The following is a 72,089-nucleotide window of genomic DNA, read 5'->3' on the forward strand; positions in this document are numbered from 1 at the left end:
CACTCATAACACCAGATTTAACGTGGAAACCCAAATAGGGAAAAACCACTATGGGATTTCAGACCCACTAAGAAATATACTCTTCTAGAGTATGCTCAGTTAAAAGAAAATCCTGTTAAAGATTACAAACACATTGCTAGATGTGACCCGGTTAAGGGATTTCCCTCAGATCTGTTAGGATCTTCACCTTGTTAGAAGTGACCTTGTTAAAGGATTTCAAACACTCAATCAGAATGTCACCTTGCTAGAGGGTTTTATAAACAAGATTGTTAAGTCCACTCGGTTAAGAGATTTTTTGTCACTTTACAAAATAACAGTAATAAAAATCTATCTACAACTTCACATCTAAAAATGCTAAAGTAGATTATTATTTGCTCAAAACAATCTAGTCATAGGACTTATCTTGTCCCTCTAATGGGCTCTATAGTCTATTAATCAAACAGGTTTTCAAGCTTCTGTGCTCAGTAATCACTATGTAGCATCCTTATGCATACACTTGCCCGCATGCATTGTTTATCAACAATTCCTTATTTATAAACAATTTTCTAACCACTTAATCTCCTTGATCACATATCCCATGATCAATCATAGCCATCAGATCTTTAAACTTGACCAGGTTCAATGTATCCTTCGATCTGAAAATGTTTTACCTGACCTTGGAACTTGTGCTAAGGTATTGCGGTTCAATCTGAGCTGTAGATCTTTATGCCGATCTTCCTTTACCATAGATCTTTAACAAACTTCATGCATGACATACCAATCGTTTACTCAATTCCAGCTCATCAACTTCCTTCATTAAATAACACTTTTAATCATTTGATGCATTCTGTTACAGCTCGGTTGCAACTCAGTAAATACTAAACTTCACTCGGTAGACATTCTGCCTTCATTAATTGATAGCGATAACCTTAGGGTTTACCGACTAGGTTCTTTGCTTGGTAACATAGTATATTATTAACCTTTCAATCAATAGCATATGTAGGATATCAAAACAATGTAAACATCATGATCTCATCATTGTCTAACTCGGTAATAGTTGCCCATTGAATAACTTATTTCTCCCCTTATTCATCACAATCTTTCTATGTCTTTTACTGACATTTTTATACTCACCAAATCATACTTCTTAAGATATGGCAACATCATACTGAATTAGAAAATCAATTTCTTGACATCAATGACAAAATAATAATATTAAGATAGTAAACATCCTTAATCAGTTATATCCATAATCATCAACAACCTTCTCAATATCCTTATTGAAATGCCAACAATCTCCCCTTGTCTGTTATAATGCCAACAAGAAAACTTACACATTTTCCCTCATTTGATTGTGTCTAGGACAAATGCACATATACAATTGGAATTTTTGATGAAATTTCTGTAAAATATTGCCAACCCATGAAAAATCCTCACATCACCTACTGTCTTAGGTGTTGTCCATGACAAGATAGCCTCCATATTTGTTGGATCCATCTTCAGATCCCCCTTGGGGATTACAAAACCAAGGTAGACAAGCTCCTCCTTCATGAAGACACTCTTCTCCATGTTGATCATCAACTTTTCATCATGCAACTTCTTCAAAACTAGGTTCAAGTGCTCCAAATGCTCCTTCTTTATCCTTCTAAATACAAGAATATCATCAAGATAAACAACAACAAATTTACCAAAGAAGTCCTTCAATACCTCATTCATGAGGCACATAAAGGTGCTTGGGGCATTGGATAGTCCAAAAGGCATCACCATCCACTCATAGAGACCTTCATTTATCTTGAAGGTTGTCTTACATTCATCCCCTTGCCTTATTTTGATTTGATGATACCCACTCTTGAGATAAATCTTGGTGTAGTAGCAAGCCCCTCCCAAACAATCCATTAAGTCTTCAATTCTAGGCATAGGAAACCAATATCTTATGGTAATCCTATTGATAACCCTAGAATCAGTACAAAGTCTCCATTTACCATCCTTTTTAGGTGCTAGTACTATTGGGACATTACATGGACTGAGACTCTTTCTCACCAACCCCTTATCCAATAATTCTTGCACTTTCTTGTCAATCTCCTCATTCTGAGATGGAGTCATATTATAGGCTGGTTTGTTTGGAAATGTAGACCCTAGTATGAAGTCAATCTGATGTCTTATGTCCCTAATGGGTGGAAAAGTGTTAGGAATTTCCTCCACCATTCTACTCATATCTATCCAACAATTGTTGTACCTCCTTGGGAACTTCTTCCTTAACGTGACTAGGCACACTAGGGTTGTTTATGGGCTTCAAAATCAGAGCATACATAAGGGTTGCTTCTTTCTTTAGGTGTTGGAAATTTGGTGGAATTGATTATGTGTTGCATTGATGTTTTTTCATTGATGCCAGCACTAGCTGTTTGGATGCTTTAACGACACCCTTTTGGTCCCGGTAGGTTGAGTGGTTTTTGGTTAACTTGGATCCGGCATGATCTGGTAGGCTCTGATAAGTTTGGTGATGTAATTGACTTGTTCATGATACTTATACTCATAATTGGTCAATTGGTTTTGGTTTGGTGATCGGATGCTATCCTGCTTGCTTAGAAGATTGGTTTCTTGTTCCAGCGAGGGTTTCACCGACAAAGATTTTGGTGGTGATCTTTGATGAGTTACATAAGTGGTTTTGGTGCAACTTCTGGTGGAGTTTCAGGATGCTGTTGGTGATAATTTTCAAGACTTGGTGGATGGAGATCATTGTTGAAGTGTGTGGACCTATACTAGGTCCTGGTTGATCTAGGTTATGGAGCAACTTTAATGTAACGTGTGGATATGACCTATTGATGTATTTCTAGGATATCTTATGTGTTGATATTATTTGTTTGGTCTAAGGCCAACATGGTTTGTAATTATGTAATTAGTTTATTGTCTGGTGGCCGACCTGATTGTTTATGGTCGAGGGTTTTGTATATATAGATGTAAGATTGTAGATCATCATGGTTATTATTAGAGGTCATGGTCAAGGAAGGTAATGTGCGAATAATGTAATATCATTCAGGTAGAGGAGTTGGTCGATCATTGGAGATTGAATTGGGTTTATGTAAGAGGATTTAATCCTCTGATGTTGAGCTTAACCAAAACTATACTCAGGCATAGGAGATGCTACCTTTTTTAATTCAACACTTCTCTAGATTGTATTATGGATTTATATGTAGTCAGTGAGGCTTCTTTTGTGATGAGCAGGGCGCTCTAGGCTATTGGCCTTCCTGCTAGTGCAACCCCTTAATTGTAATTCACATACTTACTGTAGAAGTATTATTTGACTGTGGGTAGGCTTCCCACTGTGGTTTTTCCCTTTACCGGGTTTTCCACGTACAATTTTTTTTTTTATGTGAATGGTATTTATTATATGATTATTGTTTATGATTAATTGGATTAACTGCTATTCTGGTATTAATGTTTTGGGTTTCGGTATTAAATTTTAAATTGCTAATGGTTCCAGTAATCTATGACAACTGAGTCACCTCCCTCCCTCTCAGTTGTCTTATGGTTATTTGAACTATCTAACAATTGGTATCAGAGCTTTGGTCCTCTCTGTAGAAAGCTTAACCGCTTGAGGAAGATCCTATGGAGACTAACGGTTCAAGTTCATCCAGTTCTTTTGGAGCTATCTTTATTGGGGATATTCTAAGGCTTGATGGAACAAATTACACAGTATGGAAGAATCAGATGGAGACTCATATGAGATTTCTTAGAAAGGAGATTTGGGAGATCCCATAGAATGGTGTCACACCACATAATTCAGGATCTGGCAATCCTCCTTCGGTAAACCTGGACAAGGATCTTGAGAATGATTGTAGAGAAAGAGAAGCCCTCTTGTGTGCACTATCTGATCAACAAATAATGGGATTAATTGAAAAATAACACATGGACTTTGGTTCCCTGGCCTAAAAATAAAAATGTTATTGGAACTAAATGGGTTTTTAGGAATAAATTGAATGAGGATGGTCAAGTTATAAGGAATAAGGCTAGATTGGTTTGTAAAGTATATTCTCAAAAGGAAGGAATTGAATATTGAGACTTTTGCACCTATAGCTAGGATTGAAGTTGTAAGATTATTTCTTGCCTATGCTGCTTATAAAATCTACAAGGTTTATCAGATGGATGTTAAATGTGCATTTTTGAATGGGGATCTTGATGAGGAAGTTTATATTGAGCAACCTGATGGTTTTTCACTATTAGATGATATAGATATGGTTTGCAGGTTAAGGAAAGCTTTATATGGATTGAAACAAGCACCTAGAGCTTGGTATGCAAGGTTGGATAAATATCTTTTAAATCTTGGTTTTACTAAGGGCAATGCTGACAGTAATTTAAATTATAAAATCACTTATGATGATATACTGATTATTGAAGTATTTGTTGATGACATTATTTTTGGAGGTGAAGATAAGTAATGCATAGAATTTTATAAGAATATGGAGAAATAATTTGAGATGTCTATGATTGGTGAGATGAGATTTTTCTTAGGTTTGTAGATTAGTCAGATTGACAAAGGTATTTTCATTTGTCAAACTAAATATGCTAAGGAATTGTTGAAGAAATTTGGCATGGGAGATTCTAAACCGGTAAGTACTCATATGGTTACAAGTGAGAAATTGGTAAGAAAAGATGTTTTTGCACCGATAAATCCTACAAGATACAAATCTATGATTGGAGCTCTGCTTTATTTGACTCAGATTAGGCCTGACATTATGAATGTTGTTTGTATTGTTTTAATATTTCAGAGTGATCCTAGAGAAAATTATGAGATGGAAGTGAAAAGGAATTTTAGATACTTACAAGTTACATCAGAATTTGGCTTATGGTACCCTAAGGATGATAACTTTACTTTATGTGCATATATAGATGTTGATGACTGGAAAAGTACTTCTGGTGGAGCTTTATTTCTTGGAAAGAAGTTGGTTTCATGGATTAGTAAGAAATAGTCATGCACTTCTTTTTCTACTGGTGAAGATGAGTATGTTGTTGTTGCTACTAATTGTACACAAGTTTTATGGATGAAGCAAATGTTGAAGGATATAAAGGTGGATTGTGATGCACCGATAGTTATTCACTGTGATTACTTTGTTGCTATTGATATATCAAAGAATATGGTATTTCATTCTAAAACAAAACACATATCTATCAAGTATAAATTTTTGAAGGAAAAGGTGGAAGCAAATGAAGTTAGACAAGTTTATTTGAATACTAAAGAGAAGATTGCAAATATTTTCACTAAATCTTTGTCGAAGGAATTATTTGAGTACCTGAGAGATAGATTGGGAGTTTCTACCCCTCCAGTAGAGACTTGATTAATGTGGTTTGGCATCAGTCCAACATGCACTATTAGAGATACTATTCATTCTGGCACTGATGTGGGATGCTACTGCTAAGGGGGAGTAGTTAGCTTTATGATTCAGAGGCTTATATTTTTGCTTTGATATTTCTGTTATATTTTTAGCATTGATGTCAAAGGGGGAGTGATACTGATGTGAAAAAGAAAAATAAAGGGGGAGAGATACTGATAAGGAAGAGAAATTTAGAGCTTTATAGAGATATTATTCACAGGGGGAGATATTGATATTCAGAGCTATTTGTAGGATATTGTTGGTTGTCTTCCATTGGGGGAGACTTGTTTGGAATTTCTTGGTACTTAGATGTTTTTCACATCTAGTGTTGCCATCAATACCAAAGGGGGAGATTGTTGGCCATTTGGTGGAATTGATTATGTGTCACATTGATGTTTTATCATTGATGCCAACACTAGTTGTTTGGATGCTTCACTAACACCCTTCTAGTCCCAGTACGTTGAGTGGGTTTTGGTTAACTTGGATCTGGCATGATCCGATAGGGTCCAGTATAGTTTGGTGATGGAATTGACTTGTTCATGATACTTATACTCATATTTGGTTAGTTGGTTTTGGTTTGGTGATCGGATGCTATCCTACTTGCTTAGAATATTGGTTTCTCATTTTGGTGAGGGTTTCACTAACAGAGCTTTTGGTGGTAATCTTTGATGAATTGCATAAGTGGTGTTGGTACAACTTTTGGTGGAGTTCTAGGATGTTGTTGGTGATCATGTCTGAGACTTGGCGGATGGAGATCATTGCTGAAGTGTGTGGACCTATACTAGGTCCCGGTTGATCTAGGTTATGGACTGACTTTTATGCAACGCGTGGATAGGACCTATTGATGTATTTTCGGGATATCTTATGTGCTGATATTATTTTTTTGGTCTAAGGTCAACATGGTTTGTAATTATGTAATTTGTTTATTGTTTGGTGGCCAACCTGATTGTTTATGGTTGAGAGTTTTGTATATATAGATGTAAGAGCTCATTGTAGATCATCATGGTTATTATTAGAGGTCATGGTCAAGGAATGTAATGTGTGAATAATGTAATATCATTCAGGTAGAGGAGTTGGTCGATCATTGGAGATCGAATTGGGTTTATGTAAGAGGATTTAGTCCTCTGGTATTGAGCTTAACCAGAACTATACTTAGGCATAGGAGGTGCTATCTTTTGCTGTTCAACACTTCTCCAAATTGTAGTCTAGATTTATATGTATTCAGCGAGGCTCCTTTTGTGATGAGCAGTGTGCTCTAGGCTATTGGCCTTCCTGCAAGTGCAGGCCCCTTCATTGTAATTCACATACTTACTATAGAAGTATTATCTAACTGTGGGTAGGCTTCTCACAGTGGTTTTTCCCTCCACCGGGTTTTCCATGTACAAATCTTGGTGTTATGTGGATGGTATTTATTCTATGATTATTGTTTGTGCTTAATTGGATTAACTGCTATTCCAGTATTAATGTTTTGGGTTCCGGTATTAAAGTTTAAATTGCTAGTGCATCTGATAATCTGTGATAATTGATTCACCCCCCCTCTTAGTTGTCTTTTGGTTATTTGAACTATCTAACATTAGGATGTATAGAAACTATTTTCCACTTACTAACATGACACTTGACCAAATTTGCTTATCCACACTCTCATCTGGTATAGGATCTGTGTAGGAGAAAAAGTGACACTAAGCAAGCATGCCCTAATCTCACTTTCAACCACACACTTGCAGAATATGAAAGAGCCTAGAGGTATCACACAATTCGCTACTTCTTTTTGGTAAAAGAGAGAGCAACGGGCTACCTATTAGGATTTCTATTCCTTTGTTGTAATTGAAAGGTAAAATTATGCAGGTTCAATTCTTAACCCCAAAATGCAAGTATGAACTAATAATAAGATTGCAGAATTGAACTTAAACAATGGAAAGCTGAAAACACAAGGAAAAAATAAGAATGCAGATGCATACTCGGAGTCAAAATCTGATTGAAAATGTTCGGGACGGGGGCGCGGGCGCCACTGTCCTGATTCTGCACCTGAAACTACACCTGAAACTGCTGTCTGCAACTCTAGAAAACTGTCGGAAATGCTGTCTATCAGGAGGACCAGGGTGCCCAGTGCCTCTGTCCCAGGGACTAGGGCGTCCAGCACCCCTGTTCTGGCAGGACCAGGGCGCCCCACGCCCCTATCCAGGTCTTTTTTCTGCAATTTGATGTGGAGTGCTGTCTCGACCTGCTTTTCCCGGATCTGTAACCTGCGGCGTCGTCCGAGTTCCGAAACTTGCACTTATATCTGAAAAGGGTGTGGGCAGCTATATAGGGTTTTGCCTTAGTCAAACCCCCGCTTTGGTGATTTCCACCTCCACGAATAGCCAAGTTGTATTGTAAAATGTATTGTGTGTGCAGACCTTGTGTGTGTGCAAGATCCTAAAATGCAAGCAAGCAAACTAGAGCAACCTAGAAAGTAAACCCTAATTGCTTGTAAATGATAATGTAAATGCTCTAAATCAAGATGCAAAGTGATCTAAAGCATGAATAAAGGATATATCGAAGCTTATGCAAAGACATGAAAACAACATGAAATCATACCCAACCCCCAAGGGAGGGGTACAAGCCAATCTTCAGTCGGTAATCTCCTATTGTTCTTCAATGTCTTCCAAGCCCTAAATGAATGAATGAAATTGATAAATGCTTGATAAAGGGATGTTTAATGTTGTTGAAGTCTTCAAAGATCTTCTCTTTCGCTGCATATGAGGTTCCTGAAAACAAAATTCAGATCTGATCCCTTCAAATGAAGAAAGAGAGCTCTTATGTATGAAACCCTAGGTTGTAATTTCGTCTTTTGGCCAACCTAGAGATTGAATATCCTGCCAATTTCTTGGGGTTAAGCTTTATTTTATGATTGGATTGCGCTCCTAAAATTTCAGGAAAAATGTCCGGGACCATGTGCACTCCGGGCGCCACGGTCCTGACAACTTTTCACCAAATTTCTAGGGCCGTCGGATATGATGATTTTAGAGAGAATCCCGAAGTTACAGGTGATTTCGAGATGTTTTGACCCCGAAATCAAGCCCCCAAGTTTGAAATAGGACTTAATTAGGGTTTTTGATTAAATGATGTATTGGAGGAATAAAATGAAAAGGGCACACTTTAATGAAAGGGCCCAACTTTATGATGTGGAAGATGATGAAATAGAACCTTAGACTTAATTAATTTGATTAATTAAGTGCTAAAGGGGAAATGCAATGCAAATGAAAAGTGCGCCAAGGTGGGTGCTAAACTAGGTGTAAAATTGTACTGCTTTAGCAAGTGCGTACAATTTATGACACTACAGGATCCATCTTGTATTTTCTCCTATTTTGGTTATGAGAAAGGAGTTTGTTTTCCCATCATGTTGGGATTGTACATCATATTGCCATGGAAACCCTAACAACAGATGGAAAGCATCCATGGGGATTATATAACATAATATTCTATATTTATACTCCCCTATCTCAAACTCTACCCTAGATTTTTCATCCACTAAGACCTGCTACCCTTTATTCAGCCATGACACCTTATAAGGGTTAGCACGAGGTAACCTTTTCAACTTTAATTTGTCTAGGATCTCTGTGGAAATCAAATTCTCAGTAGAACCTAAATCAACTATTACCTTACATAGCTTACCATAGGCCTTACATGTGGTTCTGAATGTTAGTGTAGGTTTTTTATTTTCCTTATGTTAGGGGGTATTTATTTTTCCTACACATATATTATTAAGCTTGCTTAGGTTATTAGGTGTGGTTAATATGAGGACATGTGGCGGAATACATTAGCTACATGTGTAACTCTCCATCTCACATGGGTAGTTGAGTTACACACCCTCTTTTGGCTTGTTGTGCCACCTCTCATAACCACTATTTTGTCATTTCCTAAGTGGGTTATGGGGTAGTTGGGTTTCTCACCCTCTTTTGGCCTTATGTGCCACCTCTTATAACTCCTTTTTTGTTTTCATGTAAGGAGGTTATGCCACATGTTTTGGCATTTACCAAGTAGGTAAAAACCTCCCACCTTTTATGGGGTAGTAGGTAAAACCTCCCACTTTTTATGGAGGTGGGAGTTAATGCACCTCTTGGTTGTATATGCTATTATTCTTCTATATAATAAGCAATATACTCTCACCTTCACAAGGGAAGTGATAGCTCGGTGCGAGTCTTCTCTAAATTCTCTTCTTTATCTCTATTTTTCTCTCATATCAGATTTATCTTCATTCAACTATTTTGATCTTCGATCATCCGTTACTTGGAGTTGCATGTGATCTATGACCGACATCAGATCCTGGCTCAATTCTTGCTTCTCACAGAATTTAACATGGTATCAGAGCCGTGTTGTGTGGTATAGCTCATTGCTTTTCTGATTTATTTGAGAGATTTGAGATTGTTAGATAGCTAATATTTTTCTTAAAAACCAAGTATGCTCTTCTCCTGTATTTTCGTGTGATCTGGAGAATCAGAACAGTTTAAAGGAAAATAAGCTTCTAGTTAAATCTAGTTTTATATATGTGTTCTTTGAGATCTGGGTGATTGCAGCATTTTTGGTAATATTGGAGGCTTCTTTAGCATTTCCAGAGTGTCCAGAAGGCTTGTGAAAATCATAAGTGACTTTTATTTCACCAAATTCAGAGTTTGGAGAACACAGTAAAAAAAAAATCAGAGTACTTGACGGAAAGCTGGAAATGAGCACTCTTCATAATTGCAGGTCTTATTGAAATATTCTACCCTTCTTTTTTAGATATTGCAAGTTGAATCAGCTGCATGTTTTTTTTTCCCTTCTAGAGATCATATCTTTCTTCTCACAACTCTATTTTACAAAAATGAATAGTTGTTGGAAAGGTATTAAGATACATTGAGCAGCTATAAGGCTAATTTTTTCAGATTTTGTGTTAAATTTATATGTATTTAAACTTTCTATTTTGGCCATTAAAGCCTTAGAAAGCATTGTAATCTGATAAAAGCCTTGTAAATGCACTAATTATAAAGTGCCAACCTTGTAATATTTGGGGGGGGTGATTTCAAAGACTAGTGAAAAGGGGGGGTGTCTCTTGTGTCTTCTTTCTTGCACTCTTCTTGACTCTTTGCAATCTTCTTTTCTGCTATCATGGATGCATCTACAGTTCCACTTTTAACACCATATAATTACTTTGAATGGAAATCTAAGATGATAATATATCTGAAAAGACATGGATATCATCGTGTTACTATGGGACTTGAAACTGAACCTCAAGATGCTGCAGAAAAGATTAAATGGTTTAATAAATGTGATGAAGCTTTTGGTACATTGTGCATGTCAGTCTCTCCTAACCTTCTTTTTCACATTGAATCTGCTACTTCACCAAATGCAGTATGGACTACTTTGGGAAACCTCTTTGGTAAGCAGGATGAACTAAGAGGTCATCAATTGGAGAATGAACTCATAGGGTTGAATCCAGCCAATTTTGATACTATACAAGACTTCTTCACTAAACTTAAGTCTATAAGATTACAGTTGGAACAGTGTGGAACTAAGAAAGATGATAAGCAACTGATCTTGAGTATTCTTTCTAAGCTTGGTCCTAATTATTCAGTGTTTGTTTCTACATTCTATGCTACCAAATGTGCCCTAGGTACCACATTCAAAATGCCTTCTTTAGATGATTTTGCTGCAGAACTCACTAGGGAGCAAGACAAATTGGTTCAAATGGGTACAATAAAGCCCTCTAAGTCACATGCCTTAGTTGTAAATCAAGGCACAAAAGAATAGAAAGGGTCTAGTAAGCAAGATAAAAAACAAAAGAACCAAGGAGAGAAGAAGAAAGATTAGAAATCTGCTACTTCAAAAGCAGACAATGAGACCTCTTCATCAAAAGGTGAACAACCTAAGAAGGAGAAGGTCAAGTGTTCTTATTGTAAGAGGCCTAGTCATGATGAACATAAGTGTTTAAGGAAACAAATTGATCACCTTTCAAATCTTCTTGAAAAGAATAATATCAAGGTTCTTGATTCAGTCAAACAGAGTTCATCGGAAGGATCTTCTAAGGACATAGATAAGAGTAAGGGGAAAGGAAAGGGTAAGGCCCTAGTTGCTATTGCTTCACAACCAAATTCTTGGATAATTGACTCAGGTGCTTCACACCACATGGCTTCTTCAGAAGATGATTTCACATCTTTAGAGCCATGTTCTATGCCTTCCATCCTAATGGGTGATGACACTCCTGTTGAAGTGCATGGGAGAGGGTCTATTGATGTGGGTGAAGGAACATTTCAAGATGTCCTTTGTGTTCCATCTTTATCAACTAATCTCCTATCTGTTTATCAGATCACTCACACTGGTTCTGGCAAGCGAGTTGAGTTCACACCAGATGCAGTGGTAATCAGCGAAATGCATAATGGGTCTACTGTTGCTGTGGGAAAAGCAGATCATCATTCTAGATTATATCAGTTTTCTCACTTTGTTCCTGATTCTCCTTCGACAGTTTTACTCACTCATGCAGATGAGGTGAGTTGTTTGTGGCATCAACGGTTTGGCCACTTGAACTACCGTTACTTGCAACAACTCAGTCAACAAGAAATGGTTTCAGGGTTGCCTTCTATTCGATTTTCTGATGGAGTTTGCCAGGGGTGCATTCTTGGTAAGCATCCAGAGGAGAAGTATGATAAAGGTAAAGCTTGGAGAGCTACACAACTATTGGAGTTGGTACATAGTGACTTGGCAGGACCATTTCCACAACCATCTTTTAGCAAGGCTAGATATGTCTTGACATTTATTGATGACTTTTCTAGATATACATGGGTTTACTTTCTCAAACAAAAGTCTGAAGTCTTTGAAAATTTTCTAGATTTCAAAGCTTTTGCAGAGAAACAATCTGGGAAGTTCATCAAGATGCTGCGTACAGATAATGGGGGTGAATATGTTAATAATCAGTTTGAACAGTTTTGTGCTTCAAAAGGTATCAACATGCAGCACACAGTTCCATACAGTCCTAAACAAAATGGTGTAGTAGAACGAAAAAATAGGTCCTTGAAGGAGATGGCTAATTGTATGATTCACTCCAAGTCTTTGGCACCTCAGTATTGGGCAGAGGCCATCAACTGTGCGTGTTACATCCAGAATCGAGTTCCTCATAAAGCTGTGAAGGGGGTAACTCCCTTTCAAGCTTGGACTGGTCGAAAACCCACAGTTAAACACTTTAGAGTGTTTGGTTCTCTTGCATGGGCCCACATTCCAGCTAAAAAACGCAAGGCTATGGATCCGCAGAGTAAGCCTTGCATATTTGTTGGATATCCAGATGATGTCAAAGGGTATAGGCTTCTCCATCCCACTACTCATGAGTTGTTCATTGAGAGGAGTGTTCGTTTTGAGGAGAGTTCTTCTAGTTATTCTCATACCACTTCTCCATCCACTATCACATTGGAGAAATTGCATTATGATGATAGTTCTTCAGAGGATCTTAATCCTCCTAATCTTGATGAGGAGTCTTCTTCCTCTACTTCAGATGGTGACAGTGATGATGAGGATTCACATTCGTCTCATAGTCATCATTTAGAGGTTGATGATTCTCCCCCAGACTCTCTAGCCTCAGTGCCTCTTTGGGCTCAACAAACATTTGAGTCAGCAGGAGGTTGGCTTGGTGATCCATTAGATACTAGAAGAACAAGGTCACAATTTCAGCAAGCTCCACATCTCTTCATTGCTTCAGCTTCTGATCCACAGTCCTTTCGAGAAGCTTCAAGTGTTCCTGAGTGGGATGCTGCAATGCAAGAAGAGTTCAATTCCTTGGAAAGGAATCACACATGGGATTTAGTTCCTCTTCCTAAGGGAAGGAAACTTGTTCGATGCAAGTGGATCTATCGAACAAAATTTGCAGTGGATGGGTCGGTTGATAAGTATAAGGCTCGCTTGGTAGCAAAAGGTTTTTCCCAAGTTCCAGGGGTTGATTACTCTGAGACTTTTGCTCCAGTTGCTAAGATGAATTCCATCCGGCTTGTTCTTGCTATAGCTGCAGCCCATCATTGGGAAGTTCATCAGATGGATGTGAAGAGTGCATTTCTTCATGGTGACCTCCAGGAGGAAATCTACATGGAGCAACCACAGGGGTTTGTTCAGGATCCTTCACTTGTGTGTCGACTTCGAAAGTCTCTCTATGGCCTCAAACAAGCTCCTCGAGCTTGGTATGCCAAGATGGACTCATTTCTTCTGACAGTTGGTTTCACTCGGTGCCATTCTGATCCGAACGTATACATTCTGCAATAGGATGAAACTCTCACATTTCTAGTTCTCTATGTTGATGACTTGTTACTCACAGGGAGTCACTCATCCACCATCAAAGTAGTGAAAATTGCTCTACATGATAGATTTTTGATGTCAGACTTGGGTCTTCTGCATTACTTCTTGGGAATTGAGATCACTCAATCCTCTTCAGGAATCTTCCTTGGACAACCCAAGTATGCACTTGATATGCTCTCTAGATTTCACATGGCTAATTGTAAGCCTGCACCTACTCCATTTTTGTCAGGGGTCAAACTTGAGGCTAAGTTCTCTTCACCCTTGGTTGATGGCACTTTATATCGACAGCTTGTTGGAAGCCTCATTTATTTGACTCATACGAGACCCGACATTTCTTATGCTGTGGGCATGGTCTCTAGATTCATGCAGGAGCCACATGAGTTGCATTGGAAAGCAGCTAAGCGGATCCTCCACTACATTCAGGGTACTCACAATTATGGAATTCAGTATGTAGCATGTGTGGATATTGACTTGGTAGGATATACGGATTCAGATTGGGCAGGTGATTCTCAGGATCGCAAGTCTACTTCTGGGTATTGCTTCTCACTTGGTTCTGGTCCAGTTTGTTGGTTGAGCAAGAAGCAGTCTACAATTGCTCTTTCATCGACAGAGGCCGAGTATCGAGGGGCAGTCAATGCCACCACTGAGGCTATTTGGCTTCAAAATATTCTTACTGAGCTTGGTATTCCAGTTAGAAATCCTACCTTCATCTTTTGTGATAATCAGAGTGTTATACAGATCTCAAGAAATCTAGTTCATCATCAGAGGACGAAACACATTGAGATACATATGCACTATATTCGGGAGCTCATTCAGGAAGGCATCATTAATCTTAAGTATTGTTCTACATCGGAGCAAACTGTGGACATCTTCACCAAACCTTTCACTGAAAGCAAGTTCCTTCATTTGCGATCCTTGCTTGGGATGCAAAAGGTGTCTACTTCAGGAGGGGCTTCTTAGTCCTTCATTCTTTCTCTCTCTATTTAGGGGGGGTCTATTCCTCTTATGGGGGGATTCTTCTTTTGGGGGGGATATTTATGTACATGGGTACCTAACATGGCCTCATTTGCCAGGACTCATCTTTTTACCCACCTAAGCTACACTTAAGGGGGGGTGTTAGTGTAGGTTTTTTATTTTCCTTATGTTAGGGGGTATTTATTTTTCCTACACATATATTATTAAGCTTGCTTAGGTTATTAGGTGTGGTTAATATGAGGACATGTGGCAAAATACATTAGCTACATGTGTAACTCTCCACCTCACATGGGTAGTTGAGTTACACACCCTCTTTTGGCTTGTTGTGCCACCTCTCATAACCACTATTTTGTCATTTCCTAAGTGGGTTATGGGGTAGTTGGGTTTCTCACCCTCTTTTGGCCTTATGTGCCACCTCTTATAACTCCTTTTTTGTTTTCATGTAAGGAGGTTATGCCACATGTTTTGGCATTTACCAAGTAGGTAAAAACCTCCCACCTTTTATGGGGTAGTAGGTAAAACCTCCCACTTTTTATGGAGGTGGGAGTTAATGCACCTCTTGGTTGTATATGCTATTATTCTTCTATATAATAAGCAATATACTCTCACCTTCACAAGGGAAGTGATAGCTCGGTGAGAGTCTTCTCTAAATTCTCTTCTTTATCTCTATTTTTCTCTCATATCAGATTTATCTTCATTCAGCTATTTTGATCTTCGATCATCCGTTGCTTGGAGTTGCATGTGATCTATGACTGACATCAGATCCTGGCTCAATTCTTGCTTCTCACAGAATTTAACACTGAATAATGTCTTCCTCTGAGGGGGTTCTTTCAATTGAGGCACCTTCAACATGGTTCTCCTCATCATCAATCTTTCTCCATCATGGGTTGGTGCTGCACTTCTAATTGGGGAATTGACACTTTGGCAATCTTCTTCTTGAATCAACTAGTTCCTTCCCTCTCTTCCATGAGAGTTTGAGGATTTCTCAATACACTTGCTTGTAGTGTGCCCTACTTGGTTGCAATTAAAGAATCTCCCTATAAAGACATTAGGACCTCTTCCTAGTCCTCCAAATCTACCCCATCCATTGGGTCTCCTTCCTCTAAAGACTCCTCTTGAACTAGAGTCTCCACTTTGTTCTTGTTGGCTAGACTCACCTTGGGATTTTTGAGTTTGTCCTCTTCGCCCAAAATTTCCTTTTCCTCTAAATTTCTTACCTCCTCTTCCCCTATCGTGTTGTTCACATTTTCTTCTCAAATTATCCTCCACCCTCAAATCCATTTGAAATAATTCATCTACTATTTTAGGAGTCATCAGACTCATCTCATCTTGAATGTTGAACTTGAGTCCATTCAAGTACCTAGCAACCTTCTCCTTTTCATCTTCACAGTGCCCTAATCTCAAACTCAATTTGTGGAGTTCCTCTGTGTAGGAAGCCACATCCAAGTTCTTCTACTTCAAATTTTTCATTCTCCTATACAACTACACTTGATAATCAATAGGCATGAATTGGGCCTTGAGTTTGGACACCATCCTATCCCAAGAATGATTCATACTCTTGCCCATTTTTTCCCTTTCACCTTGAGTATAGTTCCACTAGGTTAAAGAAGCACCCTTTAGTTTGGTCTTTTCAAACTTCACTTTCTTCTCCTCAGCCACTTCCTTGTACTAAAAATAATTATTCAAGGCATCTATCCAATCTACAAGTTCTTCAACCTTCATCTTCCCACTATAGGTAGGAATCTCCATCTTGGCTTTTGAAGAGTCTTTGCCTATTTACTTTAGGGCTTCAATGAATGGTCTTTTATTAGTAGGTATCTCTGGATCCTACCTTTGGGGTTCTTCTTCATCCTCTTGCTCCCATTCTTCATCAATCTCCTCACTTAGCCCTTTTCCTTTCTTCATTGCCTTTAATTCAGCCTTGAGTGCCTCCTTGACCCTGATCTTGATCATTTCTTCCATCTCTTGAAATTTATTAGCCACCTTTGCGGACATCTCCTTTGGAGGAATTATGCTAGACTCTTCTTGGCTCTCTTCTACTGACATACACCAAAATTTTTCCTCCCAATGATTAGACTTTCTCTGATACCAATATGATGCAAAGCCTTAAGGAACAAAGGCTTCGCACACAAACTTACTCTACAAGACCCTCAATTAAGGTCTCAACATTCATAGATTCTTGGACAATCTAGAGAACAATATGAAAGTACACCTCGACACTTCCCTTTGTTCAATGGGGGCCCTTTTGATCCCCAAACAACTCATTGAGATACAACTTCTCACATCAAGTCTCTCCTTGACACCAACTCTCCTCTAGTCACCTATGACCAACTTGGATTATAACTCACCCACCGTTGAAGAGAAGGTATGGACCCTATAGAACCTCTTGTCCAACCCTAGAGACATTGACTACAACCAAGACAACACCCCTTTGTTGAACAAGTTAAATCAAGGAGACTTGCCCTCTACAAGACACCTATTCCTAGTAGCCCTAGTTTGAGCCTTTAAGGGAAAAACTTTGAAATTATCCTAATGATTGATGGTATGACGAAAGAATAAGTATCCGATAGAATACTGAGAGGGGGGGCGGGGGGGTAAAATAGCATACTAAAAAAACTGATACAAAGTTCCCAAACTCAAATTCAACCACACAAAGTAAACTTATCACAGTCAAGATCAATATTCATAAGGATACTTGACATCAACCGGTTTGACTGTTATGACAACTTAACAAGAAATAACTTCAATCTTTGTAAACATCAACAATGATTAATCATATCTCAACATATTCATCTCTCAATGCTTCTAGTTATCATGCCTTATCAAAAGTTAATCAAATCAACAAATAAGATCATAACCACAAAACATTCACCACTTGACACAAATGTTTATATGTGGAAAACCAAAATAGGTAAAAACCATGGTGAGATGAGACTCACAAGGATAGCTATCTGAACTCTTCTGAAGTTCACCCTATTAGGAGCCAAGCCTGTTAAAGCTTTACAATAAGTCCTGTTAAGAACTAATTCTAGTTAGGAATCACCCAGTTAAGGGATTTACAAATATGCCTTGATGAAAAGCACAATACCTTGTTAGGAGTAACCTCACTGGAAGATTTAAGAATCCAAGCTAATGGACTACCTTGTTAGAGGATTTAATAAGTAACCAAGCTTGTTAGAGCTTACCTGGTTAAGGGATTTCACTTCTGCTTTAATTGTTAGAAAACAACAGGTTTTCTTGATCTATCTGAATAACACTACATTTGCTTGATCATATCCTTTTAAGCTTCAGTCTGCCTTTACTCAAAGTGCAGATCCATTCACTAGTTAGGGAACTACACACTCAACAAGTTTCTGCCAATCTCACCAACTACTTTTATAAACAATTTCATTGACCTTAAATACAATTCAATTAGGTCGGTAACACAACAAAAACCTAATTCTCATCATCGAGTTTACAAACAAGTTGGTACAATATTGACCATTAGAAATCATAACAATCTATTCACATTCTTCAATAAAATTCCAACTGCCCCATGATCACTGCTTCATCGAACTTTGTAACTCATCACGTGCTATGCATTAGATGCAATCCACTTTTCTCCTTCCCAAGACATCAAACAAATGTGCCAAATTAATCTGAACTTATCCTCATACAATGATCACATGTGTCTCCATCATTACCACTCATCAGATAATAAACCAACAAACCTAATCGGTTAGGGATTAACAAAAAGAACCGGTAGGGTTTACTAGTTATATTTCATATAAAGGTTTAACCCTTTTCACCGATTTATTGGTTCAACTCACAAACTTAACATACCGATTTACAACATCTTCCACAAAGCTCTTCCTACTGGTTACTAGCCAATATCAAAAACAACAATATCAACAATAACATAAATACCATTACTGGTTCAATTGACATCAATGACAACATATCATTAATACAATCTATATGAAAAATGCCAATAAACTAAAAATGCCAAAATCTCCCCCTTTGGTATTGATGGCAATACAAATATCAACGCCTCTGATTGTTGCTGAGATTGGTGAATAGGAATCCTGGTTTACATTACCAAGTATTCACCTTGCTTTGTCTGTCTTCAGCCTACCACTGGTTTCAATAATTAGACACATAATTCTTCTCCTCAATCACATAATTCTTCTCCCCCTTTGACAACAATGCCAAAGTGAAAGTAAAAACATGTAATTCTTCTCTCACTGTGCATCAACAACATACTACAACTTGATGCCCCCTATGGAATATATCCACTTCTTCATCAATCCATGTAAGATTCTACAAGTAATTTAAGGACCAATGTAATCAACATCATGCTCAACTAACTTCATGAAGAGGGACAACCCCCAATTGACTTCTAAGATTCTCAAAAGTGGTCTTAGGTAGAGGTTTGGTAAAGATATCTGCAAGTTGCTCCTTGGTAGAAACATGCTCCAAGATAACATCTTTACATTGAACTTTTTCCCTCAAGAAGTGATATTTCAATTCAATGTGCTTAGTCCTTGCATGCAAAACAAAATTTTTAGAGATGTTTATTGCACTTGTATTATCACACAAAATCTTTATAGGTTCTAAGATTTTTATCTTAAAACCTTCCAAAATGTGCCTCATCTAAATAGCTTGTGTGCAATTAATGTAAGCTGCTACACACTCAGCTTCAACAGTAGATTGTGAAGTACAACTCTGATTTTTACTACTCCATGAAACTAGCCTTCCTCCTAGAAAGAATGCTCCACGGGTAGTACTCTTACAGTCATCAATATTTCCTGCCCAATCAACATCTATGTATGACTTCAAATCAAAATTTACACCATATGGATACCATAACCCATAGTCAATAGTACCTTTTAGATATCTAAAAATTCTTTTAGTTGCCATCAGATGTGCTTCCTTTCGATTATTTTGAAATCTAGCAACTATACTAACTGCATGGGTAATATCTGGTCGACTATGAACAACATAGTGTAATTTGCCAATCATTGACCTGTATTCCTTTTCATCTATATACTTAGATGCATCTTCCTTTGACAACTTACAACCTTTAACCATTGGGGTTCCAACTGGTTTACAGTCACTCATACCAAAAGTCTTCAAAACCTCTTTCACATACCTAGATTGAGTAATGAAAATACCATTCTTAATTTGCTGTATCTGCAAGCCTATCAAATTTTTTATTTCCCCTACTAATGACATCTCAAACTCATTCTTCATTTCATCTCCAAAACTATTACTCATGTCATCATTACCTCCAAATATAATGCCATCAACAAATACTTCACTGACTAGTATTTCATCTCCTTCAAACTTGAGATAAATGTTGCTGTCGTCATTGGTTCTAGCAAAGCCTATCTTCATCAAATGTGTATGAAGTCATTCATACCATGCTCTGGGTGCCTGCTTTAATCCATACAAATCTTTGTGCAAACTGCATACCATGTCTTCCTTATCTGTCAATGCATAACCATTAGGCTTCTCTATATAAACTTTTTCTTCCAATATCCCATTAAAAAATGCAGACTTAACATCCATCTAGTATACATTGAACTTCTTATGAGCTGCAAATGCAAGTAAAGTTTTGACACCTTCCAGTCTTGCTAGTGGTGCAAAAGTTTCTCCATAATCTTCTCCTTCTTCTTGTGCATAACATTTGTAGACTAATCTTTCCTTGTTGCGAACTACAACACTATCTTTATTTAACTTGTTTCTAAACACCCATTTAGTACCTATAACATTCTTGTTTACTAGTCGGGGGTACCAGGGTCCAAGTGTTGTTCTTCTCAATTTGATCCAATTCCTCCTCCATAGCTTTAACCCAATGATCATCACCAAATGCCTCCTTAGAACTTCTAGGTTCAAAGGTGGAGATCATGCAAGAGTTCTCTCTTATTCTCATTCTAGTTAGTACACCAACATCCTTATCCCCAATAATCTATTTAGGATTGTGATTCAGTCTCACATACCTAGGAATAACATGATCATTCTCTTTAGGTTCAACTTCTTCATTGTCATCTTCTTCTGAATTTATTTGTTCCGGTTGAACAAGTACGTCAATATTTGCTTTATCGGTTTCTAATTTAATAGTTTCAAGTTCCAAAAGTAAAATGCAAGGGTCTTCATCCTTTTTATCTGAACTGGTTCCTTCTGAGACTTCAGGACATTCATCTACACGAACATCAACACTCTCAACAATTCTCTCTATCTGGTTGTTGAAGCATTTATAGGCCTTACTCTTGGTGGAATAGCCAAGAAATATTCCTTCATCACTCTTAGCTTCAAAATTTCTTATGTAATCACCTCTTTTAATAAAATATTTGCTTCCAAATATCTTAAAATAGCTAACATCAGGTGATCTCCCATACCAATATTCATAAGGGGTCTTGTCCTTACCTCTTTTCACCAAAACGCGGTTCATTGTGTAGACAGCTCTACTTACAGCTTCTTTCTAAAATATTTTCGCTACACCTCCTTGTATCAACATTATCCTAGCAGCTTCAACCACTAACCGATTGTTTCTCTCTGCTATACCATTCTTTTGTGGTGTCCTTGGTGCAAAAAGTTGTCACTTGATACCATTCTCATCACAATACTTAGTGAATTCCTCAGAAGTAAATTCACTGCCTTGATATGTTCTTAGACATTTTATCTTTTTGCCACTCTCTTTCTCAGCTAAGGCCCTGAATGCCTTGAATTTACCAAAAGCTTCATTCTTATCCTTCAAGAATGTGACCCACATCATCCTTGAACAATCATCAATGAAGATCATAAAATATTAGTCACCTTGAATTCTTCCTGTTCTTATTGGTCCACATAGATCTGTATGAACCAAATCTAACAAGTTCTCCACTGAGAAGGACTTGCTCTTGAAAGTTGAAGAAGTCATCTTTCCTAACTGACATTCTTTACAAAGAGCATTAACCAGTTTTCCTAGCTGAGGTAGACCTCTTACTGTCTTAGACTTACCTTAACAATATTGTCAAAATTTATATGACAAAATCTCCTATGCGAAAGCTAGCTATCATCTATCTTTGCAATCAAACAGTTGCTAACTTTAGGATTAAGATGAAATAGATTACCTCTAGTCTGTTTCCCAGTTGCAATCAATTCACCTTTGTTGTCAAATATTTTGCACATACCATTTCTAAACTCTAGTGGGTATCCTCTGTCATTAAGTTGTGCCACACTCAAAAGATTGTACTTTAGACCTTCAACCCAATAGACATCGTCAACATTGCTCTTCCCATTAAGAGAAATAACTCCTTTACCTTTAACCATACAGGGTGAGTCATTTCCAAATCTAACAACACCACCATCAAATTTCTTCAGGGAAAGAAATTTTCTTCGATCACCGGTCATGTGATGTGAACAACCACTATCAATGATCCAATCATCAGAGTTATCCATCCTGGATACTAGTGCCTTCTGATCTGACATTTCTTCCTTAATAGATACAAACACAATATCTTCACTAGCATCATCATTAGATTCTTCATTAGCAATACCACTATCAATAGCTACAAGAAAATCTCTCTTGTCTTTACCCTTATACTTATTAAATTTGTCTCTCTTGTATTCATTTTCACCATTAGGGCAATTAACTGCTATATGACCAATCTTGTTGCATTCAAAACATCTTAAAGGTAACTTACCTCTATATTCACCAATGCCTCTAGGCAGTCGTTTTGCCAGCAATTCTTCAAGTTCCACTAAGATGTCTTCATCATCAACATCTTTGCTAGATCTAGATTCATAACCATGACTAGTATCTCTACTTTTTCTCACAGATGGGTTAGAGATAAAAGCTCTGAATGCAGATTCTGATTTCTATACACTATCATCAAGAGATACCCTAGTTTTGTCAATGGACTTCAGCTCCTGAATAGCTCCAACTCAGATAACATAGATCGGTAGCAGTGTTCTTAGTACCTTACTGATCATTGTGGCATCTTCCACTTTCCCTCTTGCACTCTTTATTTCACCAACTATCTCTTTTATCCTTTGACCATACTGCTGGATATTCTCACCTTCAGACATTCTCATGTCATGAAAATTTCCTCTTAGACTCTCCTCTTTAGCAATCTTAACATGTTCATCATTGCTATAAATATCTTCAAGCTTTTTCCATACTTCATATTTAGTTTCAAGACCATGAACATCTACATATTCAACATCAGACAAGGAACTGATAATAGCCTCTAATGCTTGATGATTTTTTTGTTGTTCTTTCTTTTGATCATTAGTTAGGGTTCCAGTAGGTGTAATATACTTAGTTTCTATATGATCCCAATATTGACTACCGAGACTCCTAATGTAAATCTTCATTCTGTCGCACCATATTCTATAGTTATCTTTGTTAAACTTCAGACCTTCTTTCTTCATTATGATCTACAAGATCTTTTCCTCAAGTTGTTAGGCTTTTATATTAAAGAGTACCTGAGATTCTCTGATACCAATTGATGGTATGATGAAAGAATAAGTATTTGATAGAATACTGAGAGGGGGGGGGGGTGAATTAGTATACTAAAAAACTGATACAAAGTTCCCAAACTCAAATTCAACCACACAAAGTAAACTTATCATAGTCAAGATAAACATTCATAAGAATACTTGACATCAACCGGTTTAACTATTATGACAACTTAACAGTAAACAACTTCAATCTTTGTAAACATCAACAATGCTTAATCATATCTCAACATATTCATCTCTCAATGCTTCTAGTTATCATGCCTTATCAGAAGTTAATCAAATCAACAAATAAGGTCATAACCACAAAAACATTCACCACTTGACACAAATGTTTATATGTGGAAAACCAAAATAGGTAAAAACCACGGTTAGATGAGACTCACAAGGATAGCTCTATGAACTCTTCTAAAGTTCGCCCTGTTAGGAGCCAAGCCTATTAAATCTTTACAATAAGTCTTGTTAAGAACTAATTCTGGTTAGGAATCACCTAGTTAAGGGATTTACAAATATGCCTTGATGAAAAGCACAATACCCTTAGGAGTAACCTCGCTGGAGGATTTAAGAATCCAAATAAATGGACCACCTTGTTAGAGGATTTAATAAGTAACTAAGCTTGTTAGAGCTTACTCGGATAACGGATTTCAATTCTGCTGTAAATGTTATAAAACAACAGGTTTTCTTGATTTGACTGAATAGGACTACATTTGCTTGATCAAATCCTTTTAAGATTCAATCCACCTTTACTCAAAGTGCAAATCCATTCACCGGTTAGGCAACTACACACTGAATAGGTTTATGCCAATCTTGCCAACTACTTTTACAAATAACTTCATCGACCTTAAATACAAATCAATTAGGTTGGTAACACAACAAAAACCTAATTCTTATTATCGATATTACAAACAAGTCAGTACAATCTTGATCATTATAAATCATAACAATCTCTTCACATTCTTCAAGAAAATTCCAACCGCTCCATGATCATTGCTTCATCGGACTTTGTAACTCATCATGCGCTATGCATTAGATGCAATCTACTTTGCTCCTTCCCAAGACATCATACAAATGCACCAAAACAATATGAACTTATCCTCCTACAATGATCACACGTGTCTCCATCATTACCACTCATCAAATAATAAACCAACAAACTTGATCGGTTAGGGTTGAACAAAAACAACAAGTAGGGTTTACCAGTTATATTGCATAGAAAGGTTTAACCCTTTTCACCAGTTTACCAGTTCAACTCACAAACTTAACATACCGGTTTACAACATCTTCCACAAAGCTCTTCCTACTGGTTACTAGCCAATATAAAAAACAACAATATCAGCAATAACATAAATACCATAACCGGTTCAACTGACATCAATGACAACATATCATTAATGCAATCTATATGCAAAATGCCAACAAACTAAAAATGCCAACAAGGAAAAACTTTGAAATTATCCTAATGACACCCCAGACTCTTGAAAATTTTAGATGCCTCCTTTGGTGACACAAAACACTTCCAAAACTCAGACCCCAACTCTTGCATTGACTGGGTCAAACGTTGCTGCTACAGGAGGCCTAATGGGGCTTTTAGGTCACTTTTACAAAGAAACCACACACCAAAGACTTCATCCAATGACAAAAATGAATGGGAAAGGTCTTCACACATTGAAAAACACCAAATCCATTATTATATAGGGTCCACCACTCTTGGTTCTACCTTTGCATAATTTTTAACAATCAAAACCGCCTAGTCACATGAGGATGCCTAGCCTAGGGCTTGATCCCAAAATTCACTAGTTCAACGACCTGCTCAAAAAAATTGGAAATCTTAAAATAAATTGTCTCCCCTACCATTCCTTTGAATTTGAGCCAATTTTATTTGAGGAATGTGGGGTTAAGAAAGCATTTCCTCGAAAACCCTAGTTTTGAAAGGTTTTCAGACCACCTTCACAAAAATGCAAATATCTTGCTTATTTCTTAGTCTTTCCTTGCCAAATAAAAGCCAAATGAACAAGAAAATAGAGGGCTATTCAAATCAATGATTTAGCCTTCACATGGAGTCCGTACAATGACTGTACAAGGTACTGTTACAACGAATTTGTGTAATGTTTTTAGTGTTTATTGAATTTGATCATTATCTTACTTCCAAAGCTTCATCAATCATTTCCTCTCAACCTCCAAGGCCTTAAGAAATGTCTCTAAAACCTCCTCAACCAAATCCAATTGAAATTTTAATTAGGTATCTGTTAGAGGGAGATTAGTTACAAGTTGACAACAAAAGTTGTCATCCAAACTTGACAACTTTGCACAAAACTTGACAATCTATGACATTTGTCTATGTAACCTATTAGGACACATCATAAACCTTATAAATAGGCCACATATGAGACAAAATACAATGCTTTCCTTATTTAGGCATTTTGGATGTCATTTGACCATGGTCGACCAAATAGGTCCTAAGAAGTTCACACTACAAAATGGCATCAAGGCCATACATGGCTAATCAAAACAAAATGAATGGTCTTGAAAGACCTTATTACAATTGAAAAAAAATTCAAGGAACCTATAAACACCTCCAAGAGCCTTCATTACTCAAATTGTCTTCAAATTTTGCAAGGTGCTCCTGTATCAAAACCCATACGAGAACCCACAAATAGACCCTCAAGATACAAACCGTCCATCTCCTCCAAACAACCATTCATAAGATACATTGGAGGATTTGATAAATCAATTGACACAAAAAACTACCAAAATAACTATATTGGTGAATAGATTGAAGGTATCTGAGCATGAGAATCATGCATCCCTTGCCACAGGCCTAGAATCAATGGCTAGTAGTGCCAATGAAGTTTCCAAACAAATTACAAAATGGGGAAGCTATAGGGGTTGATGTCATGCTTTTATGCTAGTGGGTTGTCCTATAATGACCCAAAACCACTGAGACATTACCTCTTAATTCAAAGAGGTTTCGTATACACTAGTAACCATTTGGGGATGAAAAATGCTCGTTGGAATAGGTGGTGGATGGTCTTTGACCAACCACCCTGTAATAATTTTAAGGTTCCATTATATTTTTTAAAGAAACCATATTGTGAGTTTATCCTCAATTAGAGGCCAAACTATTTTGATATGAGAGAGTTCCAGGGTAGAGGTGGTGGCTCTGCCCAAGATAGACCTAGAGCCCGGAGGGTACTAAACCCTCAAAATCGCATCCCTCTAGCAGCAAACCTATGGTCCATGTCACAGTCCTAGTAGCCTTGAAAGAGTCTATGGAGGTACAAACTCTTCAAGTGGCCACTACATTGATTGATGTCACCATTCAACATGGCATATAGTTATCACACCCTCTTGGCCCAAACGATGATGCAAGAGTTGAAGCATCTAGTCCTAGTGAGCCCATTCAACATGTGTGTCCTAGTTGTTTAGGTATATGCTCTGGGATATATATCAAGACTAGTGTAGATGGTTCCACATACCAACTATGTACATGTTGCAGGGGTAGATTTTAGGCTAGCATTGCAAAGGATATTTGATGGATATGGTGTTTGGTGGTCAGACATAGACACAGGTGTGTTGATTTTAATTGATAACATTTTATTTATCAATTACTTAAAACTTATAAATGTAAATAGATTTTCATTTATAGATCAATTTAAATTGATACAAACAATATGCATTTCGGGATGCAACAACTAGTGTTAATACACCATCTCATATTCCTCCCAATGTTGTTGCAGCTGCAACTTTGAGGCCTGGGGTAAAAATTTTGTAACATGTTAAAATAGAATAGTACCTTGAATTCAAAATATTTTGTATAAGATATACTAACTCTCTTTAATGTATATTTATTTTGCATTTTATAGGCATTTTCAGGGGATCGAATGTTCCATATTGATAATGTCATGCTTTCAGCCATTGATTTTGGCCTAGAAAGCTATGTGGTATCATATTTTGCACACCTCTTATTTATGTATTTTTTTTGAATATGCAAGTCATTAAAATTTAGATTTGTTAAATTATATTTCATATTATCTACTAATATCTCTTGTGTTGATTTTGTTTCTTTTAGGGTACGCCACGTGTGTCTAGGACACCTCCTGGGTGAAATAAATCCTCGAGGACACCTAAACGTCAAAAGGTAATTGAACACATTTTTAATTGACACAATTATTTAAAAAGATTGAAATTGTCTTAATTGGAACTTGTAGAATGATTAGTCCTTTTTGTCTCTTTTATATACAACTACAATTGGGCTTTGTAGAATTGGTGAATGCACCTGATATGCCAGAGGATCAAGAGAGGGAAGACGTATGTATTTCTACTTTATATTCTTGATTTGATGATTATATGCACATGTACATGTGAACTTTAGATAAATTATAATCTTATCATTTTTCATACAGGAAATAGCCATAGTTGCTTCATCAATGGTGAGCCCTCCTAGGTTAACAAGAGAAGCATCTCTATTGGTAACAAGGCAACAAACTGAGAGGCGACAAGCGAGGGGGGGGTGGTGAATCAGTTTGCTCAAAAAATTTACTTAACTCAACCACAATTTCAGATAAGAGAATTAACAATGAAATCATCAATCAACACCACATCAATAACATGCATAACACCAAGATTTTGACATGGAAAATGGTTAAGGGAAAAACCATGGTGGGGCTGAAACCCACAATAGAAATATACCCTATTAGAAGTATATAGATATTATAATGGGAATGCACATGCATTTAGGCATACTGCCTAGAGCTCACTGCTCAAAAACAACAAAGGGCTACAAGCCTTAGAAGTCTCACTACGTTACAAATAGATTCAAATTACATTTAGAAGATCATGAACTGATAAAATAACATCTTCTCATGCCTAGTTACAGTTCTGGTTATGAACATACCACATACTCTTCTATTTTTCACTTCTTCACACTTCCTCGCACTTCTTCTATGCTACCAAATGATTAATACATTATTTGTAAATGTAGACACCTTTATCACATGGGTATTACATTTATTTATACATATCATCAACCTATCTTTCAAGGTCGGCTCAACACACATCACAAATTATAAAGATATAACCATACATGCTACAACATTACATGTGGACCAAAAAAATGTCAGTTTAGACATAGTATGGACCTAAATCAATACCTTAAACAAGAAACACTTCCAAGAGTTATGCCTCGAACATTCGCAACACGCTACAATCATTCGTTCAGCCGAGAACATGAACACCATCGAATAAGGAAAATCATCAATAACATGCATAACGATCAATGTGGACCATCAACATGGATAGATAACGATGTAGAAACATCCACAAGCATCATGAGTTACTGTTAGGCCCAATATCGAAAGCTAATGTACTGAGAGGGGAGGGGTGAATCAATACTTCAAATCCTTTTCTTAACAATATCTTTACTATTATGCATAAACCAAAAACTGTTGTAACATAACATAAAGTTAAAACAAATAAATAACAATCATACATGATTCACTCCATAACACATATATTTTGGTTACACAGAAACTCTTGGTTAGAGAGAAAAACTATGGTGGGGATGGCACCCACAACTTCACTACTGCAATAATAAAGGTTACTCGGTTAGAGCTACATGTTTAACTATTTCTGATAGCTTACCCTGTTAGGAGTATCAAGATCTATTAGATCTACCTTGCTAAAGGATTTTACAACACTTAATCTAAATGCTGCACCTGGTTAGAGGCTTTACAATTTATAGACTTGATTAGAGTCTTTTACCCTGTTAAAGGTTTCTCTTACAACTTCAAAATTTTCAATAAAATCTTTACAACTATCTGCAACTTTACATGTGGAATATTATAGCAGATTCTATGTGCTCAAAATAAGATTACCTTGCTTATAGCATACCTCGATAACCCATATAGTAACTCGGTAAACCTTTCTGTTTACTTTGTTCTTTGACTATTCTCTGAAATCCTTCTCGGTGACCTCTGTGTCTCTGTAACAGTCATAACACTTAGTGCTTTCACATGTCTTGCTTCATATATTTCTATATCTTCCTTTCTATCATGTTACATGTATTTTTTGATCTCAATCCATGCTATATAAATAGATCTCTTATGTCGGTGATCCATTCATTGCTTCGATCTTACAAACATGTTTTATCGAATGAATAACCATGCAAAATATTTCATTGGTTAGATGACCTCAAAATCATACACAATCTTTAAGTGCAATTTCCAATGTGATAACGGTTCTATGTTCCTTGATCTTGTAACACATTTCCATATGTATGTCCAGGTTCAATCAATTTGGTAACACATTTCACTCGGTGTATATCAACTCGGTGTATCATCTTTGCTGCTTGGTAGACATGGAATGATACTCGGTAGACAACTCGGTGCATATTGGTCTATGTGAATACTTTCTTCTATAACCGACTGGACTGTGCATATCGACTGAATATTTTGGTAGAGATAACTGACTAGAGTATATAGAATAACTTTGAACATAAATCTAATGGCAACTTGATAAGTAGTAACAATCTCCCCTTTTGACATTAGTTGAGATGTTTGACAAAAACTACTTTCAAAGTTATAACTCAAAAATCTATATACTTGCAAAATTTGACTAAACTGACAGTATATACATTAGTCAATGAAATAGTATATTCAGATATACTCCCCTTATCAATATACTGTACAAAACTCTGATTTTGTATGCTTGGTGATCAATGATTAGTGTGCTGCTCTTGTTCTTTGCTTACTATTCTATTCACTACTCGGTTCACTGCTCTTGGATACTCTGCTTACTCTACTCAGCATACTCCCCATGTATACCACACTCCTTTTGTTTGATACTATACTTTGATGCTTTTAATACTATATCACTCCCCCTTTTTGAAAATCATCAAAATTTAGTTACCATTCGGTGGTGGCAACTGGTCAAAAATGGATTTGTTCTTTGTCCGTGCTTCGGTGAGAGTGACAGAGAGGGCATCCTTTACACTGTCCATTAAAGAGTTATACGCTTGAATATCAGCCCATAATGATATTAAGCCATCTAAAGTGCTTCCCTCTTGTGTAGTAGATAAGTATGTGGCTCGGTTGATCTGTTCTTGGATAGATGAAAGATGAGGAAGGAATAATGTCTGAAGTATCATTATGTCCATCCTGATCTTGTGTTCTTCATTTCTTAGGTCCAATTGTTGAGCCATGAGCTATTGTAACTTTGTATAGAAATTCTGAACTGAATTGGGCTATGTAGTCAACTTATTTGAGAGATCGGTGATCTCTTTCTCAATTGCTTCTGTTTTATTTTTGATGTCTTTAATGAATAAAGGAAATGTATAGAGTTTCTGAAATAAATAAAGAATGTGCTTGAGTTGAGGGGACAACTCAGCAATAAATTTGACAAGTTTAACTTTGCCAATAGCTATAGCTTTCTGTACCTCTTCTATCATTTTTGTAGTGAGCTCTTTGTCTTTTAGCTTGCTCAAATATTCAGATGCATCTACTCTAGATGTCTCTATCTTGGTTAGGAGTTCATCTAGTTGAATCTGGATGGCTGCATCTTTGGTTATTGTACCTTCAAGTAGCATATCTATTAAGAGTTCTTTCACCTTCTGAAGTACTTTATTTTTCTTTTGTATGGCCATTTGCTTCTCTTGTTTAGCCTTTGCTTTGCATAGTTCACTGAAATCAACGAGTGCTTGCCCTTTTAATTTTGAGATGTCTACATTGGGCAACACTATTGGTTTTGACAAATCTACTTTGAAACTATGCTTTTTCATCTTCTTTTCTTTTCCTTTCACCAATTGAACTAAGACAATGGCTTGTGAGGCTTGATGACCCCGGTAGGTTGCTTGGTAGAGGCAACACTTTGGTCGGTTTCTTTAGCCTCTGTAGTGTCCTTTGGTGTCTCGGTACTTGGTGTCTCGGTTGCAACATTATCAGTGCTAGAAGGTGCTTGAGAGGTCTGTTCTTGAGTAGTACCTTCTCCTGCTGTAGACTTGTGACCTTCGGTGCCTTGATCCATATCCTAAGGGGCTTCGGTTGAGACAAGTTGATTGACCAGTGGATAAGGCTGAACTTGTTCCAAGACTGATTCACTGGATACAAGTTTTGCATATGCATTGCCTTCTATCATTTCCTGTTACGGTGCCTCTGTATCCATGATATCTTCATCTATTTGAATGGTGTTAGCAGGGTCTTGCTCAGTAACATCAGGATCTTGCTTAGTGACATCAACTATTTCAACTTCAGCTTGTTCACTGACATCCTCATTTCTAAAGATTTTCTACCACTTTTCTTTTGTCTCATTTTCCACTTCAATATACAAACCATTCATCAGTTTCAAGGCTTTTTGTTTGATGAGGAACTTTGTGTGGTAGTTTGTCAGATGTTCTTTTATTTCAACTATCGACATGTCAGGAAAGAGATGTACCAGACTTCTTTCTCTGATCTATTTCTCCGAGTCTAGGGGATATTGCCACCTGTTATCAATATGTGCATATAATTCTTTTGGAAGAGAATTAGAGACTTCTAATGGGACCGATCAGAATTTCAAAAGTGTGCAGATGACAGCTTCTTCAATTTGTCTCTTTTCATCATCATTTCTGGATTCATATTTAACATATCTCGATCCTCCAAATCCATCATATTCCTTCAGTTTAGTACAAAAATTTTCATCACTATGTACATTTACCTTCTTGCTTTTGATAATCTGAAATTTGCTTGCATCCTCAAATTCGGTATCACTAGACTCTTTTGCCAAAATGAGTCTCTGAGTAGATTTCTTGTAAGTTTTTGTTACCTTGGGAATAATAACACTCTTTGTTTTCTTACTTGGTGAAGTTGTAGATGCTCTTGTGTTAGGTCGCTTTGCTAGAGGAGTCGGTGAGGCATTTGATGTATCCTGTTTCTTTCTTTTCAACACTTTTCCCTTAGGTAATTCGGTGCTTAGTGTTATAGCTACCTCTTGGGCTTCAGATTCCTCTTCGGTAATGGCTATAGTGCCTTTGACGGGTGTGGAGTAAGAATCTTCTCTGAATTTCTCCGATAATGCCTTTATCATCTTTGTTTCCTTTCTTGTAGCTTTGGGTACTATAATGCTCATTTTTACTTTTTCTTTCAATTCTTCATAGGTTCCATACCTGAGCTCGGTAGCATGCCTTGGTAATGTAAGAAATGCATCTATTTGTTGTTGTGTGATGTCAAAATCAATCTCGTAACCCATAGGTGGCAAATATTGAGTTCTTGGTTCCATAGCATTCACGTAACAATAATCAGTGTCTACTTCAAAACATATGTCATCTTTGTATTTCTTCACTATCTTGGGTGGAATCTGGTACCTATTATGCATTTTCTCTTGAAACTTACTGAAGTAATGATCCATAATATCATTAAAATTATCACGTAGCTTCTTGATGAAGTCATTGATCTGATGGGTGATTGGTCGGTGTAGTTCCCAAACAACTTTACCGATTGATGGAAAGGATTTTTTGAAATAGAAAAACATGCATACAAGTAGTGATCCAAACTTTAGTGTATTAGCCGAGTTGTTCTTCTTTAGCTTCCTGATGGCATTCAGATTCTCAAACAAGTTTTTCAGCAACAACTCACATAGATCAATTTTCATGCCTTTCTTCACAATTTTGTATGCTAAGTCTACTGCTGCATAGGGTACACTGTTTTCCCTTGCCGATTGGAAGAAACAGTAACCTATTACTCTAATGGAAAATTTTAGTTTTGCATCAGTGACATTGTTCAATTTCAGTCCTCTGCAATCTGATTCTACTTCAGTTAAACTGATCAATTCCTTCTGTGATATCATTTTTTGAGCTTGGGCATGATCATAAATAGGGTAACCGGTAATCAAATGAATGGTTTCCTTGGTAATCTTAAACAATTGCTCTTCTAGCCACTTGAAGTCATCATGAACTCTACTCAGAACAAACTTGACCCACTGGGGTTTGAACACATGGGGATAGGTTAGGGCTTCAGTTAATCCCTTGATCTTAATGTGCTCATACTTTCTATCCAATTTACCATCGGTGCACAATTCATCATATGTGTCTTTGATTTCAACGTGACTGAGTTCTTCAACTTGACATTTGGTGAAGAATCTCACATCCTCGACTAATAACACTCTATCTAGGATGAGCTAAAATGTGGTTTTGTCATCCAGTTCAGATGCAACTTTGGGAGTTAAAGAGTATTTTCATGAGGTTTTTTCAACATTCTTAACAATAATGGGATCTTGGATCTTAGGTGCCATTTGTAGATTTCAGATAAAAACTAACAAAAGATCCTTAGGGTTTGAGGATTATCAAATGGCAGATGCTTCACACTTAGCAGATAATAATAACTTGATAAGATCAGTAAACCAGCTTAACAATGCATTGAGATTAATGTAAATACCTTTAATTTTTCTTTGTAGGAGGTCTGATCGCCTTATATTCGCTTTGCTCTATTCTCTCGAAAACTTGGTAAGTGAAAAATGACCGCGAAAATGCTTTAAGTACACAATATACCTTATTGGGCTCCATGTAGGTTAGGTCAAAAACATTAAATGCACTCGGTTCCACTACACTTTCTTTCCTTTTTTTGCGCTTTAACTGGGTAACCAAACTTCCTTCATTTACCGACTTGACAGGCTTCCTGTATTCACCGACTTGACGGGTTTCCTGTATAGTGCTCCAAAAGACTTTGATAGAATTTCAAACTTACTACTACATCTTAACTATGCAGATTTTGAATTAAGTGCATAATAAAGTAGGAACTATTAAGATTTAACCTTGAGAGAATGCAGTCCCTTCATACCTTTACTAATTAATTTGGAATAGGAGCACCTAACTCGGTAGGTAAGGTGCTTTCTTCATTTGACACAATTTTCTTCTTTTTCCAAATCATCTTTAATTTTTCTTTTATTTCCTCAGTGTCTTTTCTAGGTTGATCTCTGCAATCTCCAGCCAAATGTCCAACTTTGTGACAATGAAAACATGCCATACTAGGATTTCTCCATGATCTTCGGTTGTTCATTCCAACCTTATAATGCAGTTGGCACTTATATGTCCATATCTTCCATAACATTCACACCATATCCTTGTATTGTGATCCCATGGTATTGTAGCATATTGTCAGTTAAGATCTCTGTGGGTTCGGTAGCTTCCAGTATTTGCTTGGTGTGCATACCACATATAGTTCTTTTTCTTATACCAACACTTATTGGTACTATGTCCATATCTATTGTAGTTTTTACAAAACCCTTTGAATTTTGCCTTCTTATTTTTGCTAGCAGACTTTGTCCTACATTGATTAGATGTGTGACCATATTTATTGCAATTGTAACAATAACCATTGGACTTAGTGACATTCGATTGTTTACCTTTTTTGATTTGGCACATGTTCGCAGTATGACCTTGATTTCCACAGTAGTTGCAAATAGGATTATTTCTTTTGATGTTCTTCTTGATTCTAGCTTTCTTTGATGATTCTCCTCTCTCGGTAGTATGGATTCCCTTCTTGGTAGACTCTTTTCCTTTGTAACCGAGTCCTGCATCTTTGTTGGGTCATCTTGTATTCAATTGCTCATCCAACATCTTTGATGCTTCATAACTCTTCTTCAGTGTTTCTTTGGATTTCTTTTCTATTTCAAGTTCATTGGTCAACCTTGATACTTCAAGTTTCAATGTTTGATTCTCATCATCTTTCAGATTTGCTTCATGATGTGCATAACCTAGTTGATCTGATAGGTTTTGTTGAATCCTAGTCAACCTTGTGATTTCATCATTCTTATCATATACTAAGACTTCATGTTGTTGTTTCTCTCTTTCTCGATCTCTTATTTTATCCTCGACTGTCCTCAATGCATCAAGTTTTTCAAGCATATGTGTGATGAAATGTTCATGTTCTTTTTTCATTGCTTTTAGTTGATCGGCCAGTGCTTTGTTCTTTTCTTTCAATACTCCAATCATTTCTCCAGTCTCTTCAGATATACTGTTCTCAGATGATGTCTCAATCTGTTCCACTAACTCTTGAGAGTCCTGCAAATCATCAGATAATCTTCTTCTCACTTTCAGAGATTTTTGCATTTGCCTTTGCATGTCTACAATCACTTGATTAGCATGATTCAACTCTTCTTGCAGATAAACAATCCTCCAAGATTGTTTATAGCCTTCCATTGATAATATCTTTCTCTTTAGGTAGTTAAACCCTTTTCCATGATTGAAGCTCTAATACCAATTGTTAGGCCCAATATGGAAAGCTAATGTACTGAGAGGGGAGGGGTGAATCAGTACTTCAAATCCTTTTCTTAACAATATCTTTACTGTTATGCATAAACCAAAAACTGTTGTAACATAACATAAAGTGAAAACAAATAAATAACAATCATACATGATTCACTCCATAACACATATATTTTGGTTACACAGAAACTCTTGGTTAGAGAGAAAAACTGTGGTGGGGATGGCACCCACAACTTCACTACTGCAATAATAAAGGTTGCTCAGTTAGAGCTACATGTTTAGCTATTTCTGATAGCTTATCCTATTAGGAGTATCAAGATCTATTATATCTACCTTGCTAAAGGATTTTACAACACTTAGTCTAAATGTTGCACCTGGTTAGAGGCTTTACAATTTATAGACTTGATTAGAGTCTTTTACCCTATTAAAGGTTTCTCTTACAACTTCAAAATTTTCAATAAAATCTTTACAACTATCTGCAACTTTACATCTAGAATGTTATAGCAGATTCTATGTGCTCAAAATAAGATTACCTTGCTTATAGCATACCTCGGTAACCCATATAGTAACTTGGTAAACCCTTTTGTTTACTCTGTTCTTTGACTGTTCTCTAAAATCCTTCTCGGTGACCTTTGTGTCTCTGTAACAATCATAACACTTAGTGCTTTCACATGTCTTGCTTCATATATTTCTATATCTTCCTTTCTGTCATGTTACATGTATTTTTTGATCTCAATCCATGTTGTATAAATAGATCTCTTATGTCAGTGATCCATTCATTGCTTCGATCTTACAAACATGTTTTATCGAATGAATAACCATGCAAAATATTTCATTGGTTAGATGACCTCGAAATCATACACAATCTTTAAGTGCAATTTCCAATGTGATAACGGTTCTATGTTCCTTGATCTTGTAACACATTTCCATATGTATGTCCAGGTTCAATGAATCTAGTAACACGTTTCACTCGATGTATATCAACTCGATGTATCATCTTTTCTGCTCGGTAGACATGGAATGATACTCGATAGATAGCTCGGTGCATACTGGGCTTTGTGAATACTTTCTTATATAACCGACTAGATTGTCCATACCGACTGAATATTTCAGTAGAGATAACCAACTAGAGTATATAGAATAACTTTGAACATAAAACTAATGGGAACTTGATAAGTAGTAATAGTTACCACATCAATAATCGCAACATCACCACTTACTAGAATCTTCATCATCATTATACCGGATTTCAAGAACACTTACTGAACTGACTGTTAAACTAAAAGATTCACTTGCAGACCTCTAAATCACAAACCATATGAATTGAGGACACATATGAATATCCCAAACACTTTGCCAAATTGAAAAACCAAGATATTGCAATGCACAGCAATGCGGAGCATAATCTAGAACATTGATCAACACAAACAACTTCAAAACCAATTGCAATACCGTATCTCATAACTCAATCAAATATTCATGTAGACCTCTAAAACTTTAGCTAAATCAACTAGAGATACTTATCTCAAAACCCTTTAATCTGCAAGAAATCATCTATAACACACTAGCCAAACCAACTCATTTAATCTAACTACAACACTGAAACACACAGAGAATATGTTGACATCAATGCCAACACATTATTCTAGCTAACTTCTCAACTGTATCCAACAATCTCAATATTCAGTATGCTTTTTTTCTATATATTGTAGATTTTTAGTGTTTTTGATCTATATATGTTTTTGATATTAAAAGCAGCCAAAAATGAGGGGGATGACCCATAGGAACAATTAGAAGGTCAGTGGTAGAACCACTATTCACATATAATCAACATAGTAGCAGCCTTTTGCCTCTATCAAAAACAAAAATCATTCTACGAGAGTTTATTAGTGATAAAGTAATACTAATCAGAGTTTTAGCCATTTGCCACGTAGGACAATAAACAAAGAAGTATAAACAAAAGCATAAACTAGCCTTATCCATCCAACGACTACTAGATATAGACAAAAACCCAGAAATCCTCCACATGCAAAAAATTATTTCTTTTTCCCATGGCTCTTCTTAGGGAGAAACTTTCTAGCCCATTCCTTAGTGAGGAATTTGAATAGGGATTTGTAGTCCTTATCCTCCTTGCCTTTCCCTTTGGTTGTGCTTTCCTGCATGAGGCACAGAGTAGTAGTCGAGCATTGCATAACATTCAGAGAAAATTTGGAAACATCATGCATCTTGGACTCTGCCACCTTCAATTTGCTTCCCTCCAGCGTAAAATACTTCATCATGATATAGCGGACCTCATCCCATGGGTAAGGGAGCTCCTCCCTGTTGAAGCCGCCTACCCTCTTGACCGAGTTTTTGCCCTGGCGGAAGAACTGGTTAAGGCTAGTGGAATCTACAATACGACTCTATTTTTTCCATTTCCTTCCCTCCATAGAAAGACCCATCGCCTGTGCTATAGCCTCTTCATTGATTTCGAAAGAGATTCCCCCCATGGTTACCCTTCTGTCTTCCCAGGAAGTCACAAATTGTCTGGATAGTCTTTCGTCATTTCCCTTCATGCTCTCCATGAATTTGTCATTGCTTCCTTCCAAGAAGACAAACCACGCTGCTGGTTTAGCGTTGAACTCATCCACTTTATTGGGTTCTAGTCTAAGCCTGTCCCCCCCCATTCTTGAATCCTCCAGCTTAATAGATTGAAAGTGACTTTCAGAAAAAAAAAACATAGAGTGGAGGCAAGCTTAAGGTGAAGTTGATAAAATAATTGTGCTGAAGTTGGATTAAGAGGACGTAATAATCAGAGTGATTATTATCTCTTAAGTCCAAGTAGATATCAAAAACAAAAAATCTACTCGGAAAGTGTGAACCTTCACTCAATCCAATGTGATTTGACATTTCCCCATCGCTAGTTGGCTCCGTCCGGGTAATAATTAGGGAGTAATCATTCCTGATGTCTGTACTGTCATCATAAATCCATCCCTTGTGGTAGTGGTGACTCAGCCTGCCTTTGATATACGTGGCCATCTATATATGTTATTACCTTGTATTAATTATATTTAACTTGCAATAGGCCCCTTTGCAGTTTGGCCATAACATGGATCCTCTAAAGTACCAATTTAAAAGGACTCTTAAGATTAACAAGGTAAGGGGAGAAAAGATAGTTGATCTTAGATCAACACATGAGGTAATCTATGATTCAATTGCAAAGAGATTATAGTTGAATGTATTGTTATGTTGATAATTGTGAACTATTTTTTACAAAAGGATTTTAACTTGGCTTTTGAATTGTGGTTGTGCAAGCATCTAGAGAGCCGCATACTATATCAAAGAGGCTTGATTTTGATGATCCGCCACAGCTATAAGATCATATAGTGTTAGTTGTGGTCATCGAAGGACCAATATATCTATATATTCTACATTTTTATTGTATATCGATCTGGACATGGCATATCCCACATTTTTGTCAAACTTTTATTGACTTGGCATATATGCCATATTTGTATACATACACAATCATTGTGCATTTTTATACATATAAATGTTGATATTGGATCCAATTTGTTCATTGTGTGGATGTCTTTTTAATTTGAAACTTAAATATTTACAATTGAAATGTGATCCAATTATAGCATATTGTGGATTTATCAAATTAGAATCCAATATAATTTATTTTTTATAATAGTCTCTACATAGTGGTATGAGTCATGATGATTACATGGAATTTGTTTGACAACTTTATCATTGATGTGCATCCAAATCTTGTAAGATGTATATTGCATTTGCGTATATTTACATGATGAAGACAAATCAATCATGAGGCACATAAAGACATATGTTGAAAACGTATCAGGCAAGAAGCGATCACATGAATACATAAGACATATGAATACACTCAAGAAAAAAGTAACTCATTCACATAGGAAGTATTCACATGAATGCATGAAGACACAAAGCATAATCAAAGTATCCACTCGATACATGCATTGTTAAATTATTTCTTATTAACTTAGTGTCAATATTTGTTAATGCAAGTGTCAACCTTTGTTATTACTTCGGTTTTAAGAAGAAGAGGATGTGAATGTAACCAAAGCGCATAGAGATCAAATAGAATAGGCTCCCTTAAAGTTTACAAAGACCAAATATAATTATGATCACATTTGATCCATGGTAATGATCACTGGATGCTTTTGATTCCTTTCCTTTATATCTCTCAATGTGAGTGGTGCGAGAGCACCCTCATGCTCACAATGGTCAAATTTTTTTTTTTGTCTTTTTTGTGTTTTTTCATCTAAATAAGGTAATCTGGGACCATTAATGATCATTTGGAGTCATTTGTGAAAGTTTGAAGTCATTTGGATAAAAGATGTAACAGTTGTTCAGTTATTGTCAAAATTGTCAAAGTTTGGGGTCAAATGATAGAAACCACTTGTGTGGTAAAAAATAGGCATCTTCAACATGACCCAAGGGTTGAAAAACATTGTATTGAAGTTTTGAATAAAGTTGGAATCAATTTGGAGACTACTTCTATGTGCTTTATTGCAATATTGTTGCTCTTTCACATTGTGTGGATTGTACAGTTCAAATAAAGACCCAAGACTTGTTGGAAATGTTAGATATGTGAATCAAGTTTCATTTTCACTTAGTTTCATCAATTTTCACCCAATACTTTAGGATATATTACAATTTCTTTAAAAATTATGTGCATACCGTCAGATGCATGCAATGTAAGGTTGCAAGATAGGCTAACTTTCATTTTGTTCGTTGTGGGAATAAACTACCACCATGAGCATGTATGGGTAGGAAGGTTTATGGTAGGAAACCTCATGTTGTTCCTCCCAACTCGTCGGAACATTCGGAGCCATACCCTATCGGAGCCATACCCTATCGGTGCCATCTCTCAAGTGCCCTAAGTCCAAAAAAATGTCAAACTTTGATGGACTATTTCTTGGAATCCATGATGCATATGAATGATTTGTTTGAAGAGGGTTCATGTTAGTCCCATCTACAGTGACCTACCTTAAATTTTGAAGAATCGGAGCCATTTTCACAAGGTAGCATTTTTTCAGTTGGTGCGAAAATTATCAGATGCATGCAATGCAAGGTTGCAAGATAGGATAACTTTTATTCCATTCATCATGGGCAAAAAGTACCACCATGAGTGTGTCCAAGTGGGTAGGCTTATGGTAGGCATGCTCCTTTTGTGCCTCCCAACTCATCGGAACGTCTGAAGCCATACCCTACTAATGCCAACTCTCAAGTGCCCTAAGTCCAAAAGATTGTCACTTTGACAGATTGTTTCTCATAATCCAAGATGAATACGAATGATCTGTTTGAAGCTATAGGTTCATGTCAGGCCCATCTACAATGACCTATCTCATATTTTGAAGACTCAAAGCCATTTTCATAGGGTAGCATTTTTTTTGTTGGTGTGAAAACCGTTAGATGCATGCAATGCAAGATTACAAGATAGGCTCAATTTCATTATGTTCATCATGGGAATGAACTACCACCATGAGCACATCCGAGTGGGCATGTTTATGGTAGGCATGCTCTTGTTGTGCCTCCCAACTTTCTGAAACATCCAAAGCCATACCCTATCAGTGCCATCTCTTAAGTGCCTTAAGTCCAAAAAATTGTCAAACTTTGATAGACTATTTCTCGGAATCCAGGATGCATACGAATGATCTATTTAAAGCTATAGGTTCATGTTAGGCCCATTTACAATGATCTATCTCGGATTTTGAAGACTCATAGCCATTTTCACAAGGTAGCATTTTTTCAGTTGGTGTGTAAACAAAATTAGGTCATGTACTCATTAATAGTCATACAAAATTTAAAGTATAATCATAAATACAAAATGCATCACAAAATTCCATTTATGCATTTATAATCAAACTATACAAAAATTTGCCTCTAAATATTAATAGATCAGTTCATGCCTATTTAAAAGTACAAAAAAATTATTTACAAATATGCTCATGGCCATTTCTATATAATTTGGCATTTAAATATGCACAATTTAGCTTATGGTCGTTTAAATATACAAAATTTGGCATCTAAATATGCACAAATTAGGTCATGGCCATTTAAATATACAAATTTTTCCTCTAAATATGCACAAATTAGGTCATGGGCATTTATATATACAAAAAATAAATATAGAACAATTCACCAACAATATATATAAATTTCTCAAAATCATTCCACTCTAAACTATAGAATCATTGTAATGCTCCAACACATTGAAAACTTGTAGATGACCTCAAATCAATCAAGTGAGCCTGTTGGATCGACCCTAACCCTTATTCTGTCAAGTATTTCCTCATGGTTAGATTCACTAAGTTTCCATAAATTCTTGTTATGAGGTCTACCGTGATACTTAATCAATTGAATATTTGTTGCAATGACAAGGTTGGAGAATTGAAGAATATGTCTGTGTTTTAAAGTCCTCGAACAACCAAAAATTAGAATTATTGATAGGGTATCTTCTAAGCCATGTCCCTATCACAACAATAGACCCTATTGGGTACTCAATACCAAAAATAATGTGAGATGTAACAAAATGAGCCAGATAAACTCCTGCAAAAAAATTATCAAAAAAAACACCTAGTTCCACTAGGTCTGATACATGGTCGAAATCCACTGATGCTTCCATTTGGTTCAATTGCAGTGCTTTGAGAACTTGATATGTATCAATGGGAACCAATGGTCTACAAGACCATTTGTCAATCCACTCTTGTGATTCACATTCTTCCCACAAAAAAATCATACATGAAGAGCAAAAACATGTAATCTGTCTAGTATAAATTACTAGTGAACTTGCATTTGAAATTTTAAATGAGTTCATGTCATTCGAACCTACAACTTTACAAAAATATTGATAGTTTTCTGTTGGAATCCATGAACATTGAGAGAGGGGGGGGGGGTGGGGGGTGAATCTGTGTTCTATCAGTATAATCAATTTTAACCTTATTAACAATGCAATTCAGTAACTGGTAAACATAAAAGAATATAACAACAAATAGAAATGAAGCAACCACAAGAGCATACACCAAAACAAAAATATTTATATGTGGAAAACCTCAAAGAGGAAAAACCATAGTGGGATTGGTGACCCACAATAACTATCCACTGGCTAGATGAATAAATATTACAATAGCGGCCAGCACACTACTTATCATAAAAGGAGCCTCACTGACTACAAACACCAACTATGGAGTTGCAAACAAAATTATGAACTTTGAAAGTGCATCTTCTATGCTGGATGAGTTTTAGTTAAAGCATAGTCTATACCAGTTTTCATTGTGTCCTCCCTTATTGGTATCTAGCTTTGTTTCCCAAACATCTAAACCAATATCCAAGACCGACTATAGAATATTACATTTGCATTCTATCGATCAAGATCGCTCGCACAATATCACATCACTATATTCCATTCCATTATAAAATAACCTAAATGGATTGACTTAAATACCATTCCCAAACACATAAATGCCTTATGTCATTTTATAATGATATTATGATTTATTTACATGTCGACCTAGACAAAAATGAATTCATTAAACTTCGAGACCAATGCCTTAATCCTTGCCTTGTAGACCTACCAGATCAATCTCCTATGTCGGCCTCATATATCGGTTCCTAGTTTGTCGGTTTCCTTTGTCTGTTGGTGTTGATTGCCAAACAATGAATACTGGTGAGTACTAGTTAAGTGACCAACCCAAAATGGTCTGTGTTTCCATCCATGACAACACAACTAAAGTGGATGAGTGTCAATTGCCAACATTTTCAATGTTAGATTCATTGATCAACCAAAAATATCTATGAACTATAGACATACCCGCATTACCTAGTCCCATCATAGAGTTACACCATTTCACAATTGTTGTTGCATATATCAACTTAGCACAACCTTCTCACTTCAATTCTTCTCTAGCTAGGGATCTTTTTATGCATGCTCCTGTGCCATCATGCTCTCCCTTTCCATGTCCAGCCTCAATGAAATTCCAAAAATATTGTACACCACTTGTCACATGCATCCTAGTCAACCAATAGAACATACTTGCATTCTTGAATTGTGAGGTGCAATTATCCGATGATATTATGTGTTGGTTGTATCTTATGTTTCTTTCTCTTAAATGTCTATAGAAAACTTTAAAGAACCTTTGAACAAACTCTGACAAATGAGTATGATCATCACTTCTATAGAAGTGATACTCTCTTAAAACCTTTCTATCCTCCACTATGCTATCATCTGCATGCATGAATGCTATTTGTACAAAAATAGTAACTTGTATAGAATGGTAATACACAGATTGAACTTTATTTTGAGGTTGTAGTGTATAATTCTCAATAAAATAAACAATAGAGAAAATGGTACCAAGAGGAAATGTGTCCTTACATAACTTGAATTACTCATCTAACCACCAGGCTCTATGTGTATGCATTATGTACTCATAAACTAGTTTTTGTTGAAACATTTTCATAAATTCAGCTACACATATATCGTTTTTCACTAACTCACATCTCTTCAATTCTTTTCCATCTTTCACCGCATATATAAAAGTCTTGTATTCTCCAAAAGAAACTAGTTTCTTACCAATTTCATGTGTGTTCTCCAAATGTACACATATTGGTAAATGTTGCAAACCACCACATGTAACACAAGAACCTTTTAAACACATCATCTTATAATAATTGCAACCATCATCTCTTTTACATAGTACACTTGAAATAAATTCTCTTGGTGACTTAGGAGGTGCTTTTATACTGCATTACTACAAAACATCGTTAATGTGCAAAGTACAACGTATATGACGATAAATATCATAGTGTATGGAAAATTCAATATGCATCCAACAACACATGGTGCATACATGATTAATTTTAACATAAAAAGGTTTTTCCATTTCAAAAAATATTTGACTAATTCTCATTTGAGGAAACTTTTGAAGGAATCTTTCATATAATTTTGTTTGATTCATATCCAAATAGTGTTTGACATGTGGCTCATATGATTTATAGATCCAATTCACCTTCTAACAACATCTCTTTGGCTGGGCGACACCCTTGTGTTGTCATGCCAAAAAAGTTCAATTAATGTTCTTAGTGCATCAACAACAACCTTGTCTTTGTGTGGTAGTCTACCCAAGAATGCCCAAAGAGAATTATTGTAAGGATCCTCTATTTTCTCCTACCTCTCTAATGCTTTGCGTAATGTTGTTCTACTTATGTTTAATGACTTACTTGTTTTTCTTATTAAATGATCTTCTTTTATTTTATTGTTCATTATGATTGATGTAATAACACATCGAGTAACCTTAGAATCTTTAGTACATGATGTTGTACCAATTTCTCAATATGAATCAAAAATATTTCTCACAATAGTTCTTTCAGTAATATATTCAGATGGTCTTAAGACAATAATTTTCATTGTCTCTCTAAATTTCAAATTTCTAATCATTTCAATAATTAATTGGCATCTTGTAGTTTGATTTGTATTCAAAATATTGTTGCCATATTCTTTTAACCATTCTTCTACAAATTCATTCCTATAATTTATCGGGCATTGTATTCAAAATATTCTCATCGATATCAATTAGATACTTGGTTTTCTACAAATAATTCTAGGAGGTGTTAATATTGGTGCATTACGTGCATTAGGTACATTCATCGCATCAAATTGTGGTGGTGTATGTTCATCATTTGATTGATTATTCATTGTGGTCTCTTCTTCAATTGCATTAGGTTCATTTGGTAAATCAAATTGAGTTGGTGCATATGCATCATTTGATTGATTATTGATCATGGTCTCTTCTTCAATTGTATTAGGTTCATTTGGTAAATCAAATATTGATGGTGCATGTTGATCATTTGTTTGATTATTGATTGTGATTTATTCTTCAATTGCATTAGGTTCATTTGGTACATCTAATTGAGATGTTGTAGATGACATACCTTATTGTCCCATTGTTCTTAATTCATGTAATCTCTTAATACACTGCCTCTGTCTTACCTTTTCAACCTCTCATTGTTCAGATGTTCCTTGCTTGTTCTTTCCCATCGTTAATAACTATTGTCCTAAATAGAATCATTTTGCACATATATGTTATGAAAACATATACAATCAAATCACCATAAAAATGAGTATTATCATTATTTTTAATAATCAAAACTATTAAACAATCAAAATAACATTGAATAAACTAATTAGAACAACAATTCAATATTTTGAACTCATACAAAACAAAATGTTCACTTACTTTGACATAAAACTATCATAGAACCACATAATCAGTTGCAGTGGGTCCTTCAAGGAGTTTCAAAAGTCCTTTTGTGGTCGTTGAGGCTATTGACCAAATAAAATTATGTGAAAGAAATGCATATGAGTTAATTTTAGTTAACCCGCTCATGTATTTAGTCCCTAAAAATACCCCAACAAACCAATGTTCATATTCCCATAATGCGTACATGTTTCTTATGTTAAAAACCTATACACACTACTTATAGTAAAAATAGGGTGATGGAAAAGGAAGGAAGAGAGAGAGAGAGAGAGAGAGAGAGAGAGAGAGAGAGAGAGAGAGAGAGAATGGGAAAGGAAGGGAGATAGAGGGGGGAGGAAGAGAAAGAGTGGTCATATGGTATACTAAGGGGTCATGTGGTGTGCCAAGGGGTCATATGATGTAGTTAGGGGTCATGTGGGGTCCTAATGGGGCCACACATGTGCTAGAACAACGTATGACCCCTTAGGACACCATATGACCCCTTAGGAAATCATGTGGTCCTAAGGGATCATATGGTGTCATTAGGGGTCATGTGGGGTCCTAATGGGGCCACACATGTGTTAGAACACCATATGACCCCTTAAGATGCCATATGACCCCTTATGATATATTATGGTCCTAAGGGATCATGTGGAGTTCTAAGGGGTCATATGGTGTAGTTAGGGGTCATGTGGGGTCCTAATGGGACAACACATGTGTTACGACACCATATAACCCCTTATAAAACCATACGAACCCTTAGGACCCCATATGATCCCTTAGGATACCATACAACCCCTTAGGATATCATAGGGTCCTAAGGGGTCATGTGATGTGCTAAGGGATCATGTGGAGTCATAATGGGACAACATATGTGTTATGACAACATATGACCCCTTATGACACCATGCGACCCCTTAGAACACCATATGATCCATTAGGATACCATGCGACCAGTTAGGACATCATATGGTTATTGATAACTCAATGATGAAAGAATAGTACCAAATCGGTACTGAGAGGGGGGGGTGAATCAGTACAGACAAAAACACACTCTTAGACTGGTTTGTTAGCAAACACTATGCATTGATAGACAAACAGTAACATAGGTCCTAAAACAAAGTACAACCAGTAAAAACCCAAAATAACTGAGACAAGCATAAACTGATTAATACATATCTTCTCATATGCTCTAACACTTCATTTCCATTTCACCCTAATACATGAACAAGTAATCTACCATCAAAGATATACATATGAGCAACTAGATCATCAAGGTTCACCATTTGATAGAAAAAAACAAAGCATCACATGAAGAAGACATCACACATGACACACATATTTTTCACGTGGAAACCCAACAGGGAAAAACCACAGTGGGGATGAATACCCACAAGCTTATTTTTGAACTCTTTAGAAGTCTGCTCTGTTAGGAGCCTTGTCCTATTAAAGACTGATACAATAGGTTCTATTAGGAACCGATCCTATTAGGGATCACCCGGTTAAGGGTTAAACCCTGTTAAATATTTTACAGCAAGCCGGTTAGAGCTACACTATTAAGGGATTTTCCAACTATTGAGGTGGGTAGAGATCAATAGGTATTACAATGATCTGGTAACAACACTCAATGCCAATGCAGATCCACTTAAGCTCCTCTTCACCTTCTGCACTTACACTCTGTAGGTATCACTTCTCTCCTTTTGGTCTGGCAAGAATCAAGTACCCCTTCTCTTGGATACACACACACAACTTTTGCTGACAACCTTAGAAAGAATCACAACATCGACCTTATAGGAAAATAGATAGGTCAGTAGCATAAACCCTAAACCCTAAAACCTATTACGTTAAGGAATTCAAACAGTTCAATCCTGACCATTGAGCACACTGCATTAAATGCAACAGTCTTGATCTAATCTCCATCATCCATTTTCCACCGATTTCATACCACCTAATAACCCATCATATGTTATCACCGTTTGCAGATTTTGCACATTCCCGAGGTAGATAGGAACAATCTCCTTCATGCAAGATCCTTCACGCACACAAGGCTTACGTGGCAACACGATCTATTCTTCATTACCATGCTAACTCATCAGACAAAGTCACCAGTTGAGCCACATAGGCTTGAACCACTTCAACCAGAAACCCTAAAGTTGAGACTACCAGCCAGTACTCATACAACGCTTCCATGTGCCAGTTCCCATAACCATATGCCAGTTCACCTTGAACAAACACATCGCTTCACTTTGGCATAAATGTTGGTTCACAATGTTATACTGGTTCTCACATATGCCGGTTCTCACCTCTTCAGCATATTGACATCAATGACAACATACAATGTCATTATGTCCTCATACCAGTTCACATAATGCCAACAATCTCCCCCTTTGGCATTAATGGCAATATACAAAGATATCTCTTTGCTTCACATCTTCTCTATTGGGAAAAATGGTGTCTCAACCTTGCATTTATGTGAGGTTACTATTTATAGTAAGTTTTCATTTGAGCACGAAATAGTGCGAAACTCTCCCTGAAGCTTCTGGTTGGCTAGATAAGCATTCCGGTAAAGTTTCATCGCAAGGTCACAGCTAGTTTTGAAGATATTAAAGTTTTCATCTTGGAGGGGTGCAATAAAATATTTAAACTTAATTTTGGGGACTTTAGAGGCTCCAAAACACCCTGAAAAGTGGCCGTAACCGGCAAAGTGGGTTACAAGGTGATAGAGCACTTCGCGAGCTTTTCGGTGCTTCAAACGGTTCGTCAATCGGACACCCGGTTCTCAAGTTATGGCCTCCAGAAGTTTGTACTCCTGAAATAGGAAAAAATAATTTGTATCGAATACATAAATGAGCTGTAAAAGGGAGCGACACGTGTTGATGTGTGTTTTAACATGTCATAGGGCATCTAGAAGGGAGATAAGGTCGGCTACACCTTATTGGGTGGTTTTAGCCCATGGTTTTGTAATACCGTTTGATGGTTTCTTGTATTGTATCTCCTATTTATGAGGTGTGTGAGATAGAGGTTGTGTGTAAGAGTCCTATGGCTATTGAGTTGCCTCTGAATCTCTGATTAGTGGTACTCCTGCGAAGAGCTTGCTCTGCAAGTATTTTGTAATTTGTTTTTGATTGCTGAATAAAATATTGAGCTGGTTTTGGAGGGTGGGGTTTTTCTCCCGAAAGGGTTTTCCCCACGTAAATCATTGTGTTGTGGTATGAATGCTATTATATCTATTTCTATTTTTTGTAACTGTTGTAATGATCTGAAAAAGTTTTGCATTACCCTCCTCTCAAGGTTAGTGTAGGAAGTTGTTTCCGCTACTTAACTTCCTTACAAGTGGTATCAGAGCCTGATCACCTTTGGTTTCAATTGTGGGCAGTTGGGTTTTTTGAACTAATCCAGATTTGAGTGGGAGCTTGTGCAGAAGACACTTTTTGATCTTGTTGCAGGAATATTCAGATGGCGAGTTCGTCAGGGAGAATAGAGGTGGAGAAATTTAATGGAAGTAATTTTGAGATGTGGAAGCTGAAGATGGAAGATTTGCTAATAGATCGAGATCTTTGGGATGTTGTTGATGCGAATGTCCAAAGGCCCTCAGATCCTACTGCGGCAGCTCAGTATGATGTTATGGACCGAAAAGCCAAGGGTCTAATCAGACTGTGCCTGGCAGACTCTGTTCTAATCAATGTCCATGAAGAAAACTCTGCAAAGAAGCTATGGACTAAGCTTGGTGAGATGTATCAAGTGAAATCTTTATTAAATCAAATTTTCTTAAGAAAGAAATTGTATTCCTTGAAGATGGAAGAGGGTGGATGAATTGCAGACCACCTAGAAGCATTCAATATGATTGTGGCTCAATTAGTATCCGTCGGTGTTAAGATGGATGAGGAGGAGAAATGTCAGATCTTGCTTTGTTCTTTGCCTGATTTGTGGGATTCTCTTGTTATGGCTATCGGTAGTACTTCTGTTGTTTTGAAATCTGAAGACGTGGTGGGTGCCCTACTCGGTGAAGAGATGCGAAGGAAGGTATCCATCAGTTCAAAGGAAGCCCTAACCGTTCGTGGAAGACCTAAGGAGAAAGGCAAGAAGAATGAGAAGCGCGGCAAGTCCAAATCCAAAGGGAGATCAAAATCTCCTGGAAAGTCCAAAGTCATTTGCTGGAATTGCGGTAAACCGGGTCACATCCGTAAGGACTGCAAAGAAGAAAAGAAGAAGAAAAAGAAAAAGTTCGATTCTGATTCTGAGTCCGACAAGGAAGATGGCGATGCATTTATTGCGGCTTTGGCGACTCATGCAGGTAATGATGCCTGGCTAATTGACTCAGGTGCATCTTTTCATATGACTTCCAATAGAGATTGGTTTTCTGAATATGAAGGATTTAATGGAGGTAAGGTGTACTTGGGTGATGATTCACCTCTAGACATTGTTGGTCGAGGTAAAGTTAGAATCAGGTTTTCTGATGGTAGAATAAAAGGGATTAATGGTGTGCTGCATATCCCTGGATTAAAACGAAACTTGTTATCTGTGAGCAAACTAATAGATGCAGGTGTGCAGGTAGTCTTTTCTGAAACAGGATGTAAGATGATTAAGGGTGCTATGGTAGTTGCTAGAGGTGTCAGGTTTGGCACTTTGTATAAGCTTGAAGCATACACTGTTGAGTGTAATAGCACTTCTGTAAAAAGTAAATCTGTGGATACCTCACTGGAAGATTTGAAGGTTTCACCTTCAGCAGATGGAAATGGTTTTTGGGTACCTAAGGGTGCACTTTCGTCTGAAGCAAAGTTACCTGTAGAGAAGACTATGTTATGGCACCAGAGACTTGGCCACATTGGAGAAAAGGGTCTAAGGACCTTGAAAAATAAAAATCTTGTTGAAGGTTTGAATGACTGTAATCTTGACTTTGATTTCTGTGAGCATTGCATTTATGGAAAACAAAACCGCGTTCAGTTTTACTCGAGTTCTCATAAAACTTGTGGTGTTTTGGACCTTATCCATTCTGATGTGTTTGGTCCAGTAGATGTCTCTTCGATTGGAAAATCCACATATTATGTTTCATTTATTGATGATTTTAGTAGAAGGACATGGGTATATTTTCTAAAGAGTAAATTTGAAGTTTTTAGTCGTTTTAAAGAATTTAAAGCAATGGTTGAGTTGCAGACTGGAAAGAAAATAAAATGTTTGAGAACTGATAATGGCGGTGAGTTTTGCTCTAATGATTTTGATAGATTCTGTAAAGACTGTGGAATTAACAGGCAGAAGACAACTCCGTATTCTCCACAGCAGAATGGAGTTGCAGAAAGAATGAACAGGACACTGATGGAGAAGGCTAGGAGTATGTTGAGTGGTGCTGGTCTCGAACAAAAGTTTTGGGCTGAAGCTATTGCCACTGCTTGCTACCTGATTAACAGGTCTCCTACATCAGCTCTTGTTGATAAAACGCCTATGGAAGCATGGTCAGGTCACAAGCCTTCATTGAGACATCTTAGAGTTTTTGGTTGTGAGGCATATGCACATGTGCCAAAGGAGAAGCGAACAAAGTTGGAGAACAAGGCTCTGAAATGTATCTTCATCGGGTATAGTTATGGTGTGAAAGGATACAAGTTTTGGGACCCTGTTGCACAAAAGGTAATTCACAGTAGAAGTGTTATTTTTAGAGAAATTAAGTCTCCTTCTGTTACATTGCAGCCAGAACAGACTAAAAAAGAAGATGTGATTCAACTTCCTTCTACACCTGAAAGAGTTGAATCGAGACCCCTAGATAGGCATGAATTTGAGGAGAGCTCGTCTAGCTCTGAATCTTCAGAAGAGGAGGAAGAACCTCCAACTCAGCTTGTTCGAAGGTCTACAAGACATAGACAACCACCTAAAAGGTATTCACCTGATGATTAGAGATGTATTTTTGCTCTGAATACTAGTGTGGATGAACCAAAATCTATAGAAGAGGCATTAGGTATGAATGATGCAGAATCCTGGAAGATTGCTATGGAGGAAGAAATGGCAGCTTTGAAAAAGAATGATACATGGGATCTTGTACCATTGCCTGAAGGACGAAAACCTGTTGGTTGTAAATGGGTGTTCAAGAAAAAGATTGGTTCAGATGGAAGCATTGAGAAGTATAAAGCAAGGTTGGTTGCAAAAGGCTACTCTTAGGTTGAGGGTGTTGATTACGGTGAGATATTTTCTCCTATTGCAAAAATGACGTCCATTAGATTTTTTCTTTCTATTCCTACTGCTTATGATTTAGAGGTTGAGCAAATGGATGTGAAAACTGCTTTCCTTCATGGTGATTTGGAGGAAGATATTTATATGACATAGCCAGAGCACTATGTGGTGAAAGACAAAAGAAATTTGGTCTGTAAATTGAAGAAATCTTTGTATGGCCTCAAACAAAGTCCTAGGATGTGGTACCAGAAATTTGATACATATGTGTTGAGTTTGGGATTTGAACATTCTAAATCAGATCACTGTGTTTATTATAAATCTTATGGTGATCATTTCTTATTCATTGCATTGTATGTTAATGATATGTTATTCATTGGTAAAGGGAAAGGTATGATTTCAGAACTGAAGTCTCAGCTCGCTGCTAAATTTGAAATGAAAGATCTTGGTGCAGCAAAGCACATCCTTGGGATGGAAATTAGAAGAGATAGGGTGAACAGAAAGCTATGGCTAGGCCAGAGTAAGTATGTGAATTCAGTGTTACAGAGGTTCAACATGCAGAATTGTAGACCATTGAGTGTTCCTTTTACAGTTGGAATGAAACTATCTATTTCAGATTGTCCTACATCCCCATTGGAGATGGAAGACATGAGCAGAGTGCCTTACCAAAGTGCGGTTGGAAGCTTGATGTATGCTATGGTCTGTACTAGACCAGACATTGCCCAAGCAGTGGGAGTACTTTCTAGATATATGTCTAATCCTGGTAGAGTTCATTGGGATGCAGTCAAAAGAGTCTTCAGATATTTGAAGGGTACTTCAGAGTATTCTTTGTGTTATCATGGTAATTCAGTTGGAGACATGACTTCCCTTGATATCCATGGTTATGTGGATTCAGATTGGGCGGGTGATATTGATAGCAGAAGATCCACCAGTGCTTATGTGTTTACTTTGTTTGGTGGTGCAATTAGTTGGATGAGTAAGCGACAGGCTGTGGTTGCTTTATCCACTACTGAAGCAGAGTATATGGCAGCTACTCATGCTTGTAAAGAGGCCATTTGGCTTAAGAGATTATGTTCAGATATTGGAATAAAACAAGGTGCAGTGACAGTTTACTGTGACAGTCAGAGTGCAATTAGCCTAGCTAAGAACCCGACATTTCATGCCCGGACCAAACATATTGATGTTCAGTATCATTTTGTTAGAGATATGGTCGAAGATGGTAGGGTGAAGCTGGTTAAGGTGGAAACTTTGATGAATGTTGCAGATGCTTTAACTAAGGCTGTGAGCACAGAAAAGTTCAGATGGTGTTCAGAGTCTATGGGCCTTATGGCCCCTAGCAATTGATTCATTGTGTTGACATTCCCTTCGGCTCTTGCAAGGTGTTCGACAAGTGGGAGATTTGTTGGGAAAAATGGTGTCTCAACCTTGCATTTATGTGAGGTTACTATTTATAGTAAGTTTTCATTTGAGCACGAAATAGTGCGAAACTCTCCCTGAAGCTTCTGGTTGGCTAGATAAGCATTCCGGTAAAGTTTCGTCGCAAGGTCACAGCTAGTTTTGAAGATATTAAAGTTTTCATCTTGGAGGGGTGCAATAAAATATTTAAACTTAATTTTGGGGACTTTAGAGGCTTCAAAATGCCCTGAAAAGTGGCCATAATCGGTGAAGCGGGTTACGAGGTGATAGAGCACTTCGCGAGCTTTCCGGCGCTTCAAACGGTTCGTCAATCGGACACCCGGTTCTCAAGTTATGGCCTCCGGAAGTTTGTACTCCTGAAATAGGAAAAAATAATTTGTATCGAATACATAAATGAGCTATAAAAGGGAGCGACACGTGTTGATGTGTGTTTTAACATGTCATAGGGCATCTAGAAGGGAGATAAGGTTGGCTACACCTTATTGGGTGGTTTTAGCCCATGGTTTTGTAATACCGTTTGATGGTTTCTTGTATTGTATCTCCTATTTATGAGGTGTGTGAGATAGAGGTTGTGTGTAAGAGTCCTATGGCTATTGAGTTGCCTCTGAATCTCTGATTAGTGGTACTCCTGCAAAGAGCTTGCTCTGCAAGTATTTTGTAATTTGTTTTTGATTGCTGAATAAAATATTGAGCTGGTTTTGGAGGGTGGGGTTTTTCTCCCGAAAGGGTTTTCCCCACGTAAATCATTGTGTTGTGGTATGAATGCTATTATATCTATTTCTATTTTCTGTAACTGTTGTAATGATCTGAAAAAGTTTTGCATTACCCTCCTCTCAAGGTTAGTGTAGGAAGTTGTTTCCGCTACTTAACTTCCTTACATTCTCCCCCAATTTCTGTAGATATCTCCTCTGCTTCTCATCTTCTCCCCCTTTGACAACAATGCCAAAGTGGAGGCACAAGCTTCCCTACTCCATTATGCTATTCCCCTTGAGGAGTAGCATCCTTCAACACATCAATCCTATAGAAAAATTTGACTATGCAATACCTGACTGATGTGGAGCATATACCTTTAGTTTACCTCCTAAAGGGGCAACACCCCTAGTACACCTCTTAATACATAAATGTAGCCTTTGGGAGAGGCTTGGTAAACATGTTTGCTAATTGCTCCTAACTAGAAACATATTCCAGTTCAATCTCTTTATTTTGAACCTTTTCCCTCAAGAAATGATACTTAAGCTCAAAGTGCTTGGTTCTAGAATGTAAAACCGGATTCTTGGAGATATCAATTGCACTGGTATTGTCACAAAATACACTTACCGGTTTAGATATAGGAACTTTGAAGCCATTTAATACATGCTTCATCCAAATTGTCTGAGTGCAGTTCATGAAAGCTACAACATACTCTGCTTCTGCTGTAGACTGAGAGTTCCCTTAAGATACCTAAGAATCCACTTGACTACAACCAAGTGGGATTCTCTTGGGCTTTTCTGGAATCTTGCAATAATGCCAACTGCATGTGCAATATCTAGTATGCTATGCACTACATAATGCAACTTACCAATCATTGATCAGTATTCTTTCTCATCAACCAATGCTGAGTCATCTTCTTTGGATAGTTTACAACCAATCACCATCGAAGTACCAACCAGTTTGCTATCTTCCATGCCAAAGGTCTTCAACACCTCTTTGACATACTTGGACTGAGTGATAAAGATTCCTTCTTTCATCTACTAGATCTGTAGTCCAATGAAGAATTTAATCTCCCATATGAGTGACATTTCAAACTCTTTCTTCATCTCATCTGCAAACTCATGACCCATCTTGTCATTTCCACCAAAGATAATATCATCAACAAATACTTCACAAATCACAATCTAATCTCCTTCAAACTTCAAGTAGATATTGTTGTCTTCACTTGTTCTCTCAAATCCAATCTTCACAAGATGGGAATGTAGATGTTCATACCATGCTCTAGGTGCCTGCTTTAGACCATATAAGGCTTTATGTAGCCTATATACCATGTCTCTATCTTCAAATAGGGAAAACCCATCTGGTTGCTCAATATACACCTCCTCTTCAAGTAAACCATTTAGGAATGCAGATTTTACATCCATTTGATATACTTTGAAACCTTTAAAAGCTACATATGCAAGAAGCATACAGACTCCTTCCAATCTGGCTATAGGAGAAAAGGTTTCTCCATAGTCTTCTCCTTCTTCTTGAGCATATCCTTTGCACACCAATTTGGCTTTGTTCCTAATCACTATGCCATCCTCATTCAACTTATTTCTGAAAACCCATTTGGTACCAATGACATTTTTATGCTCCAGTCTGGGTACCAAAGACCATGTACCATTTTTCTCTATCTGATCAAGTTCCTCTTCCATTGCCTTGATCCAGTCTTCATCTTTATGGGCCTCTTTGAATGATTTAGGCTCAAATTCAGAGATCATACATGAGTTTTCTCTGACCTTTCTTCTTGTAAAAATTCCTGCATCCTTATCTCCTATGATCTGCTTAGGATCATGATTCAGCTTGACATACCAAGGAATAGTCTTAATGGATTCCTCTTGGTTTTCTTCTTCATCCTCATCTCCATCAGTATCACCATCTACATCTATCAGTGTAGGAACACTATTACTGGTACTTGGTTGACTGACAGCTGGTTCCCAAAAGGTTACAACCGGTTCATTTACCGCTTGCTCACTGTCGGTTTCCTCAGTTTTCTTAGATGTTTCATCAACTCTTACATTGATGCTTTCCATAATTCTCTGAGTCCTATTGTTGAAACACTTGAGAGCTTTTCTCTTGGTGGAATATCATAGGAATACTCCCTCATCACATTTCACATCAAATTTTCTCTGGTGTTCACTCCTCTTGATGTAACATTTGCTACCAAACACTCTAAAGTAGCTAACCATAGGGGTCTTACCGGTCCAATACTCATAAGGAGTTTTATCCTTACCTTTCTTGATGAGTACCCAGTTCATTGTGTAGACTGTAGTGCTCATCGCTTCTCTCCAAAAGGTTTGAGCTACCTTTCCTTGAATCAACATGGTTCTAGCTGCTTCAACCATAGTTTAGTTATTCCTCTCTACTAGGCCATTCTATTGTGGATTCCAGGGGGCAGACAATTGCCTCTTGATGCCATGTTCTTCATAGTACTTGTTGATTTCACCGAAAGTGAATTCCCCTCCTTGATCAGTTCTCAGGCACTTGATCCTTTTACCGCTTTCCTTCTCCACTAATGCTCTGAAAGCTTTAAACTTTACAAAGGCTTCAGACTTGTCTTTCAAGAATGTGACCCACATCATTCTTGAGCAGTTATCAATGAGAATCATGAAGTACCTATCACCCTACACACTTCTAGTTTTCATAGGACCACACAAATCAGTGTACACAAGATCAAGCAAGTTGTCAGCAGTGAAAGATTTACCTTTAAAGGTTGAGGAAGACATTTTTCCCAATTGACACTCTTTACACAAGGTATTATCTGGTTTGCTTATCACCGACAACCCTCTAACTGCCTTGATCTTACTAGCCTTCACAATGTTATCAAAGTTTACATGGCAGAGCCTTCTATGCCATATCTAACTATCATCAAATTTAGCCATAAGACATGTACTTATATTTGCATTCAGCTAAAATAGGTTACCTTTGGTCTGCATGCCGGTGGCCACAAATTCTCCATTCTTGAATTTCAAAGTGAGGCCACTGTCATTCAACTGGGCAATACTCAGAAGGTTGTGTCTGAGACCATCAACCCAATACACATTGTCAGCACTACTCTTTCCATTTAGAGAGATGGACCCTCTAACTTTGACCATGCATGGTGCATCATTGCCAAAGCAAACCACACCACCATCATACTCTTCCAAGGATAGAAACTTGCTCTGGTCACCAGTCATATGGTGAGGATAGCCACTGTCAATGATCCACTCATTGGAATTATCAAACCAGGAAACAAGAGCCTTCTTATCTGACACATCTTCCTTAACAACAACAAACACAATATCTTCATTTTCTTCATCCTCTGATTCCTCATCTGTGACACCTTCATCAACTGCCACAAAATAGTTTCTCCAGTTTCCTCCTTTGAATTTCTTGAACCTTTCCAGTTTGTCCTTGTTGTCACCATTAGGACAGTTTACAGCAATATGTCCTATTTGGTTGCAAGAAAAGCATTTCAAAGGTAGCTCACCTTTGCATTTGCCGGTTCCTTTAGGAAGTTTCCTAGCAAGGAGAGCTTCAAATGCCATCCGAATCTCCTCATCATCCATTTCTCTGCTCTGTCTTGGTTCACCACTAGTGCTAGCTTCTTTTCCTTTTCTGGATGGTACAGTAGAAGCTTTAAAAGCTGATTCAGTCTTTTGAACACTACCATCAAAACAATTTAGCTCATAGGCTGTCAACTTTGCAATGATGGAGTCTAGGGATACCTTAGTCTTTTCTATTGATCTCAGCTCATGAATAGCAGCAACCCTTATTGCATAGACTGGCAATAGAGATCTCAAGACTTTGCTTACCACAGTGGAATCTTCTATTTTACCACCTGCACTCTTGATATCTCCAACAACGGTTTTGATTCTTATTCCATATTGTTGAATGGTCTCACCTTCAACCATTTGCATATCTTCAAACTTCCCTCTAAGGCTTTCTTCCTTAGCTTGTTTTACATGCTCATCACCCCCATAGATATTTGCAAGAGTATCCCATACCTCTTTGGGATTTGCCTTATCTTGGACATCAATAAACTCAATGTCAGATAAAGTACTAATTAGGGCTTCCATGACTTGCCCATTCTCTTGCATCTCTCTCTTTTGGTCATTGGTGAGAGTACCGGTAGGGGCAACATAGGCATTCTCAACATAGCTCCAATGTTGAACACCCATGCTTCTGATGTATATCTTCATTCTGTCTTTCCATATACTAAAATTTTCTCTGTTAAACTTTGGACCTTCCCTCTTCATCATTAGACTAGGATCTTTACCTCTAGCGGTTAAGCTTATAGCACAGAGGACCTGGAGGATGCTCTGATACCAATTGATAACTCAATGATTAAAGAATAGTACCAAACCGGTACTGAGAGGGGGGGTGTGAATCAGTACAGACAAAAACACACTCTTAGACCGGTTTGTTAGCAGACACTGTGCATTGACAGACAAACAGTAACATAGGTCCTAAAACAGAGTACAACTAGCAAAAACCTAGAATAACTGAGACAAGAATAAACCGATTAATACATATCTTCTCATATACTCTAACACTTCATTTCCATTTCACCCTAATACATGAACAAGTAATCTACCATCAAAGATATACATATGAGCAACTAGATCAACAAGATTCACCGCTTGATAGAAAACAACAAAGCATCACATGAAGAAGACATCACACATGACACACATATTTTTCATGTGGAAACCCAACAAGGAAAAACCATGGTGGGGATGAATACCCACAAGCTTGTTTTTGAACTCTTTAGAAGTTTGCTTTGTTAGGAGCCTTGTCCAGTTAAAGACTGATACAATAGGTTCTGTTAGGAACCGATCCTATTAGGGATCACCTGGTTAAGGGATGGCAAGAACATCCAGATAAGGGTTAAACCCTGTTAAAGGTTTTACAACAAGCCGATTAGAGCTACCCTGTTAAGGGATTTTCCAACTATTGAGGTGGTTAGAGATCAACAGGTATTACAATGATCTAGTAACAACACTCAATGCCAATGTAGATCCACTTAAGCTCCTCTTCACCTTCTGCACTTACACTCTATAGATACCACTTCTCTCCTTTTGGTCTGGCAAGAATCAAGTACCCCTTCTCTTGGATACACACACTCAACTTTTGCCAACAACCTTAGAAAGAATCACAACATCGACCTTATAGGAAAACAGATAGGTCGGTAGCATAAACCCTAAAACCTAAAACCTGTTATGTTAAGGAATTCAAATAGTTCAATCCTGACCATTGAGCACACTGCATTAAATGCAACAGTCTTGATCCAATCTCCATCATCCATTTTCCACCAATTTCATAGCGCTTGATAACCCATCATACGTTATCACTATTTATAGACTTCGCACATTCCCGACGTAGATAGGAACAATCTCCTTCATGAAAGATCCTTCACACGCACAAGGCTTATGTGGCAACACGATCTGTTCTTCGTTGCCATGCTACTCATCACACAAAGTCACCGGTTGAGCCACACAGGCTTGAAGCACTTCAACCAAAAACCCTGAAGTTGAGACTACCAACTGGTAGTCATACAACACTTCCATGTGCCAGTTCCCATAACCATATGCTAGTTCACCTTGAACAAGCACACCGCTTCACTTTGGCACAAATGTCAGTTCACAGTGTTATACTGATTCTCATATATGCTAGTTCTCACCTCTTCAACATATTGACATCAATAACAAAATACAATGTCATTATGTCCTCATACCGGTTCACATAATGCCAATAGTTTTAAGGGGTCATGTGGGGTCCTAATGGTTTCACACGTGTTACAACACCATATGACCCCTTAAGACGCCATATGACTTGGGCTTAGGACATCATATGGTCCTAAGGATTCATGTGGTTTCGTTAAGAGTTATGTGGGGTCCTAACACATGTGGCCCCATTAGGACCCCACATGACCCCTAACGACACTCTATGACCCCTTAGGACATCATATGCTCCTAAGGGGTTATATGTTATGCTAAGGGGTCATATGGTGTCGTTACAACACTATATGACCCCTTAAGACACCATATGACTTGAGAGGACATCATATGGTCCTAAGGGGTCATATGGTGTGCTAAGGGGTCATATGGTGTCATTAGGGGTCATGTGGGGTTCTAATGGTTCCACACATATGTTACAACACCATATGACCCCTCAGGATGCCATATTACCACTTAGGACATCATGTGCTCCTAAGGAGTCATGTGGTGTACTAAGGGGTCACATAATGTTGTTAGGGGTCAGGTGGGGTCCTAAGGGAGAGAGGGAGAGAGATATTTAGAGAGGGTGGGAATACAATGTGCTAAGATATTGAGAGACTATATATATATATATATATGTATGTATGTATGTATGTATTTTACATACATGTATACATAGACATATATATACACATATTATATACATACATATATATTTGTATCTATAGGAATGTTTTTATGTCAACCTAACTCGTATGGGTTTTTTGTTGTAAGAAACACAAATGGGCTTTTCTTTCTAAAAATCCATTCGCGCTTTTGTTTTCATAAACCCATTCGAGCTTTTATTTTAAAAACCATGTTCGCATTTTACCCCATTTAGGCTCGTTAATAGCCTTCGATGACAAGGTTGAGGTTTGTGAGTTTGATTTCCATCCATTTCCCTCCTTTTTTACGTGTTTTATTTTATCAAATATGTTTCCCAACTTTGTCATCATCAATTTACACCTCATAAATTGGGTATTTCTAAAATTGCCACCATAATTTCACCCACCTTCTAAGATTTCTAACCATATATTTTAAAAAAAATTTGAACAACATTAACATATTATTCTTGAATTTCTTTTACCAGTGTCTTCATAGTTTTCAGAGACATATGTGTACCATTTTTTTAATAACTTTTGATCTACTTATCCAAAATTTAAAACAATTCTATATTATTGTAGTGCACTTGATTCTTTACACTTTCTTAAAATAAAATTCATTTTAGGTTATTTTGGTGCAAGTTATGCTTCGTGCATGAACATGTACCTGATTTTCAAGATGTGCCCATTTCGAAAAAATCATAAAAAAAATACTCAACAAAAAATTACAAAAAAATACACAACTTCTAGTGCTCACTCTTAACTATATTTCTACCAAAGGATTTGTCAAAATACTAAATCTAACTATGACTTTTTTGATGTGCATGCCAGACACTATGTTATATTTTTTTAGAAAAAATCACGATTTATTTTTTGTGCATGAAGGATTTGACCCCGTTAATCTTATCCAATTTTGAAAAAAATTAGTAGTTTGGGAACTAGATTCACAGTACTACAATCTTTGATCTTTGAGTATCTTCATATTTTGAGTGGATGAGTCTCAAATTGCTCCTCCAAGTTTAGGTTTAGCTAATTTCAAAAAAAGGATGTCCACTTATATCCCCATTTTTGCACACCATCTTGGTGCACTTACCCTTGGAAAAAACCCAAAAGGGTGAAAAATACACCACATTCACCATTAATTGCCTATTACTTAGAAACATAATAAAATCTACAACTTTTTGGATCTTCATCAACCTATTTGCAACTACACTATGTCCACAATCCTCACACTATATATCACTCTCCAAACTATTGTTTGTATATCAAACATAGTAATTTGAATATTTTGTGCATGATAAAAAATTGAACACTAAAAATAGAGCATTTGATCCCTCTTATTACGCTGAGAGGCATACCACAAACAATGTCACCCACCCAACTTTTTTATCAGTGTAATAATTAAAAAGTAGTGTAATATTCAAACATAGTAATTTGAATATTTTGTGCATGCTAAAAAATTGAACACTAAAAATAGAGCATTTGATCCCTCTTATTACGTCGAGAGGCATACCACAAACAATGGCACCCACCCAACTTTTTTAATGATAAATAGCGAATAATTAAAAAATAAGTTATAGACTAAAACCTAATTAAAAATAAACTTTCTATTATTAATATTTATTATGACTAGACAACGGATAATTTAAAAATAAGTTAAAGACTATAATCTAAATTAAAAAGAAACTTTCTATTATTATTTATTAAATACAAAAAAAATATTTTTAAATCGACATTTAAAGAGCAACTTTCTATTATCATTATTTATTAAATGTAAAAAAAAATATATTTTTAAATCTAGATGTAAAAAAACTTCTAATTTAAAAAGTTATATTTTTAAATCTAGATCTAATGGAAACTTCTAATTTATAAAATTATGTTTTTAAATCTAGATTTTAAAAAAACTTCTATTTTTTTTTGCATACAAATCATTTCATATTCTAAAAATTGAATTCTAATAAATATTAATGATATAGACTTTTTTATTTTTATTTTTTTAAAGAAAGTACTATCTTTGATGGGGATAGCTCCCTATATTAATTATTAAAAAGATATTACAACCATATTATAAATATCTAAACACGACACTCTACATTCACAAGGCTTATAACATATGCTATAAAATCAGACCCCTTTGCTGACCCTTTTACATGAGCCTTAGAATGGTGGCAACCTGAGACCCGATCAAAGCCACCCGCTCAACGCTGCTCTCTGAGAGCCAACTCTCCTCTGATCGTATCATCCATTTGAAGGGATCCATATCATCATTCTTCACCCCCACACAAAACACCTCCCAGACATTCTACATAAATTCCTCCTTCTTGTCTTTAAGAGCCACTACAACAACCTGAGTGTCATCCTCCGAGTCCAAGAAAATCAACATCAGATAGATAGACTATAGTGTTAAAAAATGGTCCCAAATTCTGGCCCATTCTTCTTCCACCTCCATAATCACACTTCCCATGGCGTTTGCATCCACCTCCCTAACAAAACCAGCAATCTTTTCGATACAAGCCTCCTTGGATGGTAGGACATCTACCAGAAGGCACATTATAATTTCATATATCTGCCCATCGTACCAGTGCCTATCATTACCGAGGGCTCCCGCCACTATTTTGCAAATCACATCTTGACCATCTGTGTCGATGTCGAACAGTCTATCGCATTGTACCTCCAACGTCTCCTCTCTGTAGAGATAACTAAGCCTGAATAGATGTACCATTTTCCTTCACTCTCTGTAGAAACATTGACTTCTCATGTGTTATATAAGTCCTCCATCCTTTTGATTCATAAGCACTCGGATCTCGAAGTGTCATGATGGATTAATGATATGGACTTAATTAATGCTAAAGACTTTTTAAATTTCATATCTCTTGGTATTGTCTACATAAATTTTATTTATAAAATATAGGTATGCTAGTGTGTAGCCACCATGGGAGATTGAATGACTTTGAGTGCATGGATAGTTTCTCTAACATCCATGCAATTACCATTGTATCGTCTTAAGTTTCCCTTAGAATTTACTCGCAATGGATTAGTCCATCATGCAAATATATGAAAGCTATAGGAACTCAAGCTTCAACCAATGAAACAACATGTAATAAAAGTAAATAAAATGATTATACCTTCATGGATTATGTCTCATTGTGTCCGAACCCCATTGTTCTTGGTTGCACATGATTTTCTCTCATACAAGCACTGGTAGCTTCCAAGATGGTAAGTGTGGAATGGACTGATAGATGATATGATATGCAAAAATATGCTATGAAAATGATTTATGCTAATTTTCTCAAAAAAAACTAAAAATGCTTAGACAAATGAACTCACAAAATGTAAAGATTAAGACTCCTAGTTACTATAAGATTAGACATTAGTTTCAAAAATGGCTTAGGTCCTCTATTTATCGATTTTTGAGTTCATAAGCTTAGGTGGTAGAGATCAACGGTCATGATTAAATCTTGCAATTTAGATGGCCATGAGCAAGAGGTTGAGATGTGAGAGATAAAGGTGGAAGATGTTCCTCCTACACCTACAGGATGGAGGAAAAGGTGCAAGGAGAAGCCAAGTGTCAGAAGGCTCACCTTGACTGATGATGAATACTGAGAGAATCTAGGATAGTTGGAGAAGATTTAGGGATAAGAGGACAAGTGGACTCAACTCCCTCCAAACATGTAGGAAGGTTGGAGAAAATATAGGGAAGTTGAGAAACGTGTGTACGTACACATTATTTGAAGAATGATTTGGAAGTTGAAGATAATGATGTATTAATATTTAAAAATATTAATATCCTTAGCCACATGAAGGATGAGTTGGAAAAGAAGAAGATGATGTGGAGATGGGATGATTTGGAAAAGAAGAAGATGATGTGGAGATGAGATGAGTTGGAAAAGGAAGATTAAATAATTAAGAAATTATTTAATTGATGAGACTATAGGATAGTGGATATGAGATAACTAAATATTAGATATTTAATTAATTGGTTTAGAAGAAAGGGATATAAATGAATGAATGAATTAGAATGTTTCAATTTAATTAATTAATAGAATAATATTAAATGAATTAAATAAATTAACCTTTTCAAATTACCTATTTAATAGAAGAATAATCATTAAATTACTCATAGCCAATTTTATGTGTATACAACCATAAATATCTAGGTCATTCATCTTTGCCAATTCTGCCCACCATGCATATTGTAATGGGTGAAAAATTAAGGTTTCCACCACAAGGAGGATGGAAACCGCTAATTTTTGCTTAGTGAACTATTACAATCAAAAGAGGGTTTAATTCAATAGATTTAGTCACAAACCAGCAATGATAAGGACCAAAAATACTGATTGGATTTAAGGGGTGGATTTGTTTACCCTCTTTTTTGAGTTAAATTGCTGAAATTAGGGTAAAGCATTGAAAATGAAGGTAAAAATATGAAAATAGTAAGCTACAAATCTTGAATTGAGGCACACACCTGAATCAGAGGAATATAAGCAAATTTTGATTTGATCCCCCCAAAAGCTCCAAAAATATCGAGACTGGAGTGAAATTCGCCCTAGTCCTTCAAACTTTTCGCACACCAAAGGGGGTTGATTCATCTCTACAAATAGTGTTGATTCTGAAGATTGCAGCTCCGTACATATTTCTTGCACACATAAAGAAAGGGAAATATGGGCTTGCTTAAGTTAAACCCTTGTTTCAAAATTGACCATGAAATAGAGATAAAAGATAATTGAATTGTTTTAAATGAAGATTCTCCTTTTGAGGGAGATGCTAAATAATGATTGAGAACCAAATGATATACCTCTTTGTGAAGTTTTCTTTGTCTCCACATGCGATTAGGGTTTCATGAAGCCTTTTATAAAATAAGATGTGAATCTCCACTTCAATGCTTGAATCTTGACTTTGTTGCTACTCCAAGGCTTGAAGGAAGACTAATTAATTTCCCAATTTCTTGAATGCTTGATCTCATGTGTGTATAATGCATGCTTTCTTTTGTATTGTGTGTGTGTATTGCCAAATGAGAGGGGAAAGCTTCCTTTTAGACATGCCCATCAAAAAACTTGCTAATTTTCCAACATGAGTCAACACAGAGCTAGGATTCCTGCTCAAATTTGAAAAGGAAAAAAGGGTTTGAAAAGGGGCCCAATTAGGGAGGACCAAAGCATGGCGCTCTGGTCCTGATTAGGACCAAGGTGTGGTTCTCTTGTCCTACCCCAATTTAGGGATGAAACAAGGTGCCATGTTGATGCAAAAGCTAAAAATTGTAGTCATACTTGAGTGATATGAGCATAATCAGGTCCTAGGAAGACCTAGGGGTGCAAATGCTAAGGTAGGGACCCAAATGGGTTCAAAATTGTATAGGGGTACAATTTTAGGATGCTATATTTAGCCCCCATTTTACCGAGAGTATGAATTCAATCATACTCTTGGTAAAGTACAAGGGTTTGCATTGAAAATATTTCACCAAGTCACCAAGAAGGCAAGATACACCAAGCCCCCAGTGGACTTTAGGATCTTACAACTTTGATGACAAGATAAAAGAGACATCACAAGAGAAAGAGAAAGAGAGAACCATGACTACAAAATAGTAAGGTTCTCTTACTATGAGTCATGAAAAGAACGATACCAAAATTACAAAGCCAAAGACTAAGTTTGCTAAGTAATATAAGTATCAAGATATACAAAAGAGACTGATCATTGAGTAGAGTGTATGCCCCCATGTTAGAGTGATTGCACATGCCTTATGAGGAGAAATTTCTTTAGGGTAGGATACACTCAAAAAGACTAGCACGTTATCACAATAATATGTCTCCAAGAATGAGAAAATCAAAGGATAATGTTCACAAGACAATAAACACAAGTAGTGTAATGTCATAAATTGTACGCACTTGCTAAAGCAGTACAATTTCACACCTAGTTTAGCACCCGCCTTGGCGCATTTTGCATTTGCATTGCATTTCCCCTTTAGCACTTAATAATCAAATTAATTAGGTCTAAGGTTCTATTTCGTCATATTCCACATCATAAAGTTGGGCCCTTTCATTAAAGTGTGCCCCTTTCATTTTATTCCTCCAATACATCATTTAATCAAAAACCCTAATTAGGTCCTATTTTGAATTTGGGGGCTTGATTTCGGGGGTCAAAACATCTCGAAATCACCTGTAACTTCGGGATTCTCTCTAAAATCATCATATCCGACGGCCCTGAAAATTTAGTGAAAAGTTATCGGGACCATGGCGCCCGGAGTGCACATGGTCTCGGACATTTTTCCCGAAATTTAAGGAGCGCGATCCAATCATAAAATAAAGCTTAACCCCAAGAAATTGGCGGGAGATTCAATCTCTAGGTCGGCCAAAAGTTGAAATTAAGACCTAGGGTTTCATATATAAGAGCTCTCTTTCTTCATTGGAAAGGATCTGATTTTTGGTTTTAGGAACCTTCTATGTAGCGAAAGAGTAGATCTTTGAAGACTTCAACAACATTCAACATTCATCCATCAAGTATCCATCAATTTCATTCATCCATTTAGGGCTTTGAAGGCATTGAAGAGCAATAAGGGATCACCGACTGAAGATTGGCTTGTACCCCTCCCTTGGGGTTGGGTATGATTTCATATTGTTTTCATGTCTTTGCATAAGCTTCATTACATCATTTGTATTCATGCTTTAAATCACTTTGCATCTTGATTTGGAGCATTTACATTATCATTTACAAGCAATTAGTGTTTACTTTCTAGGTTGCTCTAGTTTGCTTGCTTGCATTTTAGGATCTTGCACACACACTACTGTTATACAACTTGGCTATTTGTGGAGGTGGAAATCACCAAAGCAGGGGTTTGACTAAGGCAAAACCCTATATAGCCACCCACCATACCTTTCAGATATAAGTGCAGGTTTCGGGATTCGGACGACGCCGCAAGTTGCAGATCCGACGGAAGCGGACCGAGATAGAACTTCACACCAAATTTTAGAGCAAAATACCAGGACAGGGGCGTGGGGTGCCCTAGTCCTGCCAGGACAGGGGCACTAAGCACCTTGGTCCCTGGGACAGGGGCGCTAGGTACCCTGGTCTTTCTGACAGACAACATTTCTGATAGTTTTCCAGGTTGTAAAACAGCAGTTTCAGGTGCAGTTTCAGGAATAGAATCAAGACAGTGTCGCCCACGCCCCTGTCCCGAACATTTTCACTCAGATTTTAACTCCGGGTATGCATCTGCATTCTTGTCTTGTCCTTGTGTTTACAGCTTTCCATTGTTTAAGTTCAATTTTGCAATCTTGTTATTAGTTCGTACTTGCATTTTGGGGTTAGGAATTGAACTTGCATAATTTTACCTTTCAATTACAACAAAGGAATAGAAATCCTAATAGGTAGCCGATGGCTCTCTCTTTCACCAAAAAGAAGTAGCCAATTGTGTGATACCTCTAGGCTCTTTTGTATTCCATAATGTGTGTCAAAAGGTAGGATTAGGACATGTTAGCCTAGTCTCGCTTTTTCCCCTACACATTTTGGTGAACCCGACGTGAATCCTTATTATTGATTTCTCTTGCATTGCATTTGTTAGATCTAGATCTAGATTTAGTGTGTTTCATTTAAGTTTCATTTTCATAAAAAACAAAAAAAAGAAAAAAAAAAAAAAGAAAAAGAAAAAAAAAAAAAGGAGTGTGTTTCTTTGTTTCTTTGTATTGTGTGTCTAAGTTTTATGCAACTTTTATTTCAAAATGTCGGATTTTTATTTGCAAGATGTTCAGATTTATGATGATGTATGCAATTATGCTGATTATGAGTATAGCCAAGATTAATTAGATGAAGCTTTAGATGAGTTTTTGAATCCTAAAGATGCCAAACCTTCATTTTACCAAAACCTCATAAACCTTGTTACTATGCCATTTCATTGTGATGAGAAAGATAAGTCGAATGATTCCTCTCAAGGGTACATTCCTATCAACTCTTCCACTAAATCTAGTAACATGGTTGTTTTCAATGATCCCCTCTCTGAAGAGATGTCTCCTTTTGAATCAAAAGATAAACCTTTTAATAGATATGATCATGCTTTGTTGGATGATGCTCTTGATGACTTTGTGGCTTTATCAAAACCTTCAAACAAGAACAAAACTTCTAAATTAGTTAACATGATAAACCTAAAAGAGCATAATAAGCCTCTCCTTACTTTCCAAGGAGGGTATGGTCATGATTCCTTTCTTACTCCGAATAAACCTATCATCACTGTGCAAGGAAGAAAACCTATGAGTCCTTATAGTTATGCCAAGCAATTAACTAGAGAGAGTTATCATGCGGTTGCCCATACTTATCATACTAGAAATAATAGGCAGCCTAATCCTCCTCCTATTACTCTAGTTTCTCTTCCTAATCCTCAACCAATTCTTCCACAAGCTCCACGTATTTCACAAGTTCTTGGTAAGGAATATGATCTCATAGAACAACTTAAAGCTACCCCTGTTAAGATATCCCTTTGGGATTTGATTCAAACTTCTTCTACTCATCACAGAATGTTACAAGATGCCTTGAAAGATTTGAATGTTCCTCCACCGAATACATCTAGTAATATAGTGTCTTTGGTTAACTCTGTGATGAATCCTAAAGCTCATATTGTGTTTACTCAAGATGAGTTGCCTACTAGTGAAATTCAACATCAATATGATCCCTTGATGATTGTGGTTATCATAAATGATACTGCTATAAGACGAACACTAGTAGATAATGGCTCTGGTCTTAATGTGTGTAGCATTAACCTGTTGCATAAGATGAATGTGGATACATCCCTTATTGAGCCTGACTCTCATCCCATTCGAGGCTTTGATAATGTGGCTAAGTCTTCAGTAGGTACTATCACCTTACCCATCACAATGGGGCTTGTTACTTTGCCTACTCCTATCCATGTTATGTCGGGAAATCTAACATACAACTTGTTATTAGGGAGACCTTGGATTCACAGTATGCAAGTTGTCCCCTCTACATTGCATAGACAAGTTAAATTCATTTATAACAATAAGACATATACCTTGATAGGTGACACTAATCTCCAAGCTTGTTTGCAAACATCTAAGCCTTCCTCTTCTAGTGATGACTCTTTAAACAAGATACCTATGGATGAATCCTCACTCTCTGATGATCAAAATTCTTTGGATGAGTCTAAAGCTCCTGAAGAAGATCCTTCTCGACTTGAATCTACACATGAGAAGGCCTTTGATCCTAAGAAGGTTCTCGCAGAAGACAATTGGGGATCTCTTGATTTCAATCCCACCTTTGTAGGTGAATATAGGGTTCCTCCTAGAGAGCTTAAAGTTGAAAAGAAGGAAGAAGCTAAAAATCAATCAACGTCACCTGAGCCTATGAGCAATAATTTTGTTGCCGCTTCTCAAACTTCTTCTCCTCACACCTCTAATTCTAAAGAGTTTGATTCTTTGTCTCATGAAAAACCACCTTCTCTTTCTGAAATGGCTGATCGTTATGGTCGTGGTTTTCATATTTTAGCTAAGCATGGGTATCATGGAAATGGTTGTGGCACTCACAAACAAGGGATAAAGGTTCCTCTAGAGAATAATCTTTATGATTATGCCTTTGGACTTGGTTATAATCCCTGCAAGTGCACTAAAGCTTCTAAAAGACCATGCATTAGTGTTAATGTTATTTCTACATCTCTACCAATGAGACACCCTGAGTATATTGATGGGGATCCTTCGTGTGCCTGTGCTTTGGATGTTTTTCCTACTGATGACGCTTTAGCTGAATTTTTAGGAGCCTACGATACTCTTCCTCGTTATCGTCACAATAGGGGATTTCCTTATTGTTTGAACACTGAAGCTTATTTTGGAAAAGAGATTGATAATGATGAGATTGTGGAAGAATTCCCTCAGTTAAAGGATACTCCTCAACAAAGTAATCTTCTTATAAGCGACACCATTGATGTTAAGATGGATCCTGGCAATGAAGAAAAAGTTATTAAAATTGGAAAATGTCTGGACGAAGAAGAACAAAAACAATATGAAGATTTATTGCGTGAATTCCCTGAGATCTTTGCTTGGACATATTCTGACATGCCTGGTATAGATCCTAAGATTGTCACTCATAATATTGTCTTAGTTCCTGATGCTAAGCCTGTGAAACAAAAGATTCAAAAAATGAATCCTAAGGTAGCCTTGCTTGTTAAGGCTAAGATTGAAAAATTATTGGAGGCTGGATTTATCCACCCTATTGATTATTCCCCATGGATTTCAAATATTGTCGCTGTGGCTAAATCAGATAATAAAATAAGAATGTGTACCGACTTTCGAGATTTAAATAAGGCTTCTTTGAAAGATGATTTCCCTCTCCCAAACATTGACATGATAGTTGATTCTATAGCAGGACATGCTTTGTTATCCTTCATGGATGGTTTTTCAAGATACAATCAAATCTTCATTAATCCTCAAGATCAATTCAAAACTGCTTTCACCACTCCTTGGGGTACGTTTTGTTGGGTGATGATGCCTTTTGGGCTTAAAAATGTCGGTGCAACTTATCAACGAGCGATGACCCTTATCTTTCATGATTACATGCATAAGATTTTAGAAGATTATGTTGATGATATTTTAGCCAAATCCATTCTCCGTATAGATCATATTAAGATCCTTCGTCAAATATTTGAAAGAATTCATAAATATCACATGCGCTTGAATCCCCGAAAATGTGTTTTTGGTGTGGATAGTGGAAAACTATTAGGATTCATAGTTTCGCATCGTGGGATTGAGGTGGACACTAAGAAAATAGATGCTATTGTCAACATGCCACCTCCTAGAAATGTGTCTCAACTCAAAAGCTTACAAGGAAAGATTCAAGCTATTCGTAGGTTTGTATCTCAACTTGCGGATCGTACTTTTCCTTTTACTCAACTTCTCAAAAAGAATATCACTTTTCAATGGAACGAAGATTGTCAGCAAGCATTTAAAGATTTAAAAGTATATTTGGCTAGTCCTCCTATCCTTCAACCTGCCAAACCTTCTAAACCCTTTCTTCTTTATACAGCTGCTTCCTCTCATGCTCTCACAACATTATTGGCACAACATGATAAAGATGGTAAGGAGTGTCCATTTTATTATATAAGTCGTACCTTACTCGATTATGAGACCCAATATTCTATGATAGAAAGACAATGCTTGGCCTTGGTGTTTGCGACTCAGAAATTGAGACATTATCTTTTAAATTTAGAAGTCCATGTCATGGTAAAGTTTGATCCTTTGAAGCATATTTTCTCTAAAACTGATTTATCAGGACGCCTAGCTAAGTGGGTTATGATGTTAACTGAATTTGACCTTAAATTTGTTTCACAAAGAGCAATTAAAGGGCAAGCGTTGACCGATCACTTAGTTGAGGCCCCTTCACCTTTCTCTTTCCCTAACCCTGAGTCTTTTCCCGATGATTTCATTCTTTGTACAGAGAAAGATGAAACTTGGGAATTGTACTTTGATGGCTCTAAATGTCATACAGGATCAGGGGCAGGTGTTGTTCTAATTTCTCCTACAAAGAAATCCATTCCCTTATCTTATCATCTCAATTTCTTATGTACCAATAACATTGCTGAGTATGAGGCTCTTATAGCAGGAATAAAGGTAGCCCTGGCTTTGAATGTAAAACACATACATATTTATGGAGATTCTCAATTGATTATAAGACAAGTAACGGGACTGTATCAAGAAAAACAAGACAAATTATCACAATATAAAGACCTTGCTATCTCTTTGTTACAAAAATTTGATTCATATACCCTGGAACCTATTCCTCGAAAAGATAATCGACATGCAGATGCAATGGCATGTGTGGCTTCTCTTGTATCTTTAGAGGACCCTATGGTTGATCTTAATTTTGTTATT

Source organism: Cryptomeria japonica, chromosome 6 (assembly GCF_030272615.1).
Source record: "Cryptomeria japonica chromosome 6, Sugi_1.0, whole genome shotgun sequence".
Taxonomy (NCBI): domain Eukaryota; kingdom Viridiplantae; phylum Streptophyta; class Pinopsida; order Cupressales; family Cupressaceae; genus Cryptomeria; species Cryptomeria japonica.